The sequence below is a fragment of the Cajanus cajan genome, chromosome 8, assembly GCF_000230855.2.
Source record: "Cajanus cajan strain Asha chromosome 8, NIPB_CcT2T_4, whole genome shotgun sequence".
NCBI lineage: Eukaryota > Viridiplantae > Streptophyta > Magnoliopsida > Fabales > Fabaceae > Cajanus > Cajanus cajan.
Window position 1 is genome coordinate 33744971 of NC_138524.1, and position 72089 is coordinate 33817059.

At 37.9% G+C, this 72089-nt stretch overlaps 3 protein-coding genes, 1 non-coding gene and 1 pseudogene across 4 annotated transcripts; all 5 read right to left on the reverse strand.

Moving 5' to 3' along the window:
* Nucleotides 1–4314: 4314 nt before the first annotated feature.
* Nucleotides 4315–31201, reverse strand: LOC145950890 (putative glutathione S-transferase parC; annotated as a pseudogene).
* Nucleotides 24680–24786, reverse strand: LOC145950973 (small nucleolar RNA R71). The gene has a single exon (XR_014428799.1). It is a non-coding gene; the product is annotated as a small nucleolar RNA R71 (small nucleolar RNA).
* Nucleotides 31202–36484: 5283 nt separating the features above from the next.
* On the reverse strand, nt 36485–38651 carry LOC145950434 (uncharacterized). Its single transcript, XM_083061522.1, has 2 exons — nt 38012–38651; nt 36485–37278 (listed from the first exon to the last, which is right to left on the reverse strand). Exons 1-2 carry the CDS (start codon nt 38649–38651, stop codon nt 36485–36487), a joined length of 1434 nt encoding a protein of 477 aa, XP_082917648.1.
* A 13624-nt stretch (nt 38652–52275) lies between these two features.
* Nucleotides 52276–53683, reverse strand: LOC109789893 (putative glutathione S-transferase parC). Its single transcript, XM_020348939.3, has 2 exons — nt 53304–53683; nt 52276–52651 (listed from the first exon to the last, which is right to left on the reverse strand). The coding sequence occupies exons 1-2, from the start codon at nt 53616–53618 to the stop codon at nt 52313–52315; spliced, it is 654 nt and encodes a 217-aa protein (XP_020204528.2). The 5' UTR covers nt 53619–53683; the 3' UTR covers nt 52276–52312.
* A 4458-nt stretch (nt 53684–58141) lies between these two features.
* LOC109789892 (putative glutathione S-transferase parC) lies at nt 58142–60137 on the reverse strand. The gene is made up of 2 exons (XM_020348938.3): nt 59701–60137; nt 58142–58645 (listed from the first exon to the last, which is right to left on the reverse strand). Exons 1-2 carry the CDS (start codon nt 60013–60015, stop codon nt 58301–58303), a joined length of 660 nt encoding a protein of 219 aa, XP_020204527.2. The 5' UTR covers nt 60016–60137; the 3' UTR covers nt 58142–58300.
* Nucleotides 60138–72089: the final 11952 nt, after the last annotated feature.

A 72089-nucleotide genomic window follows, 5' to 3' on the forward strand; every position in this document is an offset into this window, starting at 1 on the left:
CATTAGGAACTTCATGAAAGACGAAGGCAAAGATTCATATCCAGAAACATTCATTCAAGGCCATATGGCCGAGAAACGGCACTACCGGCCGGAGGGTACAATTGCGGTGGCTCAAGCGGCCGAAACAAATTTGCAAAAACAAAAAAGTATACCCTACATCTATACATCATTATCAAAACAGATGTATAAGCAAAAAACAAAATGCATCAAACAAATACTTAATCGGCGTTTGTCGTCTGCTCGATCTCCTCATCCTCATTCACGGTCGTCCCCGGATCTTCCAAAGCGGCCGAACAAGGAGGTGCCACTTCGTCCGGCTCAGCATCATCCGGTGCATCAGCATAATCCATGAATTCCCCCTGAAAAAAGTCTTTGCTCAATCCGAAGGAAAAGTCCGGAGGAAAGGTGCCGAAATGATTGGCTTGCCGGACGGCATGCCAAAACCCCTCTTCGTGCTCCTTCACGATTTTCCCTTCGCATTCGGCCCGGAAGGTAGCCATGGCAGCATCAGATTCGGCCTTCACCTTTTCAGCCTCGACCTTGAGTTCCTTCACCTCTTCGACGCGCATCCGCTCGGCATCTTCCGCTGCCTGAACTCGGCCTTCCATCTTCTCCAAGGATTCCTTTAACCGAGCCATCTCGGCCTCGGCTGTAACTTTCTCACTAGTCAAGATCTCCTGCGCCTCCAGGGATTGCCGAAGGGCTGACTTTGCATCATCTAGATTTTTCTGAAGTTTATGCAAGTCCCCCATCGGTTCCAGAGCCATCTTCCTAAAAATAGCAGTGGCTCGGACATGAAGCTCACAAGCCATGGCCCACTGAGCCGAAGGAGTAGCGGAGTCGAGCATGCGATGCCCTTCGGCCGACAGTAGGTCTGACGACATAATCCGGGCCGGCCTGATTTCCCCGGATAGGAAGTCCTTGGCCACAATGGCCGAGGGGATAGCCAGATCCGACGAAGACCCTTCGACTCGACGCTGCTTTTGACGAGAGGAATCCGGGGCGGGGGCATCGGCCTTCCTTTTCCCTTTACTCTTCTTTTTGGCCTTGGGGTCAGGAAGTGCGACCACAACGGGTGTCGGCCGCGGCAGATCCGTGGCAGACGGTGTTTGATCAATGGCAACGCTCCTATGGTCTTCGGCGGAGGTCCCAGCAGGGGCACGGTTCCTCATCAACTGCCGATACGAAAGTCCCTGACCTTGTTGCGCCATCCAACCTGCAAAAATCAAAAAGTCACACATCAACCTAACAAGAACGACCAATCGGAAATATAAAAACATACCCTCTAAATCAAAACGAGGCCGGGATGACTTGGGCAGCAACACCAGAAACCTAGAGGGAATACACCTCGGCAATCCTTTCAGGATATCTAAGGCCGACAACTCGTCTTCGGTCATCATTTCCTCCAGAAAATCATCGTATTTCCGAGGCTGCTTAGTCCGATAAAAAGGGAAAAGGGGTTTCTGCTCGGCATCGTAAAAGTAATTTCGGCCGGCGACGGGGTCAATGATCACCTTCACAAACCCCGACTTGAACCCCTTGAAAGACGAGGTGAAGGGTGTTAGCAAGGGCCGGTCGGCGTTTCGAATCAAAGAAAGCCACTTGACACTCTTATTAAAAGGACGAGTACAGAAAAAATGTAAAAATAGACCTACGGTCGGCTCTATATAGTGGTATTTACAAAGCACCCGAAATGCTTACATATAAGCCCATGCGTTCGGGTGCAGCTGTGTCGGGGCCACGTTCAACACGCGAAGAACCCCCATCTGAAAATCGTCGAAAGGGAGCGACATTCTGAGCTCTCGGAAGAAACACTCGTACATGTAGAAAAAATCCCTGTTTCCTTCCCGCTTTGCGAGAAAAACCAGATCAAGCTCCCCGGGGCCTTCAGCCCGGCATCGACGCAGCAGAATAGGATAAGGATCCCAACCTTCCCATCGGCCTAGCGTGCAAAGACCGAGAAGACGTATCACGGCAGCCCTGTCATGAAAACGAGAGAAATAAGCTGCCACCTCCCCGTCGACCCAATCATACCCAGGGATTTCACACAGGGGAAACTTCTGCCTATAATCCCCGGGGCTCATCTCGGCGTCGGGAAAATCCGACCCGGATGAAGAACTCCCAGACTCTCCGCTACGATCAGGTCCCGACCCATTGTGCCCCTCAATCACCTCCACCTCGGCATTGAAGGCTAGCATCTCGGCCTCGGCATCTTGCGCCGATACCCTACCGCTAGCCGAGGACCCTGATGACAATGTGACACCTTCGGTGGCCATTATCACAAAAAATGTAACAAAACACAAAAGAAAAAACGAACCTTTACAAGTACTCGGCTCACACGAGAAAGGGTATAGGGAAAGTATTACTACAGAGAAGGCGTGAGATATGGACTCCCACCTCCTCACCTTATATAGGCCACCCACGGCAGCCTAAGAGACTCGTCATAAATGCGCCTGAATGCGAAGAGACATAACCTAACGGCGCGAAACCCAAAGGCGGCCATGGCATGCAACGGTCACCATCAGAACGGCACACCTCTCGAAGCACACGTCTCCCCAAAATCAGAACCCTAAAAAAACCCCGAACCGTTTCAACAACCCCTACGTCTTTCATCCTCGGGCTTGGGGGGGTAGTGTACCAGTAGGCACCCCCTCGGTCAGGCAATAGGCCGAAAGGGGTACCCGAACCGATAGGACACCAGTTGGCACCCCTTTGCTCAAGCAATAGGATGAAAGAGGTGCCCGAGCCGATAAAAAACACATCATTCCTTCGGCCAGAGGTTGGGCCGAACACCTCTTCGGCACTAGCCCATGCCGAAACCCGAACCGATAGGACACCAGTTGGCACCCCTTTGCTCAAGCAATAGGCCGAAAGAGGTGCCCGAGCCAATAAAAAATACATCACTCCTTCGGCCAGAGGTTGGGCCGAACACCTCTTCGGCACTAGCCCATGCCGAACACCCCCTCGGCCTTGGGATAGGCCGAATACCTCCACCACCACCAAGGACAAGACAAATATCCCTTTGGCGTTAAAATGGAACCTCTCGGCACTGACCTAGGCCGATCACCTTCTCGGCCCTAAAGTAGGCCGAACACCCCTTCGGTCTTGTACCTGGCCGAACACCCCTTTGGCCCTAAGGTAGGCCGAACACCCTTTCGGCTACGCACCTGGCAGAGAACTCCAACAAAGAGTGAAGGTTTGACGATAATTACTTGTTATACAATAGTTACCGCCCTTGATTAAGAATGATTAAGGATAATTACATATTACCCATCTCCCAAGAATGAAGGCCCACCAGGCCCACACATGTCACTATAAATACACAGGTGATGTGACATAAAAGAGGTACGTTACTATTCAACATAAAGGCATTTATTGCTCTATACCAAATACTCACTTGATCGTCGGAGTGCCTTTGCAAGTACCCTCCCCACCCGTCTGAGACAGTATTCGGTCAGCTCCGAAGACGTAGAAGATCAAGAAGAAGGAAAGAGAAGAGGAGTGTTTCTACGCAGGAACACTTCAAATTCTAAATTCAAATAGAATTTTCTACCACAAACATACATACAATTTATTCTATTTACAAATAATATATACATTAATTTATTTTAAATTTAAAAATCTAATTATAATAAACATAATATAATACTTACTTGAAAATAATTACCAACAATTTGTACAAATCTTTCCTTACCTGAAAAATAAATCATTTAAATCATTAACGTATAAAACTTCAAATTTATCATTTCAAAAAAATTTTAACTTTAAACGATAACAATATAACATTTTTTTAACTTAAACAATTTTACTTACTACACAAAACCACAGTCAGAGCCGGAGCTAGAAACCGTGAACGGAGATCATAGATCGGAGAACCGGGCAAGCACACAAGAACACCATCGTGGAGCATAGACACGAATGAGAAACTGGGACCGTTGGGACAACTTTCACCACCAACGTCAACTGGAGAAGGAGAATACCACAACTTAAAGGGGAGCGGAAGAAGGAGAAAACCACGGATGGCGCAGCCAAAGTTGTTTTCAGAAAACGCAGGCACTCCCTGCGCCTAGCTTTAAATAAAGCTGCCACCTGAAACAAGTACTGTGTGCCTGCAACTCCTGTAACTTGAAACAAGTACCCCGTGCAGGGGACAACCAGCTTGTCAAACATGGCGCCTGGCCTAGGTGCAAATCAAGACGTGCCTTCCCCCCTGCGCCTCTTTCTATTCGTGCCACGTGGCCATTGTTACTTATACCGAAAAATACTGTTTTTTTTGTTTTGGTGTATTTTTTTTTTTTTTATTTCGGCCAAAACCTAGTCCAACCCATGAGTTTTCCTATAGTCCATAACAAACTCATGTCGCCACCGGCCCCGAAACGGGCTTTCGGCATTCGCGAAGGATGGTTGGACTCTTTTATTTGTTTAAAAATATGGATTGCCAGAATGACTTATTCTCAAACTGAGACCTTGTCAAACGTGCAATTTTATTAAAAGGCTCACCAATCCATGTTAATCCCAAGCGGGACCCCCCATGGATTAGCGGTTTTCATAAAAAGGAAGGGTTCATGGAGTCGCCACCAATGTTTTACTCAAAACATTGGAAAAAGAAGTTTAAGGCAATCGATTCAAAAATCGACTTCGGCCATTACAACCAGAGTCGGGTAAGGGAGTCGGTTACGCGTGGGGAAGGTGTTAGCACCCCACAGCGCCCCTTTCGGGTTCCCTATGACAGATTATTTCTAAAAATAATAGTGCGAAATTACTAAATTACCCCTTATTTATTTATTCTAAACAATTATAACTTAACTATCTACATGATGACAGTTAAATATACACACAGAAAGCAGTAAAAGGAAGGACTTAAGAAGAAACCTTTGAAGCGTGCTTTTATATTCAAGTAAAACTGGGAAGCTTTTTGGCGTTCCCTCGCTCTACAAGCCCGCTCGCTCCCTCCTAGAAAATTTTAACTATGGAAATCCGGAGGATTTCCCTTCGACTCAGTTCGAGACTCAAGCAAAAAGCTCAGAACTCGAGAACTTTGTCGGATCAACTCTCCGAGTGATTTCTAGGCAGAGCACTGCTCAAAAAAACCCAGAATACTCAAGAAGAGGGTTAAAACTCTGTGTCAAAGTCTCGAATGACGTCCAAATGACATCATATTTATAGGGATGAGGCTCAATACGGTCTCTGGGGGTCAATACGGTCCGTATTGAAGTTTTGAACTACAATACGGCCGTATTGAATTCAATACGGCCGTATTGAAGTTCAAAAACCTCAATACGGCCGTATTGAAGTTCAGTGCAGCCGTATTGAGTTCAAAAACCTCAATACGGCCGTATTGAAGTTCAGTGCAGCCGTATTGAGTTCAGTGCAGCCGTATTGAAGTTCAGAAACTTCAATACGGCCGTACTGAACCCTTGGGAGGCCGTATTGGGCTTCATTCCCTCCACTTTCTTATTTTTTGCTACTCTAAGACCTCTAAACCTACAGATTGTCATCCTAGGGTCTTCCAGGGTCTTCCAGGAGTCCTTCCGGCTGACTTTCCTTTGATCTTCGAGAGTCTTCGAGTTTTATTTCCGACCCGGACAATTTTAGGGGTCTACAGCTGCCCCCCCTTTACTTAGTCAAACGGCCTTTTTGTGTACCGGTTGATAAGTAAAGGAGTTGACCCAATTGTTCGGGTGATGTGCCAACCTTCTGACTTGTAGCGTCTTCCGGTGGAAAATTGTTGAGTAGCCTCTCCAGGTTGTTGCATACCTCGGCGCTTCTGACAACTTTGGTAGCTAAGTTTACCCTCTCCAGGGTCAACTTCACTCGACGCCCGAGCTGGAAGTTGAAAACCAATGTGCCTCTGACGACGCTGATGGTTGAGTACTGTCTCTCCAGACCTTGAGTACCGTCTCTCCAGACTTTGAGTACTGTCTCTCCAGACCTTGAGTACCGTCTCTCCAGACTTTGTTTGAGTACCGTCTCTCCAGACCTTGTTTGAGTACCGTCTCTCCAGACTTTGTTTGAGTACCGTCTCTCCAGACTTTGCGTCCGTGTCTTCTGATCACTTCGGCAATGCGAGTTTACCCTCTCCAGGGATCTGAGATGATTTTTTGTCTCCACAGTCCACTATGCTGCTTCGATGGTTTTTCTGATTTTGTGCCACTGAGGGCTGGATAACGCAGGGATCCGTCTAGGGGATGTGCAGTCATTCATAGGTTCCTGTGCCCCAACTTGCATTGCATTGTTGGTACCCATGGGGAATTTCTGTTTCCTTGGGGTGTAGACACAGATGCTCTTCTTGAATTGAGCGATGCCTTATGTTTGGCTGACGTCCTTTGACGTTAGTGGAGTATCCCGGTTGTCCTTATTCGGGTGACTCTTTTTGATTTTCTGGTTTTATTGCCTCTGTGTAGGCTGTTATCCGCTGGGGGATTCTGTCATGATGATTTTGTCTCCACAGTCCACGATGCTGCTTCGACGGTTTGTTTTTTGATTTTTGTGCCGCTGAGGGCTGGATAACGCAGGGATCCGTCTAGGGGATGTGCAGTCATTCATAGGTTTTTGTGCCCCAACTTGCATTGCTTAGTTGGTACCCATGGGGAATTTCTAACTCCTTGGGGTGTAGACACAAATGCTCTCTCTCTGAGTTGAGCGATGCCTAATGTTTGGCTGACGTCCTTTGACGTAAGTGGAGTATCCCGGTTGTCCTTATTCGGGTATCTCTTTTGGTTTTCTGATTGTGTTGCCTCTGTGTAGGCTGTTATCCGCTGGGGGATTTTGTCGTTGATTTTGACTAGCCTCTTCTGTTAGGCGTATCGGCTTGACGTTCGATGTTTGGCTAAGAGCCGGATTCCACTTGGGGAATACTTATTGATATTTTTTGGATTTTCTCTTTTTGAAGGAGTGCCTCTGAGTAGGCGAATTATCTTGATGTTCGGTGTTCGGCTGAGTGCCGGATTCCGCTTGGGGAATAGTTATTGATATATTTTTTTTTTTTTTTTTTTCTCCTTTTGTAGGGGTGCCTCTTGAGTAGGCGACTGGGGATTTAGGGATCTTATGTATCCCAGAGTATTATTTAGGAAGCCTCTGCAGGCTTAGCCTCACTCAGCGCTTGAGTCAGAGAGCTATCTTCCACTGAGGAAGTTTCAAGTCCTTTGACTGAATATTTTGCTTGGATGATCGCGCTTCCATTGGGGATTTTGACGATCTTGCTTTGATAGCTCTCGCTGGGGATTTGTTCCATGAGCTTAAGCTGAGGTTTCTCTGGGGAGTATTATTTCTACGAGCCTCTCCAGGCTCAATTATTCTGAGAGAGTATTGTTTCGGCAAGCCTCTCCAGGCTCAGTTATTCTGAAGGAGTATTATTTCGGAAAGCCTCTCCAGGCTCAATTATTCTGTGGGAGTATTATTTCGGCAAGCCTCTCCAGGCTCAAATATTTCTGAGAGAGTATTATTTCAGCAAGCCTCTCCAGGCTCAATTATTCTGTACAATTTTGTGGATTTTCTATGTTTGCCTTTTATCGATTTTTGGGCTTTTTCCATATTTTGCCTTTTTATTGATTTTGGCTTTTTCTGTATTGAAATGTCTCTGAGGAGTATTATTTTGGCGAGCCTCTCCAGGCTCAATTATTCTGAGAGAGTATTATTTCGGCGAGCCTCTCCAGGCTCAATTATTCTGAGAGTATTATTTCGGCGAGCCTCTCCAGGCTCAGTTATTCTGCACGTTTTATTGATTTTGTTTGCTGCTGTCATACACAAGCAATTTTTCTATTTTTTCTATTTTATGTGATTGCCTCATGACGAGGTCTTTGAAAATTTCTTTGTAGCCAATACGGCCATATCCATTTCAGTACGCCCGAATTGAATTGAAAATTTTGTTCATAACCCTGATTTTAGCACGGGTGTACTGAACGTGGTACGGGCGCATTGTTTTTTCTGAAGTTTATATTTTTTGTTTTTTTGTTTTTTTGTTTTTTTTTGTTTTTTTTGTTTTTTTTTGTTTTTTTTTGTTTTTTTTTTCAATAAACAGAGAATAAGTGATCTTCCAGTACACCTATCATCTGTATGCATGTATGCAGTATGATGCACCTAATTCTATTTGATTCACTTTTCAAAAGAATTAACCGATGCGTTTCTCTGTTTGGATTTTTGCCATTCCTCTAGACGGGCTATGCGCTGCCGATTTCTGTAACCGAGGAATGATGCATGTTACATTGAGATGGGTGTCATCAACCCAGTGATTTTTCCCTTCCTTTAGAAGACATGTCAACCCTCTTATTGACCACTATATCTCCATGTTTCCACTAGATTATCTTAAAATCGTTTGGGACAAGAGAGAAAAGAAAGGAAAGGTATATATTTTTCGAAAGTTTGTGTTTTAGAGGGGGTTTTATTTTCATTTTGAAAAATGGTTTTTGTAAGAATGGCTGGCCAAGGTAGGCTTATGTGTTTAGGCTTGTTTGATTAAACACTTATGAAGTTAAGCACGTCTTGGTTATTAACATTTGTGATTTGACAACTTGGATAGCTTTTCTTGAGCCCCTTTGTTGAATTCAGTTGGTGGTACCATCATGGATTTATTCTGTTTTTCGATTGCCCTAACTTTTGCCTAAAACACCCATTTGTGGAGTTTTAGCGGGCTTTTGTTTTTGTTCATTATTTTGTAACCCTAATTTTTGCCTAGGTCACCCTTTTGTGGGATTCCTAGCGGGTCTTTTGCTCTTATTTTTGCGCAGTCCCCTTTTTGGGTTTCCTGCCGAGCTTTTTGTTTTTTAGGATTTTTGTCCTGAATGGATTTCTTTTTATCCATGACGGCACTTATTGAGGCCAAGAAAAGGTGCTCCAAGTTGTCGTGCACATTTCCACACAAAATGATGTGGGTTTATTGATTATTAAGACGATTTTAACCTCACTTATGTTCATTCAGACAGGGTTAAATAATGTGGTTTAGAATTTTATTGCAAGCAAGAAAAGAAGCAATAAGAAATAATGAAGAATGATTTTATTATAATCATAGTGGAAACATGTGCCCTATCGAGGCTCGGGGGTCGGGCTGTCCCCGAGGAGTAATCTCTAATAGTCATCAGGTCTATACATCCCTATCGGAAGGAGAAGAGCACTTGATGACGACGACCGGCCTTGACGCTTGTGAACCGGCCTTCCTAAAGATCTGGCTTAAAGAACGTCGAGAAGGATCTTTGTTCCTCTTCGTCCTTTGATCTTTATTAGGGTTGTATCCTAACCCTTGTTTCCCCGGATTATCCTTGATGATGGGTAGCTCGGGAATTCCTTGGGAGTCCTTGCCAAGTCCTTGTCCAGGCAAGTATCCGTTCTTAGTGAGCATATGGGCTACCCTCTTCATTTCTCGGGGAAACGTCTCAGCATTGGCAATTTCCAATGCTTGGAAGGCGGTTTCCAAAGCTTCCTCTGCTGCATCCACATAAGGTATGGTGGATGGCTTGCTGATGAGTATGTCATCTTCAGCTTGTACAGTCACCAGTTTGTCACCCACTATGAACTTGACTTTCTGGTGGAGGGTAGAGGGTACAGCTTTCGCATCATGAATCCAAGGTCGGCCAAGGAGACAGCTGTATGCAGGAGTAATGTCCATCACTTGGAATTCGACATTGAAAATGGTGGGCCCAATTTGGATCGGAAGATTGATTTCTCCCACCACTTCTCTTTTGGACCCGTCGAAAGCTCGAACGATCATGTTGCTCGGGCGCATTTGGACTCCCTTGATTGCCACTTGATCAAGCGTTCTTTTGGGCATCTCATTCAAGGAAGATCCGTTGTCTACCAAGACTTTTGCGATGTGATACTCCTTGCACTTTACAGAGATGTGCAAGGGCTTGTTGTGGTTCGGTCCCTCAGCGGGGATTTCTTCATCGGTGAAAGTGAGGTGATCATTAGCCTTGATGTGACTAACAATCCCCTCAAATTTGTCTTGGGAGATAGTGTGCGACACATATGCCTCGTTCAAGACTTTCAACAGAGCTTGCCGATGCGGTTCGGAGCATAGGATCAACGACAACAGAGTAATTTTTGCTGGCGTCTTATGAAGTTGATCCATGATGGAGTACTCGCTCTGTCGGATATATTTTAACAGCTCGTCTGTCTCCTCCTCGGATTCTTTATTTTCCTCGGTTTTCTTCTTTTCTTTTCCTTTATTCTTGGGATCCTTATCATGAAGATCTTCGGGAGTGTAGATCCTGCCACTCCTAGTCATGCCCCCAAGTCCAGCGATGTTGGAGATATCGCTGTCGGCAGAAGAATGGATGTCGTATATCCATGGCACAGCCTTATTTGATTCGTAAGGGAAAGGCCTTGGAGCAATGATCCTTAATGGTGTTGGACCTTCCCCTTTATTCGTCTTGATTACCAACAACGGATTTGATGTGCGTTCGCTTGGCGCGGTTGTTGGCTTACACTTGATAACGAACAGCGTGCGATCCATTCTTTGAACATACGCATCGATTTAATTCTTTCTTTTTATTAATGTTTATTAATGATTTATTAGGAGGGATGTATGGAATGAAAACCTAGATCCCTCCATGATCTTTGATAAGAATGCATGATATGAGATGATGGCGATGAATATGCATGCATTGTGTTTATTCAACTAAGCATTATCATGTTTTTAGGATGTCCCTTAGATGATGCATGATATTGCTTGGTTTGGATAAATAACCCTTTTTTTTTTTTTTTTTTTTTGGGTATTTTTTATTTATTATTATTTTTTGTATTTTTGGGTGAAAAGGGAAACTACCTATATGAATGTGATGAAGGTAGATGTTAACACCATGTAATGGAAGATTCTTATCCCTATTTATTCTTATTTTAAAAAGGAATGTTGTATGTTTAAAGAAATGCAATGTATGCTCAAACAATTTCACATAATCAATGCACAAACAATTCACTCATCCACGAACAGTCACGAGCGAATCACGAGGTAGGGGTATCCTGCAGAAAAGTGCATATTCAAGGTGGATCTAACTGTTCTCACCGGTCTGAGGCCCCCAAGGTGCCCCCATTATAGGGACCCAATTCCTCTCGTCGTAAGTCGATGGAAAGTTCCAACGCACTGTCGGACTTGAGTTCATGGTTATCACCTTGAGTGATGTTTTCCGACAACGGTCTACGGGCACCTATAGACCCATTCGACAACCGGCCGTACTAACATCCACTCCCTATGGATTACCACTCATGCCCCCGGGTATAGAGGGAACTGTTGTGTGCAAAGGTTTGTGTGCAATTTATATTTCAAACAATTGCGTAAATTAAACAAACAACAGTTATTAAAGCCATATAAATAAAGCATGTTATCATACAAGTAAGGGGTAATGAAGTAATTTTTAACTATTATTTGTTAAAAACAATCTGTCACTAAATGGGACTGACTCTCGAGGCTTCCCCAGTGGAGTCGCCATCTGTCGCCACCGGCCCCGAAACGGGCTTTCGGCATTCGCGAAGGATGGTTGGACTCTTTTATTTGTTTAAAAATATGGATTGCCAGAATGACTTATTCTCAAACTGAGACCTTGTCAAACGTGCAATTTTATTAAAAGGCTCACCAATCCATGTTAATCCCAAGCGGGACCCCCCATGGATTAGCGGTTTTCATAAAAAGGAAGGGTTCATGGAGTCGCCACCAATGTTTTACTCAAAACATTGGAAAAAGAAGTTTAAGGCAATCGATTCAAAAATCGACTTCGGCCATTACAACCAGAGTCGGGTAAGGGAGTCGGTTACGCGTGGGGAAGGTGTTAGCACCCCACAGCGCCCCTTTCGGGTTCCCTATGACAGATTATTTCTAAAAATAATAGTGCGAAATTACTAAATTACCCCTTATTTATTTATTCTAAACAATTATAACTTAACTATCTACATGATGACAGTTAAATATACACACAGAAAGCAGTAAAAGGAAGGACTTAAGAAGAAACCTTTGAAGCGTGCTTTTATATTCAAGTAAAACTGGGAAGCTTTTTGGCGTTCCCTCGCTCTACAAGCCCGCTCGCTCCCTCCTAGAAAATTTTAACTATGGAAATCCGGAGGATTTCCCTTCGACTCAGTTCGAGACTCAAGCAAAAAGCTCAGAACTCGAGAACTTTGTCGGATCAACTCTCCGAGTGATTTCTAGGCAGAGCACTGCTCAAAAAAACCCAGAATACTCAAGAAGAGGGTTAAAACTCTGTGTCAAAGTCTCGAATGACGTCCAAATGACATCATATTTATAGGGATGAGGCTCAATACGGTCTCTGGGGGTCAATACGGTCCGTATTGAAGTTTTGAACTACAATACGGCCGTATTGAATTCAATACGGCCGTATTGAAGTTCAAAAACCTCAATACGGCCGTATTGAAGTTCAGTGCAGCCGTATTGAGTTCAAAAACCTCAATACGGCCGTATTGAAGTTCAGTGCAGCCGTATTGAGTTCAGTGCAGCCGTATTGAAGTTCAGAAACTTCAATACGGCCGTACTGAACCCTTGGGAGGCCGTATTGGGCTTCATTCCCTCCACTTTCTTATTTTTTGCTACTCTAAGACCTCTAAACCTACAGATTGTCATCCTAGGGTCTTCCAGGGTCTTCCAGGAGTCCTTCCGGCTGACTTTCCTTTGATCTTCGAGAGTCTTCGAGTTTTATTTCCGACCCGGACAATTTTAGGGGTCTACAACTCATAGATGTCCTTTTCCCTGGCAAGAGATTTGGACACATTTTCCCTTAGCAAACATCTCTTGGCCCATGCTATGAGCTTGGGAAAGTCCAATTTGAATCTACCCACTGTCTCATAAGCATAAAAGCATTGATGGAAAAGGATTAAAGCATCATCAAGAACCCCAAATGAGTCACCCCCAAAATATGACTTGTCTCCAAGAACCTCTTCTAGTTGCTTCAACCTTTCTTTCAATTCCTTATGGGCCTTCTCTTATTGATCTACCTTTGAGGCCCATAACTCAGTCCCAGCTTCTTGCACCTATGTCATAAATACTTTTCATAGACATTAGTTAATGTAAATAACTCATTTAAGACAGTTTCATTATTAGACAAATACTTGTTTTGGGGGTGTACTATCCGTATTGCGAAGCTAAGCTTGAGCTCCGCATTAAAGCACTAAATCAAATCGGATATACGTCACATGACATCGACCAAAATAGAGGCCCACTACATATCGGGCCGAGACCAACCTCAGACCCAAATCAGCGTTACCCTCGCATAAGAGGAAAACCCTAATTCACATCAAGGTACGTGCACTATATATATGAGACGATTACACTATCAAAGACTAACTTTAGCATCAAAGTCTCTTTTGCAGGTACCACCCCCACTTCGGAGCAACTGACATACCCAGCAAAGAAGGCTCACCAATCTTGCCTAGTAGATCGTCCCTCTTGACCGATCTCCGGTAAGAACATTTGGTGCCCACCGTGGGGCCGATCAAGAAATCTCTTATCGGCCACGCTTATGGTTTTCACCCAAAGCCATAGTAGACGAGCAACCGGCGAACACGATAACGCAGCAAGAATGGAAGGAGAAGCGACATTGAGAGGGCTGATCGAGCAATTCGATCAAATGCGACAACAACATATTACTGACCTGGAGAACATGCGCGCCCAGCACGAAGCTGACCTAGCGGTGCTATGATCTGAGAACGAGCGCATCCGCGCTCAACTTCCTCAGTGCCCCCCAAATCAGCCCCCTCAACCAAGCAACCAAAACGAAGAGGAAGGGCACTCGGTTTCCCGGCCACCAATTGTGCCCAAGGCGGCGACCCATAGGTCTACCGCACATCGGTCACATGTACCGACGTATAGATCAGACCATGAAGTCAGCAATGCACCAGCCCAGGCTCCAAGACATAGGGCGAGCATCCACCGTCACCCTTTTTTTGATGGCATCATGGAGACGCCTCTCCCTTTTGGATGGAAGCCTCTCAACATCGATCGCTATGATGGCACCACGGACCCAGATGATCACGTCGATCTGTACGTCACACAGGTGAACCTATACACTAATGATGATGTTATTCTGTGTAGGGTTTTTCTGACCTTGCTCAAGGGATCGACACTCGCTTGGTATACTCAATTGCCAGCAGGATCAGTCGATAGCTTCGACACTCTGGTGAGGCAATTCACGGCGCAGTATGCAACGAGTCGACCACATCACATCACGTCTGCCGCCTTGGCCAGCCTCAGACAGGGCGACGACGAACCACTGAGGAAGTTCATGGAGCGCTTTGCCAGCATCTTTGTCAAAATCCGTAACCTGAACCCCGAGGTTTCCTTACACGCCATGCTCATGGCACTCAAGCTAGGACCTTTCGTTGACAGCCTTTGTCGACGACCTCCCCCGGACATGGACGAACTCCGTGCCCGAGCTGCCGGGTACATTCAGATGGAAGAGCACACCGCGTTTCGTGACCAAGTTCGTGGAAAACCACAGGGGAAGCAAGACCATGGCAACAAAGATAAGGTGAGAGTCACCAACGACAGCCAATTCAAGAAGGCTAGGCCGAACAAAGGCAGGAAGTACGACTTCTACACCCCCTTGAACGCATCCCGCGTACAAATACTGGAGGAGGCTAGTAATACCGACCTGATTACTATGCCACCACCAGGGCACAACCCTAGTAGTGCGGACAAATCCAAGCATTGTCGGTATCAAAGAAACTATGGTCACACAATCGAAGAATGTCGCACACTCCGGGACCACATCGAGGAACTCGTCCAGGGAGGGCACCTCGGACAATATGTCCAACAGCAACAATTTCACAGAGGAGGCTACCATGGATGGGGACGAGGACGAGGCCGAGGCTCTGGCACTCGCGCAAATCAACCCTCTGGGTCTCAAAAAAACATCGATGGAGCAGTGCAGGCCAAGGTAAGTCATGATATAGGAACGACTCCCTTGTGTGGGGTCATCAATACAATTGTAGGTGGCTTCGCAAGGGGAGGCTCCAGTAGCTCGATGCGTAAAAAACACTTACGGAGCATCAACAATGTCCACACTGACACCTCGACCCCGCACCGTAACACACCATCCATCACCTTCACGGATGACGACTACATTGGCATTTGCCCAAACCAGAACTACCCCATGGTCATCACAGTGGAAGTAGCTAACTCGGAGGTCCACAAGACGTTGATCGACCAAGTAAGCTCAGCTAACGTCCTATATTGGCCAACATTCCTAAGGTTAGACATCCCCCACTCCCTGATCCAACCTCATACAGAGCCCTTAGTTGGTTTTGCAGGTGAACGAGTCCACACCCAGGCATACATAGACCTGCTGACAACCTTCGGGACCCCTCCTAACTCAAGAAGGATCATGGTCAGATACCTCCTCGTTGAGGCCAACACGTCGTATAACATCATCATTGGCAGGCCGACATTGAACCAACTTGGAGCTATGGTATCTACCCTGCACCTAACGATAAAATTTTCGGGGAGCAACGACAAGATAATCTTAGTTATGGTAAATCAAAAAATAGCTTGGCAATGCTATGTCGAAAGCCTAAAGGCTTCACCATCAGAGGAGCAACGCCGAAGTGACCCCCTATAATAGCCTACATAACCCAAGCTGACGTCACTGACCTGGATCCGAGATTAGAGTCCCACGATGGATGACCAAGTCCAATCGACGAGCTAGTCAACCTTCAAATTGGTAGACTTCCTGGCCAGTGTACGAAGATAAGCCAATAGCTAAACCTAGAGCTACGACAATGGCTCATAGAGGAGATCTCCAAGAACGCTGACCTTTTCGCATGGTCAAGTGCTGACATGCCAAGTATTGACCCTAACCTCATTTTTCACAGGTTAGCTATCCACAAAGAAGCCAAGCCAGTCGCTCAGAGAAAAAGAAAAGTATGAGGGGAAAGACGCGACGCAATCATCACCGGGACACAGAAGTTGATGAACGTGGGTTTCATCCGCGATGTCAAACACACCACGTGGCTAGCCAACATTGTACTCGTTAAGAAGAACTCGGGGAAGTGGCATATGTGTGTCGATTATACCGACCTTAACAAAGCATGCCCCAAAGACTCATACCCCTTACCGAGCATCGATAGATTAGTTGACGGCGCCTTCGGCCATGCCCTCCTCAGCTTTCTAGACGCATATTCTGGATACAATCAAATCATGATGTACCCACCAGACGAGGAGCACACGACTTTCAACCGATCACGCCAACTTCTTCTATCGCGTGATGCCTTTTGGCCTCAAAAACGCCGGAGCCACTTATCAAAGGTTGATGGACAAGGTTTTTCACCAGCAGATCGGACGAAACATGGAAGTCTATGTAGAAGACATGGTCATGAAAACCATATCGGCCGACGCCCATGTTGCTGACTTAGCCGAGGTGTTCAATCAGATACGAAAACAAAGCATGCGCCTAAACCCCGAGAAGTGCGTCTTCGGGGTCCAGGGAGGTAAGTTTCTCGACTTCATGATCACCAACAGGGGAATCAAGGCCAACCCGGAAAAGTGTAGAGCCATCATACATATGTAAAGCCCCTAAACCATCAAAGACGTCCAACGACTGACATGCAAGTTAGTCTCTCTTTCTCGTTTCATACCTAGGTTGGCAGAGAAAGCAGGACCAATCTTCAGCTTGCTACGTAAGCCAAAAAGTTTTGAATGGACCGACCAATGTGAAGAAGCTTTCGAGAGCTTCAAAAGTTTCCCGGCCGACGCCGATGTTGCTGACATAACTGAGGTGTTCAATCAGATACGAAAACACAACATGCGCCTAAACCCCGAGAAGTGCGTCTTCAGGGTCTAGGGAGGTACGTTTCTCGGCTTTATGATCCCCAACAGGGGAATCGAGGCCAACCCAGAAAAGTGTAGAGCCATCATACAGATGCAAAGCCCCCGAACCGTCAAAGACGTCCAACGACTGGCAGGCAGGTTAGTCTTTCTATCTCGTTTCATACCTAGGTTGGAAGAGAAAGCGGGACCAATCTTCAGTTTGCTATGTAAGCCAAAAAGTTTTGAATGGACCGACCAATGTGAAGAAGCTTTCAAGAGCTTCAAAATTTTCCCGGCTGACGCCCATGTTGCTGACTTAGCCGAGGTGTTCAATCAGATACGAAAACACAACATGTGCCTAAACCCTAAGAAGTGCGTCTTCGGGGTCCAGGGAGGTAAGTTTCTCGACTTCATGATCACCGACAGGGGAATCGAGGCCAACCTGGAAAAGTGTAGAGCCATCATACAGATGCAAAGCCCCCAAATCGTTAAAGACGTCCAACGACTGGAAAGCAGGTTAGTCTCTCTTTCTCGTTTCATACCTAGGTTGGTAGAGAAAGCGGGACCAATCTTCAGCTTGCTACGTAAGCCAAAAGGTTTTGAATGGACCGACCAATGTGAAGAAGCTTTTGAGACCTTCAAAAGTTTCCTTGCAACTCCACCAGTCTTACAGAGGCCAGATCATCAATCTAACCTCCTCTTGTACTTGGCAGTAGTTGAAAGTGCAATCAGCGCTGTGGTGGTACAAGAACGTGACAAGAAGCAAATTCCCGTATATTACATCAGCTGCGTTCTCCAAGACACCGAAAAAAGATACCAAATAATTGAAAATTTGGACCTAGCACTAGTCACTTCAGCTCGACGTCTCCAACCTTATTTCCAAAGTCATCAAATCATGGTAAAAATAAACTACCCGATCAAACAAATAGTGAGAAAGCCAGAACTCGCCAGGCGCATAATAGCATTGTTAGTGGCGTTGTCCGAGTTCGGCATTCGATATGAAAACCGAGGCCCTTTAAAGGCCCAATACTTGGCAGATTTCGTGGTCGAGCTCACACTGATGATGAATAGGTTTGGACCTTACATGTTGATGGATCTTCTAACACTAAAAGAGGTGGTGCAGGTATCATTCTAGAGGGACCAAACAACGTTACCATAGAACAGTCCCTCAAATTTGGGTTTAAAATCACCAACAACCAGGCCGAGTATGAAGCGTTTTTGGCAGGATTGAGGTTGGCACGAGACGTTGGTGCACAGAAGGTGAGATGTAATAGTGATTCCAAGCTCATGGTGGAGCAGCTCAGTGGTGTTTATAAAACCAAGGATTCATTGTTGCAACGGTATTACCACGAAACATCCAATTAGATGGCATCCTTCGAGAAATTCACAGTACACCATGTTCCTCGAGAGTAGAACGCCAGAGCCGATCTTTTGTCTAAGCAGGCCAGCACAAAGTGCCCTGGGCAGCATCGAACCATCATCCAAGAGACCATCAACTCCCCCAACTTGGATGCCAAAGTCGTAAGCGTCAACGACGTGGGGGACAAGGAGTGGATGACCAACATATGAAACTATTTGCAAGAAGGGACGTTGCCGGAAGACAAAGATGAAGCTCGGAAACTAAGGGTAAGGTCATTTAAATTTATCATTGTGGCAAGTGAACATTTCAAAAGAAGCATCTCAGCCCCCTGCTAAAGTGCTTGACCAAGGCCCAAGCCACCTACGTTATTGAGGAAATCCACCGGGGCATCTGCGGCATGCACTCTGGCGCGCGTTCAATGGCGACCAAGGTAATCCAAGTTGGGTATTACTAGCTCACACTAAGGTCAGACTGTAAAGACTACGTGCAATGATGCAAAGAATGTCAACAATTTGGTAATGCACATCGGCAGCCACTGGAAATCCTCTACCAAATGGCATCTCCTTGGCCCTTCGCCTAGTGGGGAATGGACATCCTCAAACCATTCCCCCACGCGAAGGGTCAACTGAAGTTCCTCCTCGGTGTTGTCGACTACTTCACCATGTGGATTGAAGCTTGTCCCCTAGCCAAGATCACTTTCGAGAACGTACAAAAATTCACTTGGAAAAACATCATCTGCCGGTTCAGTATCCCACACTCTCTCGTCACCGACAATGGAAGGCAATTCATCGCGCAAAACTTCGAGAATTTCCTTCGAGAGCTTGGAATCAAACACCTACCAACCTCGGTGGAACACCCCCAAACCAATGGCCAAGCCAAAGCCGCGAACAAGGTGATATTCCGAGAACTCAAAAAGAGACTAGGGAGCGCCAAGGGACAATGGGTTGACGAGCTCCCCAGCATTCTCTGGGCATATCATTGCACCCCTCAATCAACAACTCAAGAAATGCCTTATAGGCTGACTTACAGAGCTGACGCCATGATCCCGGTCAAGGTCGACGAGACGTCTCATCGACCTCATACCTTCAACAATGAACAAAACACTCTGGAAATGGCAATCAACCTCGACCTAATAGAAGAACTCTGAGAAGAAGCTCAGATCAAAGAAGAAGCCTTCAAACTACATGCCTCTAGACGCTACAATACTAAGGTCCGACCTCGCTCTTTCTGAGTCGAAAACCTGGTATGGAGACTACAAGGAGAAGCAAGAAGAGACCGATCAGAAGGGAAACTCGCGCCTAACTGGGACGATCCGTTCCGAATTGCTGACAGCTTGGGTAATGGAGCATACCGAATAGAAGATCTCAGTGGCAAAGCCATTCCAAGGACTTGGAATGCCACTCACCTCAAATTTTACTTCAGCTGAATTGTACAAATAGGGTGTTGCACTCTTTTCCCTACCCAGTCTTTTGTCTCAAAAAATAGAAAAATGGGTTTTGGCTGAAAGGGTTTTTAACGAGGCACACCCACAACATCAATAAAAATGACTCATTTTACTCATATCTCCTCAATTTTACACTATTTTGGCACGATTTATATTAAGTCAAGGTCGAATTCGAACCTTGGCACGAATTATGTTAAGTCAAGATCGAATTCGAACCTTGGAACGAATTATGTTAAACCAAGGTCGAATTCGAACCTTGGCACGAATTATGTCAAGTCAAGGTTGAATTCAAACCTTGGCACGATCTATGTCAAGCCAAGGTCGAATTCGAACCTTGGCACGATTCATTTTAAATCAAGGTCACATTCAGACCTTTGCGCAAGTTATGTTAAAGGACAAGCCTGAACCTTAAGGTCGAGTTTGAACCTTAGAAAAAATAAAGGTCAAGTCTAAACCTTAAGGTCGAGTTCGAACCTAAAAAAAAAAACAAAGGTCAAGTCTGAACCTTAAGGTCAAGTTTGAACCTTAAGGCCAACTTTGAGCCTTAAGAAAAAGAAAAAAAACTTAAAGGCCAAGCCTTAACACCAAGTTCGAACCTCAAAAAAGCAAAAAAAAGGTCAAGTATGTACCATGACCAAAAATCCAAGGTCACCCCTAGTCGAATTCATTCAAGCGCAAAGTCAAAAACAAAAGCTCAAATGCAAACACAGGCGAAGTCTATTCAATATAAAACAGAGAGTTCATACATAAAAAAATGCAAAATAAATTAATTACAGGGAAACAAGAGGAAAAGGCCTAAGAGGCAGCGTTATCACTTGTGCTCTCGGACAAGTCATCTTCATTCACCAGCTGCCCACCCAGCACATCCTTTTTTATGTGCATAGAAGAGAGGTCGACCCCTGTCGCAAGCAACCTAGCTTGACGAACTGCCTTAGCAAAGCCTCACCGATGCTCGACCACAACGACACGCTCGGTCTCAAGGAGTTTCTTCTCCAAGTCCTTCTTCGAAGAAACCAACACATCAAAGTCAGTCTTCAAGGAAGCAATCTCCTCCTCCCTACCAACGAGAAGCACCTCGTCACACAAACGCCTCTCGGTAGCCTCCCCTAGCTCGGCCTTCAATGCCTTGTTCTCCTCATCCAGTGAGCGCACCCGGCCCCGAGCAGCTTTGGCCTCCCCTCTACAAGACTTGGCGACCTCTCGCAGGTTGCCAACTTGGGAAACATAAGCTTCATTAGCCTTCAGAGCAACCTCCAAAGACTTCTACATCTTTAAAAAATCCCTCTTTAAAGCCCCGAGCTCAGCTTCACCTTTCCTTGCTTTCTCAAGCTCGCCCTGAAGTTCTAACCATTTACGCTTCCAGTGGTCCACTATGGCAATGGACCTCTACATGAATACCTCTGCAGAATCCAAGCCCTCAACTGGACCAACCTTTTGGATCATCACCCTGTCAGCAACAAAGGTCGGATCCTCCTTGTAAAATGCCTCAGCGGTCACCTTGGAACTCCACAACGATGTCACATCCGGTGACATGCTCACGTGGTCCAATCTCGCCAAGGGGCAACTTACATCAAAACACTGCACAATAAACTTCCCCCTCGGGACACCTGGAGGAGGAGGAGGTGCAATACTAGGAAGAACCGAGGTCGACGGGACCTCAGAACTCGGACCTTCCCCTCGAGCTTTGGTGGAGGAAGGCATTGGAGTCGCCTACAAAATATTCAAAATTAACTTCTAAGTGATAAAGCAAGAACAGTACACGACAAAAGGGGAACTTCAAAAAGTAGAGTAAAAACCTGTTTCTCTAGAGCGACCTCCACTACGGGCCACCTCGGTGACCCCTCGAGCAAAGAACTCTTAGTCAAGTCAATAGGGTCGACATCGACGACCCTCGATGTCACTTCCTCAAAAATGGGAGGGGCGGAGGTCCCGCCGACCTCTTTTGTCGCCCTCTTTCTCTTGCGGCGAGTCTCTAGAGGAGCAACCTCCTCCTCGCCGGGCTCGGGCACCTCGAGCTCCTCTGTGTTAAAGTGTGCCTTTAGCTCGTGCCATTTGCTCTTCCCCATCAGACCTGCAAACATAAAATAGAATAACACATCAGAATATCGCTAGAAGCAACACAAAAAAAGGAAGAAGAGACAAAGGGAAAACAATGAAGTACTCATTCTCTAAACCCCTTTCTTTATCAGTCAAATTGGCAAGGGACAGGATGAGTTTGCTGTCTAGTGGGCGTGGGAGCTCGACCAATTTGACGATGTCATCATTATCCGAATCCGACAATTGAAGACAGCTCGACCCATTGAACTTGAATGGGCTCTGCTGCCAGAAGAAAGGGAACCTCGGCACCCCTTCACTATGGAAAAGCACCTCCTCCCTCAGATCTGCAACCACACGTCGAATCCGAAAAAACTCTTTCTTGAAATTTTTGTACGATTGGGAGTAAAGCTGCAACAACCCCCAGCCTTACTCTCACTTAGAGACACCCAACCTAGGGGAGGCTCACCCAGCTTTAGTTGGTAGAAGTGAAAGAAAATAGGCAGAGACACACCCATTCCTAGGGCTGAACACAAAACTTGAAAAAACCTCAAAAAACCCCAACTATTGGGGTGCAATTGACAGGGGGCCACATTGACAAAATTCAAAAAAGCACACTCAAACTCGGTGAATGGAAAACAAACACCGAGATCCCTAAAGAAACACTTGTACATGTAGAAAAATGGGGTATTAGGGGTACCTGCCATGTAAACACGCTTACCGGGCTGGCAAGGCTCTACCCGGATGAGCTTGGAAATCTTTGAACTACAAATTTTGAGAGACTTCCACATGGCATTAACATCCAAAAATGCCCTAAAGCGACTCTCAAACTCTCCGACATCCCCACTGACCCATTCATACCCTGGGACGGAAATAGGGGGTGGGAATCCTTAGGGTTGTTCCCACCCCTTTTCTTTTCAGCAGTGACCATTTCGCCGGTCGCCGCCTTACCACGCACCCTGCCCTTTCCTTTGGCGGGCGCAGAAGGCGCGGTACTCTCTCCCTCCCTGGCCATGGACAACGAAGAAAGCTAAAAAAGGGGAAGAGTGAAAGGCAAGATAAAAAAAGAGAAGTACCTGGTACTTGATGTTGTGTATTTTACTCATATTTTAGCACTTTAATTCACAAGAATTCATAGCATAATCATGCATATCTTTCATGTTTTTAATAAATTTTTATATCATTTTCCTATTTTATGCTTTTCTTGGTATGTGTTGTGTTTTCTCTGAGCAGGATCAAGATTTAAGAATTAAAGAGGAAATGCTGAGCTACAGGGAAAATCACGGCCGTGATTCTAAATCACGCCCGTGATTCACCAGAGAAAATCACGGCCGTGATTCCCAATCACACCCGTGAACGCCACTGACCCTTCATAGATGTGCTCCAGAGAAGATCACGGTCGTGATTCTCAGTCACGGCCGTGATTCACTTCGCGTCCCAGCTTTTTAAGTTTTATGTTTTATTTTTATTTTATCTTTGTAATTTTTATCTTGGTAGTTTTACCTTTTTACCCTTTTAGGTTATAAATTAGATTAGGTTAGCCTAGAACCGGGACTTTTTGGGGGAGAGAGTTTTTAGTTTTTGACACTTAGAGAAGGTTGGGCGCCTGTGCCATCGACTCTAAGGTTTGCTTTTCTTTTATTCTTCTTTTCTTGGAGAACTACTATGAACTCCTGTGAGTAGTTTCCCTTTTTCTGGGATCAGGGCTTAGCCTCTGAGAACCTCTTTATTAATGCATTATTCAGTTTCTTAATTTTATTCCAATTCTTGATTTGTTCTTTTATATTTTATATATGAACTTTAACATTATTGTTTTCATAATAACATTAATTAAGGATGAACTGAGAGGAGAACTTGATTATAATTATGATAAACAATTAATCTTAATTTTCATAATCATAGATAATTAGGGATGAACTGAGAGGAGAACCTAATTATCGGAACCTAAAGGAACAGACTTGAGTGTTAAATCACGAGAGTTGATTTAAGCTTTCGAGGAGTAATAGATTAACAAAGATCTTAATGGGTTTAATTGAACGTAATTACCAAGAGAGTAGGGATTAATTTTAATTGAACACGTCCTCGTAGCCTGAGAAGGTGCAAGGATTAAATTAGGTTAAGACTACCTTCAAGATGGAATAGAATTAATTAATGAAAATAATAATTCAATATTGTTGGAACTCTTTGTGCGAACCCTAGATTCCCGGAAATCTCCTTATCTTATCTTAAAGTTTTATCTTATTCATTAATTGCATTACTATCTCTTTTACCAGCAAATCTGATCTTATCATCTCAAAACAAACATTCTATCTGTTTTAAAATTCAAATTAAAGTACTAGTAATTCTAGGTCAAACACGTAGTCCCTGTGATTCGATATTTATTACTTGACGACAACCGTACACTTGCGGTTTTCCATACAACAAGTTTTTGGCGCCGTTGCCGGGGACTACGTCTCTTGATTTAAATTACAATTATTTTAATTCGAATTTTAAAAAAAAAAAAAAAAAAAAAAAAAATATTTAATAAATAAATAATTTTTTTTTTTTTTTTTTTTTTTTTTTTAGTGTTTACTTCTCCAATTCAGATTTCACGGGTCACTTTCTTTTTTTTTGCAGTGCCTTAGGATTAATGCAAAAGAGATCTCTACGTCTTGGGAAACCAACACCACTTGATCCTGAGATTGAAAGAACTCTCCTGAGAAGGAAAAGAAACCTTTCTAGAGAATTTGACATGGCTGCACAACGAGATAATTTACCGCTTCGGGATTACTCTGCACCCGTAGCTCGTGGGATACCTGGAGGGGAGATGCGAACTGGAGCTACTGTACCAGCTTCTCTGGTGAATATGCTCAAACAGAACACCTTTGGAGGACTACCATCAGAAGATCCTAATGACCACTTAGAGGGGTTCTTGGAAATCTGTGAGACCCAGCAATTTGATGATGAAGTTTCTGATGGAATGCGACTCCGCTTATTCTCACTCACCTTGAGAGATAAGGCAAAGGTGTGGCTAAGAACAGTGCCTAGAGAAAAGATAGCAACTTGGGAATTATGTGAAAGAGCTTTTCTAGAGAAATTCTTTCCTCCTTCTAAAACTAAAGAATTGAGGAAGAAAATCACTAATTTCCAACAAGGCACTGGAGAAACTATTTATGAAGCATGGGAGCGGTTCAAAGGATATCTTCAAGCATGCCCACAACATGGCTTCAACCGTTGGCTTACCATCCAATTTTTCTTTGAAGGATTGGACCAACAAAGCACCATGATATTAGACTCAGCAGCTGGAGGATCTTTCATGGGGAAACCTATTAATGACTGCATGATTATTTTGGAAAATGTAGCCTCAAATCACAGCCAATACAGTGAAAGAGAAGTCACAGCAAGGAAAGGAACTCCGGGGCGATATGAAGTGAACAATATTGAGTTACTCTTAGCAAAATTTGATACTCTTAATCAAAGATTAGACAAGATGGAAAAAGCTAAGGTTAATTCAGTGGCTACAAATCAAGTATGTGACCTTTGTAGGGAACAAGGGCACACTGCAGTAGATTGTACCTCAATTTTTACTGGAGAAAAAGAAGATACTACTGAACAAGTGGCAGCTTCTCATAATTTCTATGACACTCCTCGAAGAGAGGAGAGTAATCCATATTCCAACACATACAACCCTGGTTGGAAGAATCATCCTAACTTTTCTTGGAAGAATAACCCAGTTCAAGGAAGTAGCAATCAGCAACCTAATTTCCGTCCGTCCAATCACTTCATTAATGGGGAAGGAAATCCAGTACAGACACCCTCAATTCAACAAAGTGTTTCAAGATTAGAAAACCTTATGGAGAATTTTATCACTAATCAAAAACAGACCAATGATTCAATGGCAAATTCTATTCAAAACCTTGCTGTCAAGGTTGAGAATATTACTCTCCACAACAAGATGCTGGAAAATCAAATTGCACAGTTGATGCCTAGTTCAAACAATTCTCCAGGTAAGTTCCCAGGTAAAACAGTTGCAAACCCAGCTGAAAATGTTAATGCTGTTACTTTAAGGAGTGGGAAGAAATTAGACAGACCTGTGTCTAATCAAAATGATAATATTGAGATTGATGAAGACGCTTCTCCTATGGTTGAAAAACCTGAAAAGGAGAGATTAGAAAAAGAAAAAGTATCTTCATCAAAGCCTCAAACTGTTTATCACCCCCCAATTCCTTTTCCTCAAAGGTTAGCAAGGACTAAACTTGATAGACAATTTGAAAAATTTTTAAATATGATCAAACAAGTGTATGTAAACATTCCATTTGTAGAAGCTCTACAACAGATGCCTACATATGCTAAATTTCTTAAGGATCTTTTAGCTAACCGAAGGAAATTGGATGATAGAGAGACTGTTACATTGATCCATCATAATTTGCCCAAAAAACTTAAGGATCCTGGTAGTTTCTCTATACCTTGTCTCATTGAAAATCTAAGGTTTGAAAAAGCCTTATGTGACCTTGGGGCAAGTATCAGTTTAATGCCTTTATCAATTTGCAAGAAATTAGATATGGGAGAATTAAAGCCTACAGCAATGTCAATCCAGTTAGCAGATAGATCTATAAAATATCCCATAGGAATTTTAGAAGATGTTCCAGTTAAGATAGGTAAATTTTTAATTCCGGGAGATTTTGTTGTTTTAGAAATGGAAGAGGACAAACAAATACCAATCATACTAGGTAGACCATTTTTGGCTACAGCAGGCGTGATAGTAGATGTCAAACATGGAAAATTGTCCTTATCCATTAATGATGAAACAATGGAATTTAATATTGCTAAATCTGTTAGACAACCTTCTCTTGAAAATATTTGCTGCAGGGTTGATATATTGCCTAAAGACATGGAGGAAGAAGTCATGAGATCTATTTTGAGGGATCCCTTGGAGAATTTTCTAGTTGGAGGAAAGCACATAGATCTTGAGGGGATTCAACCTAATTATGCTTGCTTGATCGATTCAAGTCCCCCGTGTAAAGAAAAAGATCCTCTAGTAGAAAGTCTTCTTGAGCCTTCAACAGATTGGGGTTAGGAGGATGTACGCATTTCATTAATTTTATTCCAAAAAAAAAAAAAAAAAAAAAAAAAAAATTTCAGAGTTCCAGAGAGAATCACGACCGTGACTCTAAATCACGGGCGTGATCTTCTCTGGAAAATTTTTTGGAAAACTCCAGAGAGAATCACGACCGTGATTATAAATCACGGGCGTGATCTCCTCTGTTTGAATTTTTGAAAACTCACAAAGAGAATCACGGCCGTGATTTCCAATCACGCCCGTGATTCCCTGCTGAGGCTCAACCGATACAACCCGTGATTTTTGAAATTCCCCTTTCCCTTATATATTTTTCCCCCTCCTTTTACATTCTCACTTCTCTCAAACTTACGAACTCTGCCCATTCTCTCTTTTCTTCTCTCCCAAACCCTAGCTTCTCACTTCTTCTTCCTCTTCTTCCCTCTTCCTCCCACATTCACTCCTTCCGTTCATCCATGGCTCCCAAGCGCACCCGTACCGTTGGTTCGTCCTCCACCGCTTCCGATACCCACAGTTACGAGGAAGAAGCAAGTGAAATTCCGCACCTTCCTCCGAGGTTCTATCGGAACGATGAACAGCGTGAGCGGAACGAGGTATTACGCTTCCGCACTATCCATCCTACCAGGTATCTCGACTTCCCATTTATTCGTAAGTTGGGTTTACGTGCTGATATCAATTTCATGTTAACTAACATTGGGTGGACAACCTTTGCTACCGTGCATAATGATTTTCCACCACAGTGAGATCTTTCTTATTCCTTATTTTACTTTGATGCTTAGGGACAAGCATTCCTTTCTGTTGTGGGTTGGTTGCATATTCATGCATTTTATAATTTTGTCAAAATAATCTATCATGCATTCATTAGCTCTTTGCTTCGGGACAAGCAAATCTTTAAGTTTGGGGTTAGGAGGATGTACGCATTTCATTCATTCATGCAAAGTAAAAAAATAAAAAAATAAAAAAAAAAATAAAAAATCATGCATATATACATATTCAGTTAATCCCAGCTTGAATTTGTGTTTGAAAAGTAAATATTTTTAATGAAATTGTTCGTCTTTGAAAACACTGAATGTGATGAATTGAATCTTGAAGTCTCAGAACAAAAGGTTGAAAAATTAGCTGGTTTTGTGGCTAGCACTTGGTTCTTAGTATTGAAGCTTGAAATGATCGAGAATTATAAAAATAGTCTCTTGAAGATAAATTCTTTTTAATTCGTGCTTAAAAGCTTTTGGGGGGTAAAAAAAAAAAAAAAAAAAAAAATCACCTAGCACCCCTTTGAGGTCATAGGTTAGAGGGAGAATATTCTTAACCTTAGAAAACTAAGGGAACTAATTAGCTACTGGGGAATTGTTTAGTAAAATAGCTAGCACCCCTTTGAGGCTACGTGTTCTTGAAATTATCATCCTCTCTACACTGATTGGCTACTGGGGAAATGTTTTAGGTGAGACAAAAACAAAAATAAAAATATTACCCCTATTTGTGTCACAAGCATTGAAAAATTATTTCTGTTAAATTATCTTCATTTGACTAATGAGCTTTACAAGATTTGACATCATGAAACTCTTAGAAACTAAGAGCTGGCGCTAGTAATGAAAGATTAAGATTCTAATTGGACCTTGTGAGACTAAGAGTGAAGATTTTAAATGCTCAGTTAATTCTTGATGACTTTTTTTTTTTTTTTTTTCAAAGTGCTAATTATTGTTTGAGGACAAACAAAAGTTCAAGTTTGGGGTTATTTGATGTTGTGTATTTTACTCATATTTTAGCACTTTAATTCACAAGAATTCATAGCATAATCATGCATATCTTTCATGTTTTTAATAAATTTTTATATCATTTTCCTATTTTATGCTTTTCTTGGTATGTGTTGTGTTTTCTCTGAGCAGGATCAAGATTTAAGAATTAAAGAGGAAATGCTGAGCTACAGGGAAAATCACGGCCGTGATTCTAAATCACGCCCGTGATTCACCAGAGAAAATCACGGCCGTGATTCCCAATCACACCCGTGAACGCCACTGACCCTTCATAGATGTGCTCCAGAGAAGATCACGGTCGTGATTCTCAGTCACGGCCGTGATTCACTTCGCGTCCCAGCTTTTTAAGTTTTATGTTTTATTTTTATTTTATCTTTGTAATTTTTATCTTGGTAGTTTTACCTTTTTACCCTTTTAGGTTATAAATTAGATTAGGTTAGCCTAGAACCGGGACTTTTTGGGGGAGAGAGTTTTTAGTTTTTGACACTTAGAGAAGGTTGGGCGCCTGTGCCATCGACTCTAAGGTTTGCTTTTCTTTTATTCTTCTTTTCTTGGAGAACTACTATGAACTCCTGTGAGTAGTTTCCCTTTTTCTGGGATCAGGGCTTAGCCTCTGAGAACCTCTTTATTAATGCATTATTCAGTTTCTTAATTTTATTCCAATTCTTGATTTGTTCTTTTATATTTTATATATGAACTTTAACATTATTGTTTTCATAATAACATTAATTAAGGATGAACTGAGAGGAGAACTTGATTATAATTATGATAAACAATTAATCTTAATTTTCATAATCATAGATAATTAGGGATGAACTGAGAGGAGAACCTAATTATCGGAACCTAAAGGAACAGACTTGAGTGTTAAATCACGAGAGTTGATTTAAGCTTTCGAGGAGTAATAGATTAACAAAGATCTTAATGGGTTTAATTGAACGTAATTACCACGAGAGTAGGGATTAATTTTAATTGAACACGTCCTCGTAGCCTGAGAAGGTGCAAGGATTAAATTAGGTTAAGACTACCTTCAAGATGGAATAGAATTAATTAATGAAAATAATAATTCAATATTGTTGGAACTCTTTGTGCGAACCCTAGATTCCCGGAAATCTCCTTATCTTATCTTAAAGTTTTATCTTATTCATTAATTGCATTACTATCTCTTTTACCAGCAAATCTGATCTTATCATCTCAAAACAAACATTCTATCTGTTTTAAAATTCAAATTAAAGTACTAGTAATTCTAGGTCAAACACGTAGTCCCTGTGATTCGATATTTATTACTTGACGACAACCGTACACTTGCGGTTTTCCATACAACAGTACTCCTTCAAATGATAAGACAACGACGAAGAAACAGTGACCTGACTACCAAAAACAGCGACGATGGAGGAAAATGGGAACAGTGAAGAGAGGCGAGGAAGAGAAAGGTGCAGAGCGAAAAACTAAGCGTAAAGAAGAAGTCAAGTGGGAGAAAGCGAAAGTGCGCGAAGGAGAGAGAAGTAAAGTGTTTTCAAACACAAAGGTAGAAAATGACAAAAGGGCAGGGCATTAAATTGGGCTCATAATGACGGGTACATCCCATCATCATAAACCATCACCCCCCATTATGCGCCACCCATGCATTTAGGGAAACGTGATCACACTTTATGACACATGGCGTTTCGCCTAAGAAGCGCAAACGAAGAGTCGCGACCCTTCACTTAACTTGGCATTAACTCCTCGACCCGCGGTCTTCGGAGTTCGGGGGCTAGTGTACTATCCGTATCACGAAGCCAAGCTTGAGCTCGACATTAAAGCGCTAAATGACATCGGATATACGCCACATGACATCAGCCAAAACAGAGGCCCACTACATATCGGGCCAAGACCAACCTCAGGCCCAAATCAACATTACCCTCGCATAAGAGAAAAACCCTAATTCACATCAAGGTACGTGCACTATATATATGAGACGATTACACTATCAAAGGCTAACTTTAGCATCGGAGTCTCTTTTGTAGGTACCACCCCCACTTCGGAGCAACCGATGTACCCAGCAAAAAAGGCTCACCAATCTTGCCTAGCAGATCGTCCCTCTTGACCGATCTCCAGTAAGAACAGGGGGAATAATAAAAGATGTTTTGAAAAAAGGGAAAAGTTAAATTAAGAGTTAATCATCTATACACTGTCAGTGTAAAGTTTTTTTACACTGGCAACCAATTATATCTTTTAATTGTGTCATGTCACTGTTAAAAGTAAATGTGTTTATAGTGACATGGCACAATTAAAAGATATAATTGGTTGTCAGTGTAAAAAAACTTTACAATGGCAGTGTATAGGTGATTAACTCTTAAATTAATATGTTAATCTCCATAGTTTTATCAAATTAGATATTTGGTTAGAAATATTTTAAAAAATAAAGATAATTGATTATTATATTAATTACATAGACCTAAATAAAAATTTGATAAAATTAAAGGGAATAGTACAAATTAATAACTTAAAAAAATACCTTTCTATCAATAAAATCAACCCAGAACCTAGCTTCAGCTCTATGATAAGGACCAGACGGAAACAGTGGAGCCTTATCCTTCCAAAACTCATCAATATACTCAACATTAATATTGAGAGACTCATAAATGGGTTTTCCATTGTGAATTAGAACTAGAGTTTTCTTGTGAATGGGGTTGTTCTTAAGAAGCAAAGGACTCTTGTTCCCTGTGCTTTCTTCCTTATACACATACTTAGCACCTTTTTCTGCCAATGCAATCCTAACTCTCATACCAAACATACTAGCATGTATATCCAAGAAAACCACCTCTTCTGCCATTCTCAACTAATCACGTGAAAGAAAAAAACCTACTAATTGAACCAAAGTTATGGAATATAGTTAGATAGGGTTAAGAAGAGATTACCTCGGATATGAAAATTTATATGCAAGAACCTTAAGGGTGTCGTCACTACACCAAAATTAATTTTTTGTGGCAATTAATTTATTCTTTAAGGTTATATAAATGGTCATTATTTTTTTTTACTAGCATTTAAATAATGGCTGGTATATCTAGGGTCGCTAATACTATTACCAGAATTTATATAAAATGCTGGTAAAGACCTACTTAATTGTTGGAAAAACTTATTTTTTTTAGTGACAATTCTAGTAGTCATTTTAAAGGCTATTAAAAGTTTTTTTTTTTCAATTGTCTCTTTTTTATCCATTTAGTGACTTTTATCTTTTGCTAGTAAAACTTTAAATAATTTATTCCTATAATTTCCTATTCTAAATTCATAACTTATATACTTTTTTATCTCTAGTCGATATGAGATTCGTAAGATGAGAATTGTCTTCTATATATATTTTTTAATTTATTTTTTTAATTGTCTTGTCTCTTAACAGATGTGAGATTTATTAGGTAAAAGTTGCTATCTAATTGTTTTATAGCACTATTGAACTTGGTAATAGTGAGTGATTTGATACTAATTTAGAATAGTGAATTAAAAGTCTAACTCAACCCTATAAAATCAACTTATAAGGTGATAATTATTACTCACTTATCTATTATTTAATTATCTTATCTCAAATCGATGTGAGACTTAAGTTTTTTTCAATAAATAATTGTCGCTAATAGTAAACTTTAGTGTAATATAAAAATATTTTTAGTGACTATTATATATTAGCCATTAATAATTTTATTATATAATTAAATAGCGGTAATTAAATTATTGTCATTAAATAATTATCTTTAATAACAAATTTTGTTAATTTGATCATTTAAGTTGTTGTCATTGCTTATGCCACTCCAAAATTGTCGTATAATTTATATATATACCAAGTTTGCATGAAGCTAAAGAAGTAATAAATTTATATGTAATGTGTATAGTAGTTGTACCTGTCTGGTGGGCACACTAAGTCTTCTCGTACTCCGAAGGTCGAACGAGAGCTCCGATCGAATATTCTGGTGGAGGGGAAGGCACCTGCAAAAGGCACTCCAACGCTCAAGTAAGGACAAGCACAAATATCGATGATAATTAATGAACAATGACGTTACCTCGTGACATGAGCTATTTATACTGACATTTATGGGCCCTGATCCCTATGGGCCCTGCAACATGTTTACCGTGTTAGGTAATATGCCCTAATCGGTTTATGGGTGTGATTAACCCTTAATTATTGATTAAGGGCAATGCTTTGAGTGTAGGCCGATCTTGATGGCCGATTGGGTGTCGGCCACCAGATTTGGAGGGTTTCGGCTATATGGTGGCCGAAGGCCCTTACTAGTACACTTGCCCCCCAGCCTTGGAGAAGGCCGAACCTTCTTCAAGGGTAATTGGAGGTTGTTGCCTAAGGGTAAGGCGAACAGTCTTCACAATCGTAACTGTTAGATCTTGAGAATCAAACGGTTACTTTTTTTTAAAATTTGAAATTTCGCGCCTTTTTCCTTGCCTATATATAGCTTGGAGTGGTAGGGCCTCACGCGTATTGCTTTTAGCCAAGGTGTCAGCCGAACAACTGTGAGACCGAATCAAGAGTGCCAAGCAATTTTTCTTTGTGTCGCGAACTTCGGTAAGTATTTGTTAGTATGGCGAACATTTCTGAAAGCTCTTCGATTGATAGCTCTCGGTCATCATCGTCCGAGGGGTCATCGTCCAGCGACTCCGATCGTCCAAGTACCAATCATCCTCGGGGCATGCCGAAAGGTCTGACAACGGCGCATCATCAGGTGAAGCTTCCACCAGTGGGAGTCTCGAGGTTCAACCCAAAGCAAAACGTGTGTCGAATCAGCAACAATATGGTCCGTCTGAGGTGCCTGGTTATGAGTGGGTGAATGGAGAAGTGACATCCTACTATTCACGCTATCAAGACACGACTATGATCACCAACCTCTTGGAGTACACCAACTGCTTAACTTTTAATGCTAAAGAGGATTCGTATTCGATTGGAGTTCGGTCGTGCCGAAATAATGCTTTTTCTGAACCTTGATACAGTTTGTCACGACCAACACGGCGCGAAAATGGAGTCATTCTGCATATATGACTGCCTCATTTGGGATCTCAAAGTGAAATTACCCTTTGATGAGTTCACGATGGGAGTATTGAAGGTTTTAAATGTTGCTCCTACTCAATTACATCTGAATAACTGGGCCCAATTACAGGGTTTCAAACATCTATGCCAATGTCTTTATATTAATCCATCACCACTTCTTTTTCTCTATTTTTACTCGTCTAGGCCCTCGACATTAGCTAAGTGGTTGTCATTGAGCTGAGTGCGGGATCAGCAACTGCTGGATAGCTTTACATCCTCGTATAAAAATTTTATGGCTGGGTTTTTCCGAGTGACAATCCGCCCGAATGGACGACGTTTCTTCTTTGACGAGGATCATAGGAGTTTATTTCCTTTATACTGGACACGTGCCCCTCGGCCATATGATGTGGTGCCGAAGAAGATGCTTTCGGCTGAAGAGCGGAAGGATTTAAAGTTACTACTTCGTCTTCCCCGGCGTTTGCCGACCCGATCTCTGATTAACTAGGTTGAATCTCCTCGATGGGAGAACGACCTGATAGGTATGTTATCTGTCTTTTTTCGGCCGTTGGCTAAATTCCTATTGATGTTTACTTAATCCTTTTTGCAGGAATCATGGTTTCTAGCGGTGCTGACGAGTTCAACATTTAGAACTTGCTTGCCGAACGGGTTAAGCACGTTAAAGAAGCTGGTGGTGTTGGTACTTCAAACATTGCCCAAACCCCGCGTCCTGAAAAAGATGACCGAGTGCCACCCTCCCCGGACCACAAGAAGTGAAAGGTCAAAAAAGGAAAGGGGGCCGAGAAAGAGAGTCACAAAAGAAAAGGCGTTGAAGAACGACAAGAGCAGCCGAAGAAGGCAAAGCATGTGGCCGAGACATCGCCAAATCGGACGGTGATTGTGGTGCCACCCCCTTTGATGTCTCGCGCCTTTCTGGGTGATGATGTGTCGGCCGATGCCCTGATTCGGCCTGATGCCGTGTCAGCTTTTGGGCAGGAATTCTTGGCCAGTCACGATACCATAACCAAATGGAAGTACTTCTGTGAGGTGCAGGCACGTTCTTTGGCCCTCGCTCACCATCTAGTGATGGAGCCTATCGGTGAGGTAGTGCGCCTGAGACAAAGAGCTGAAGAAGCCGAGAAGGCTGCAGCCGAAGCCCTTTTGGCTACTCACGAAGTCAGCAAAGAATCATGATCTCGCTGCCGAGTTAGACACAGTCAGGCGGGAAAATGACACGCTTCGTCTGGATTTGCAGAAGGCAGCGAATGAAGAGCGTCGCCGAACGGAGGAGGCTCGGGCTGAGTATAACCGTCTAAAGGAGCAGGCGAAGGAAAGAATTGTCGCTCAACACGAAGCTGGGTTCTAACACGCTGTTCGGCAGGCTAAGCATTTTGGTCAGTTCTGGGAAGACTTCGAGTTTGATATGACCTGCAATTTTTACCAAGGGTCTTTCATGTCATTCAGGGAGATGCCCGAGGGAGTGCAACCCGATAGTACTGAACCTAATGCTACCCCCCAGACCGATGAGGACACTCAGATTGCCTCCGACGACGATGTTGAGACCGAACAAGAACAACCAACGTCTGAACAGGAGGTGAATGATGGCTCTGAGGTGCATGAGGAACCTGTCGGCAATCCCGAGGATTAGGTGGCTGTTCGAAGACAAATAGGGTAGTCAAAAGTTGAAAAGGATGTTTAGTAGGGTTTCTTTAGTTTTTTTTTTTTGCTGTTGTAGGGGCCGTTAGAGCCATTGTTTTCTTAATGAAGTATCTTTTGCTAATCGGAATATTATTGGTAATCATAGATGAACAAGATTGAATGATGTATGAAACTTCCACTGTTAAGTAATGGACATTTAAGTAACGCGTTTGTATCAACTGAATGAACTCGTTGGATAAAAACTAAGACTTGATTTTCGTGCCGAGAGAATACCGATTGACTCGTTCGTGTTCTGTTCAGGTAGGTACAGCGAAATGTTTACTTTTTCAACACGGGCGAGTGGGATCACTCAGAAATGCTTGTTTTTCTGAGCAAGTCCGAGTGGGATCACTCGAAATGCTTGCTTTTCTGAGCAAGTCCGAGTGGGGTCACTCGAAAATACTTACTTTTCTGAGCAAGTCCGAGTGGGGTCACTCAGAAATGCTTGCTTTTCTGAGCAAGTCCGAGTGGGGTCACTCGAAAATGCTTGCTTTTCTAAGCAAGACCGAGTGAGGTCACTCGGAAATGCTTGCTATTCTGAGCAAATCCGAGTGGGGTCACTTGGAAATGCTTGCTTTTCTGAGCAAGTTCGAGTGGGGTCACTCAGAAATGCTTGCTTTTCTGAGCAAGTCCGAGTGGGGCCACTCGGAAATGCTTGCTTTTTTGGGCAAGACCGAGTGGGGTCACTCAGAAATGCTTGCTTTTCTGAGCAAGTCCGGGTGGCCGAGTTGATTAACTCGGGAGGGAAGCCTGTGTGATTTTTCGAAGGCGCATCCGTGCCCGAGTTGATTAACTCGGGAGGGAAGCCTGTTTGCACAATAATATAAAGTAGAAACAAGCGGATTGAGTCGAACTGCTTTTCATTAATGGGTGCCTCGTTAAAAACCTTGTCGGTCAAAACCCCTTTTCACTTTTTTATAAGGGGAAAAAAGACCGATCAAGGAAAAGAGTGCACCATGCGTGTACATTAATTACTCTAGGATTTAGAAATTTAACTAAAATACATCTTCAAATGAGACGAGTTCCACGTTCTTGGAACGACCTTGACCGAGAGCTCTTCGAGCTTATATGCGCCATTGTCAAGGTTGTGTCGAATGCGAAATGGGCCGTCCCAATTAGCTCCCAACTTGCCTTCTCTTAGATTACGTCTTGCCGAACCCTGTACTCTCCACACTAGATCACCCTATACTCTCTGAACTGTGTGATGATGTTCTTCCAAAGGAACTTTTGGACATTGTTTGCTGTGATGGTAGTAAGAGGTTCGGACTCAATCCATTTAATGAAATAATCAACTGCAACTAGCAAAAACTTGCACTGCCCCCTGGCGATTGGAAATGGTCCTAGTATATCCATTCCCCATAGGGCGAACGGCCATGGTGCATTGATGATCTGCAGCTGCTAGGTTGATGCGTGGATCAAGTTGCCATGCTTTTGGCACTGGATACATTTCTTGACAAACTCCATGCAATCAGTTTTGAGTGTCGGCCAATAATAGCCGGCCCGAAGTATTTTTGCAGCTAGAGTTCTTCCTCCCGAGTGAGAACCGCAAATTCCTTCGTGAACTTCTCTCAACACGTAACTGGCCTCTTCAGAGTTTAGACACTTGAGTAGTGGAGATGAGAATCCTCTTCGATAGAGTTCCCCTCCCACCACTGAGTATCTCGCAGCTTGAGTTCTTAATTTCTCAGCTTCTGAAGGACATGTTGGCTCAATACCTTCAGTGATCAGATGTAGTATGTCGGTCATCCATGTCTTTGGTTGCTCAGAGACTGTTAAACATTCAGCGGTATCGACACTTGGGGTGGAGAGCTCAAGGTGGAGGGTGGTTCGAAGTTGTTCGGGTTTGCGATTGCTGGCTGCCAATCGGGCTAACTGGTCAGCCCTTTCGTTGTTTTCGCGAGGAGTTTGTTTCATAATTACTTCATCAAAATGTTGACACATGTTTTGAAAGGTGTGATAGTACTTCAAGAACTGAACATCTTTAACTTGAAAGTTTTCATTGACTTGTTCGGCAACAACTTTCGAATCGGTCCAACATAGCAGCCTCCGAATGCCCACTTCTCGAGCCAACCTTAATCCTTCCAAAAGCGCCTCATACTCGGCCTGATTATTCGAAGCTTTGAAAGCAAAACGAAGAGATTGTTCGAGAGCCAATCCTGTCGGTCCTTCGAGGATTATTTTGGCTCCACTACCTTGGTTGTTAGATGAACCGTCAACATGAATTATCCATTGATCGCTTTTGAAATGTCCGATTGGTTGCAACTCATTAACGAAATCAACTAGGCACTATGATTTGATCGGACCTCTCGGTTCAAACGATATGTCGAACTCAATAACTCAACCGACCAGGCCATCATGTGTCCTGCCAACTTGGGTTTTCTTAGTACTTTGGCAATTGGACAATCAGTCTGCACTATGACCTTATGGCTGTGGAAGTACTATCGAAGACGTCGCGCTGTGTGAATCAAACCAAGCGCCATCTTCTCAAGAAGTTGGTATCTTCTTTCGGAATCTTGAAGCATCCGACTCACGAAGTAGATTGGCTTTTAGGTCTCTTTTTCCTGGAGTAAGATAACGTTGATTGCATCATTGGAGACACACAAATATACCACCATGTCGAGGCGTGGATCGGGTTTTGAAAGTATCGGGGGCGAGCCAAGTCGATGCTTGAGGGATTTAAACGATTCTTCACACTCTGTCATCCAACTGAACTTACTGGCTTTCTTTAACAGTCCAATGATAGGTTTTGCCGTTTCGGCCAGGCAAGGAAGGAACCGAGAGAGGAAAGTAAGCCGTCCGGATAACACTTGGACCTCTTTGATGTTATGCGACTTCTCATGCCGATCACCGACTGGCATTTGTCCGGATTGGCCTCAATACCTATGGCCGATAGCATGAATCCGAGAAATTTGCCCCCTACTATACCAAAAACACATTTTTTAGGGTTCAGCCTCATGTCATGTTGTCGAAGCTGTTTGAAAACTTCTTGAAGATCACTTTTGTGAGTGTTGAGGTCATCTGACTTAACAACCATGTCTTCAACATAAACTTCAAGGTTTTTTCTGATCTGATGTTTGAAAATTTTGTCCATGAGCCGTTGGTACGTTGCTTTGGCGTTTTTTAGACCAAACGGCATCATCCAGTAACAGTAGTTTTCTGAATCAATGATAAAGGCTGTCTTTTCTTCGTCTTGTGGGTGCATCCGGATTTGGTTATAGCCCGAATAAGCATCCAAGAAAGTCAACAACCTATGGCCTGCTGCTCCATCGACCAGTCGGTCGATATTGGGTAATGGATAGGCATCCTTTGGGCAAGCCTTGTTAAGATTGGTGTAGTCTGTGCACATTCGCCACTTGCCATTGGGTTTTTTGACCATTTCTACATTTGCTAGCCAGGTGGTGTACTGTATTTCTCGAATGAAACGAGCTTGCAACAACTTAGCTACCTCTGATTCAACAACAGCTTTTCTCTCCGTCCCCATCTTCCTCTTTCGTTGTGCGACTAGTTTGGCCGCCGGGCAGATTGATAACCTATGGCACATAAAGTTTGGGTCTATGCCCGACATGTCTGACGGCGTCCATGCGAACAGGTCTTTGTTTGAGGCGATTACTTTGCTCAACTCTAACCTTTCGGTGTCTGACAAACCAATGCCGATGTAAGTGACCTAAGATGGTTGCAAGCCGATCTGTACCGGAACCTTTTCTTCTATCGGTTCAGCCCGTTCGTCATTCATTCTTGGGTCAAGGTCGCATGGTGAAGCCGATTCTGAGGATTGAGGAGTGATCACGTGAACCCGTCTTGACTTTGCTTGTTTTTCATCAATTGGGGGTACACGCAGACTCGCAAAGTAACACTCTCGAGCTGCATTTTGATCGGCATGGATGGTGAGAGTGTTTCCTTTATCCGATGGAAACTTCATAGCAAGATGCGGTGTCGACACGATGGCTCCTAAAACATTCAACAAAGGTCGACTGAGCAATATATTGTATGACGTGTTAGCCTGGACAACAATGTACTTTACCTAGATATCCCGATACTCCTTTTCATCAAAGCAAAATCGTGTGGAAAGTTTGATGGATCCTATAGTGTTGACCCTTTCACCTGCAAAGCTGACAAGTGGATCGTTATAGGGAGTCAGCTCCTCCTCGGGGATGCCGAGCTGTTTGAAGGTATGCCAGTATAGAATATCGGCCGAACTGCCTTGATCTATCAATGTCTTCTTCACAATGCAATTGTGTATCTCCACACTGATGACCATTGGGTCATCTTGAACTGGGTCAATGCCCCAGAAGTCTTTATCAGTAAATGTGATGGTGGGCATTCGCCGACTTAGACATTGTTCTACGCTATTGATCGATCTGACCACTTGCAGGTGTCTCCTCCGAGCTGACGAAGTCGACCCTCCCCCGGCAAAGCCTCCAGCAATCGTATTGATGACACGCCGATGTGACGTTTGAGGCTCCTCTTTTTGATCTCTCGATCGACTGTGCTCGCGCTGATGTCTGTCTGAGCGCTCAGGTCGATCTCACTGTTGAGACTGGTACAAGGGGCGATGTCGAGGTGCATTTGGCCGATCTATGAAATTTTGGAGTTGTCCTTGCTTGATGAGGTCTTCAATCCAATCTTTCAAAACAGCACACTCTTCAATGGAATGTCCACGATTGCGATGATACCTATAAGACTTGTTGGTATCAGCCCTAGGGGGAGTTGATGCTCTCTTCGGAGCCGCTAACACTTCTGATGTCAGCGCTTGTTCGAGTACCGCAGCTCAGCTTGCATTTAGGGGAGTATAGTGAGAGTACTTCGGACCCCGTGTAGGTCGGTCTCGAAGGGTTAGCTCCTTGCCTCGCCCCCTGTATGGTGGCTCTGTTTGCTTTTTGGGTTTGCCTGCTGGTTCAGCCCGAGCCTGATTACGGTATTCTGCCAACTCTTCCATCTGCATATATTCATCAACTTTCCTCCATAGGTCATTCATGTCTGAAGGAGGTTTTTTACAAATGCTATTGACAAACGGTCCGGGCTTTAAGGCCGTAGTGAGGTGATGGAGTGCAACAGCGGGATTGAGGTCTCAGATTTTAAGGGCTGCCTTGTTAAATCGATCCATGAAAGTCTGGAGCGACTCTTTTTTGTCTTGTCGAAGGCCTACCAGCGATAGAGACGTCAAATTGTGAGGACGACTCGTTGCAAACTGAATGGTGAACTGGGATGACAAAGTGCTGAACGAATCGATAGAATTGGGAAGGAGCCGAGTGAACCAACTCAGGGCCCTGCCTTTGAGGGATGTTGAAAAATCCAACACAAAGCAGCGTCGTCCGTGGTGCTCAAAGTTACCTGCATCAGAAAAACATCCAAATGTTCATCAGGATCTGTTGTACCATCATTTTTATCAATAGGCAAAGACTTCCAATTGTCCATTAGGGGAAGTTGCATAACAGAGGGGGTGAAAGGGTGTCGGTGCGATCCGATAGTTGCCAAGTCTGTGGGACGACCGACTGTGGGTAGGGCCGAAGGGGACTTTTCAGGTGCCACCGCCGAGGCATGAGGGGCTGAGGTGTGGATTGCATGGGATTGATACGACCCTTGGGTTTGTGTGTTTGTGGCCTGAGTAGGTTTCCACGATGGATCTTGATTTTTTAATGCCTCATTTTCGGCTCTCAAGGCCGAAAGCTCCCTCGCATCTTTTTCTTGTTGCTGCTTCATAACCTCCATTTCTTGTTTTAACAACCGAACGGCTTCAGAAAGATCCGTTTTATCAACTACCTCAACATGTTCTTCCTCTTCGGTTTGGTGGTCCTGTGTGTTTGTTCTCATATTTATCGCCATTACTCTGCTCAGTTAATCTTCACAACTGTCTCGGTTCGGCCCCACGGTGGGCGCCAAATGTACCTATCTGGTGGGCACACTAAGTCTTCTCGTACTCCGAAGGCCGAACGAGAGCTCCGATCGAATATTCCGGTGGAGGGGAGGGCACCTGCAAAAGGCATTCCAACGCTCAAGTCAGGACAAGCACAAATATCGATGGTAATTAATGAACAGTGACGTTACCTCGTGACATGAGCTATTTATACTGACATTTATGGGCCCTGATCCCTATGGGCCCTACAACATGTTTACCATGTTAGGTAATATGCCCTAATCGGTTTATGGGTGTGATTAACCCTTAATTATTGATTAAGGGCAATGCTTTGAGTGTAGGCCGATCCTAGTGGCCGATTGGGTATCGGCCACCAGATTCAGCCATTCGATGGCCGATAAGGTTTCGCTATATGGTGGCCGAAGGCCCTTACTAGTACAGTAGTCAATTCAGCTTCATTGCTTTGAATATGCATGACTTTAAATTGGTGTCATTTCTTACGTCATATTCAAAGGTTTAATTATTTACGACATCTTTTTATAGTATGCAATTTATAGTAGTTAACAGATGAAGTAATTATTTTGGGCATCTTTAAATAAGCTTGTCTTGAAATATTTCTAAAATAAAAATAAAGTACATAAAATAATTTTTTAACTAAAATTAACTTTTATGGAACAACATATATATTCGTGCATGTACACCATAAATATGCACGAAAACCTTTACATATTGTCATTCTTATACGTTTATTGGTATAAATATTATCGTTGGTTATCTTTTACATTTTGATAAATTTTAATCTTATTTTTATATGACATATCATCTTATGTGTTGTATTGACCTGGTAAAAAAACGTAAACTCAATTATGAATATTATCAAGGTAATATGCCGATATAAATTTGATTACATAAATTACCAATAATATCAGTATAACACATTGGTAATAAAACTTAGTCAAAAAAGGTAGTTTGGTTATGGAATAATCACAATATGATGATCACAAAGATTATTTTATCAAAAATGGACGTCTAATTACGGTTGAGGGAAGAGATACGTATAATATAATACTAGAATATATCACAAATATATTAGACTAACTTGATCGTTAAGGTTATTTTTGCAGGTACCATCCTAGCCCAAAGTGGAGGAGGAGGAGAGAACACTTTCTGATGTTAGATTACGAGAAGAGAGAAGAACCTCGTTGGACTACCATAGTAACCAAGTGATTCCTAGTAAGAACATTTTGGTACCCACTATGGGGCCAAAGTAAACATTCCTTCGACCACCTATGGTTTCAACCGAAGCCATACCAAAGTGTGACGTACGAGAGTAGTAAATCGAAGTACATCAAGAATGGAGGGCAATGCAACACTTAAGACAATTACTCGAGTAAGTTGAACTCATGCTACAACAAAACACTGAAGCCTTAAAACCCATGCATCGCCAATATGAAATTGATCATCAAGCATTCCACACTGAGAATGTGCATATCCAAGCCCAACTTAACCAGTGACATCCGCATAATGAAGCAAGTTATCATCACTAGGAGGAGGAACATCATTCTCCTTCTCTATCAACCACACATTATGCTACAAATGAAGCTACGCATGTGCCAACTCAACACTGTCAAGGTCCAACAAACATCCATGAACCAACCCAACACAATCAAGGTACAATAGGAGTCCAATAACATCTTTTTGTGTGGATGGCCCTTCCATTGGGGTGGAAACCACTCAACATTGAACATTATGATGGAACGACAGATTCAGACAAACACATAGACGCTTACATCATACAAATGAACTTGTTCACCAATGATGATGCCATCATGTGTCATGTCTTTCCCACTTCATTGAAAGGATCAACACCAAGTTGGTATACACAATTGTTGTCGAGATCTATTGACAATTTTGAGACCTTGGTGCAATGATTCATTATCCAGTATGCAACAAGTTGACCTCATCATGTCACCATGGAAGCCCTTACCAACTTGCAATAAGGAGACAATGGATCCCTAAGGAAGTTTATGGAGCACTTTGCAAGTGTATCTATAAAAAATCGTAATCTTAATCTTGAGGTTGCCTTACATTCCATGCTCATGGAACTTAAGCCAAGGCCAATTGTAGACAGCCTATGTCGTTGACAACCTGTTAATATGGACGAACTTCATGGACGAGCAGCAGGATGCATTCAAATGGAGGAACATGCCGAGTTTCGAGACAAAAGTCTGGGTGAACACCTAGTAGAAGTGATTCTAGGCATAATGACAAATTAAAGGTGTCTAGCAAAGTCCAATTCAAAAACCTCGTCGAGGATGAGGTCCTAGGTATGACTTTTATACTCCATTAAATGCACCTCGAGTCCATTCTTGGAAGACGCTAACAATGTAGAGTTGATCTCCCTACCACCACCCAAACATAATCCCAAAAATGTGAATTAAGTCCAAACACTATCGTTATCATAAAAATTATGGTCACACAATGGAGGGATGTCGGACATCAAAGGATCGAATTGAAGAATTGATTTAGGCCTGACAACTCCAACATTATACTCAATGATCTCCATCACACCAAGGTGGTTATCGAGGTTGAGGCTATGGTCGCAAGAGCGATAGAGGTCCAAAAATTTAGTCAGACCAATCCTCAAGAGAACATCAGATCACTAATAATACAGAGTCACAAATAAGTGAGCAAAATAAAGAAGGTACCTACCTCCGTGGTGTAATTAACACCATTGCTGGAGGATTTGCAGGAGGGGGAACAACCAACTCGACTTGAAAGAGGCATCTATGAAATATTAACAATATCAGTTCCACATTAACTATTCCCATCCAATCTACATTTCCAATCACATTCACCGATGATGACTACGTTGTTATCATCCTAAATCAAGATGATCTAATGGTTATTGTAGTGGAATTGGCCAATTAGGAGGTGCATAAAACCTTAATTAATCAAGGAAGTTTGACTGGCGTGCTTTACTGGCCAACGTTCTTGAAATTGGATATTCCACATACTTTTATCCAACTATACATAAAACCTTTAATTGGTTTTGCTGGTGAACGAGTGCATACTCGTGGCTATGCGGAATTGTTGACAACTTTTGGGATACCACCCAATGCAAGAAGAATCATGGTTAAATACTTATTGGTTGAGGCTAACACGTCCTATAACATATATACTTATAGGATGACCAACATTAAACCAACTCGAAGCCATTGTATCAATGCCTCATCTAACCATGAAGTTCCTAGGCATAGATGGAAGAATAACATCCATAAAGGCTAACCAGAAAATTACTCGACAATGTTATGCAAAAAGCTTGAAAGTTTCACCACCAAGTCCTAACATCGAGCCAATGACTCGACCTCCACCCATGATGGCTTGTGTCGCTAACATCGGAATGGCTAAACTAGATCCTAGGTCAAACATCAATGATCATCGGCCGAGTCCCATTGACAAATTAGTGGAATTTCAAATCGGTAAGCAATCAGGATCGTGCACAAAGATCAACAAACATATTGATTCTGTATTGAGAGGTAAAATCATGGCTATGATTATTTAAAATGCTGACCTTTTTTCTTGGTCTAATGCAAATATGTCAGGGATAGATCCAAATTTTATTTGTCATAGATTAGAAATTTACAAAGAAGTAAAACCCATAGCTCTAAAGAACAGGAAGATCAGTAGGGAACGTCAGGTAGTTGTTGCGACCAAGACCAAGAAATTACTTGATGCCAAATTCATTAAAGAAGTTAAGTACATGACATGGTTAGCCAATGTAGTCATGGTCAAGAAGTCTATAGGGAAATGGCGCATGTGTGTTGACTACAAGATCTTAACAAAGCTTGCCTGAAAAATACATACCCATTGCCTAGGATTGAAAAATTGGTAGATGAAGCATTTGGTCATGCCATTTTAAGCTTTCTCAACACTTATTCTAGTTATAATCAAATCATGATGTATCTACTAAAGAGGAATATACAATATTCATCACTGACCAATCCAATTTCTGTTATTGAGTTATGCCCTTTGGTCTCAAAAATACTAGGGCCACTTATCAAAGATTGATGGACAAATTCTTTAACCAACAGATCAACAAAAATGTTGAAGTATATGTAGATGATATGGTGGTCAAATCTATGTCCATTGAATCTCACGTAAACAATCTAACTGAAGTATTTGAACAAGTTCAAAAGCACAACATGAGGTTGAACCTAAAAAAATGTGTTTAGAGTACAAGAAGGGAAATTTCTTGGATTTACGATCACTAATAGGCGTATTGAGGCCAATTCTGACAAATGTGAAGCCTTGATGAAGATGAGAAGTCCTTAATCATTGAACAAAGTACAACAATTGGCAGGAAGATTGACATCACTCTCCAAATTCATTTTGAAGATGGCAAAAAAAGTGAAACCAATGCTCAATTTACTCCGCAAACCCAGAGAATTTTGTTAGACCAACCAATGTGAAGAAGCTTTTGTCAAATTCAAATGTTTTTTTATCAACTCCACCAATCTTGAGCAAACCAAACCACCAACCTAATTTATTGGTATACTTGGCAGTGGCAGAGAATGCTATTAGCGTTGCTCTGGTGCAAAAACTAGGCAGAAAGCAAACTCCTATCTACTTAATTAACTGAGTTCTACAAGATACATAAAAATGATACCAAGTCATTGAAAAGTTATAATTGACCCTAGTGACCTCAGCTCGATGTCTTGAACCATACTTTCAGAGCCATTAGGTTGTCATTAAGACAAAGTATCCGATAAAGCAAATCCTCAAAAGCCAGAGTTAGCAGGATATGTATGGTAGTGTTGTCAATTGAGTTATTTGAGTATGGAATCTAATATGAAAGTCAAGGCCCCTTGAAGGCTTAATGTTTGGTAGACTTCATGGCTGAACTCAGTTTGATACCTAAATCAGTATAACAATGGTGGATCTTACACATAGATGGATCATCTAATGTTAACAGTAGTGGAGTTGAAATCATACTAGAAGGACTAGACAACATCATGCTTGAGCAATCTCTAGAGTTTGAGTTCAATGCCACCAACAACCAGGAAAAATATGAAGCACTTTTAGCAGGCCTAAGGTTGGCAAAAGACATTTGAGAAAAGAAAGTGAAATGCTATAGTGATTCAAAATTGATGGTAGAATAACTGGCCAACCATGAAGTCAGATTGTAAAGACTATATACATAAATGCAAGTCTTGCCAAGAGTTTGACAATTTACATCGACTCCCTCTAGAGCTTCTCCATCAAATGTAGTCACCTTGGCCATTTGCATGGTGGGTAATGGATACTCGGTCCTTTTCCTATCGCAAAAGGCTAACTCAAGGTTTTAATTGTGGTAGTGGATTATTTTAACAAATGGATTAAAGTAAAAGCTCTTTCCAAGATCATTGCACAAAATATGCAGAAATTCACTTGGAAGAATGTAATATGTCAGTATGGGTTGCCATATACCATTATCACTAATAATAAAAGGCAGTTCATTAATAAAAAAGTTTGAGAATTTTTTACTCCAACCCGATATTAACCATTAGGTTACCTCGGTTGAACAACCGCAAACCAATGGGCAAGTTGAAGCAACAAAGAAAGTGATCCTTCTAGAGTTGATGATGAGATTGGGAAATGCTAAAGAACAGTGGGTGGAAGAGTTACTTAGTGTTCTCTAGGCATACCGTTTCACACCCTAATCAACGACCCAAGAAACACCTTACAGATTGACCTATGGGTCTGATTCCATGATATTGGTGGAAGTAGATGAACCATCTCACAAGAGACTTACTTTCAATGAAGCACAAAACAGTGAAGAAATAATGAATAATCTAGATCTCCTCGAAGAAGCTAGAGAAAATGACAAGATAAAGGAAGAAGCTTGCAAACTTTGTGCTTCTCAAAAGTATAATTCCAAGTTAAAATCGAGATGCTTTAAAGAGGGAGACTTGTTTTGGGGAGCCACAAGAGAAGCAACAAAGAACACATTTGATGGTAATTTTCACTGCAAATTGGGAAAGGATTTTTTGAGTTCTAGAAAGCTTATAGAATGGAGAATACTAGTTTGAAGAGTTAAAAGGTAAACCTTTACCAAGAACTTGGGACGCCACTCATTTGAAATTTTATTTCAGTTGAAGCATGTAAACTCTGGTGATGTACTCTTTTTCCTACTTCGGTCTTTTTTCCCACTAAGAAAATAAAGGGGTTTTGGCTAATCGCATTGGAGGATAAAATACCTTGATCACTTTGATGCCTTTCCTTAGATATCTTCAACCTCTCCTCAAGAGCTTTAATCTACTCTTCATATGACCTAACTTTGTCCTCAAACTTTTTGGTCATCCCCTCTTCGCAAGCTTTAAGCTTTCCCTCTGATTCACTCTCCACCATTCTCACCTAGTCGAAAAATTCCTCCACCTTGGCAGCATAAGAGTCATTGGTTTTAACTATAGCGAAGAATGCTTCTTTGATTTATCCAAATCTTTCTTGATCTCAACCACCTCAATTTCTCTTTCTTCAATTTTAACTTGAACATGTTCTTCTACCACTTTCGTTTCCAATGGTCTATAATGGCTATTGATCTTTGCAAAAAAACTTGAGCAGAATCAAGCCCTTCAATCAGACCAACCTTCTTGATAATAGCCTTATCCACGACAAACACAAGATTTTCCTTGTAAAAGCTATCAGTAGTAAAGTTAGGATACCATAGTGAAGTTACGTTAGGAGCTAGACATACTCACATGGTTCAACCTCGCCAAAGGTTGAATTGTATCAAACCTCTGATACATACACCTTGACTAAGATGTGGGCTCGACGTTAGGGCTTGGTGGTCGAGTAGAAGAAGACTAAGGAACCCTTGGTCTAGTATCGACATTCATTAATAGAGGGGTAAAAATTGGTGGCATGACCTATCATAGGATAACACGCACGCATGCGTAGGTGAATACAAAATAAAGATTCTACATATATATATATATATATATGTGTGTGTGTGTGTGTGTGTGTGTGTGTGTGTGTGTGTGTGTGTGTGTGTGTATGTGTGCATATACACTTATATTCAAACATGACTTACCCCTTACGCAGAATCAGTAGAAGAATCTCCTCATTGTTGAACATTCTCAGTAAGGAGGTCTGCAATTGAAGTTATCGATAAATGGTTAATATCGATAATAGACTTTGACTTGGGGTTAAAGGAGAGATCACCGATTGACTTCTCAACAATCTCAATTGTTGATTTCTTAACAACCTCAACAGTCTTCCTTTTCCTTTTATGTTAAGGTCGAAGACTACTCTAGTCTTCTTCAATGTCGAGAATATCTTCCTCCTCTATGTTGAACTTGGCCTTCAACTCGCACCACTTACTTCGACCCATGATTCATACATATAAAAGAAAACTTCATAAGAATATGAGAACTCAGTAGTAACCCAAAGGTGAAACACATTGATATATACTCACTTTCAAGATCCTCTTCCACGTTTTTTGAATTTGAAAGTGAAAGCACTACTTTACTTTCCAAAGGCTGAGGTAAAAAATTGCAATTTATCTATATCCTTCTCCTCATACGAAGTCAAAACAAACCTTTAGAAACTAGAAAACTTTGAGGGTTAAGATTAATTACCGGTAAAAAGGAAACCTAGGTTCCTCATTCAAATGGAAAATATTATCCGATATAAGATCACCAAACATAGGCCTAACCCTAAAAAACTCCTCTTTAAAATTTTTGTACGAATGAGCAAAAATTTAGAAAAGTCCCCCCTTAGAACTACCACTCAATGATACCTAACCATAGGATGGCTTTCCAAGTTTCAATTGGGAAAAATGCATAAACTTACCCAAGGATAATTCATTATTCAAGATTGAGCATAAGACTTGAAAAACACACATAAAACCTGAACTATTAGGACACAATTGAGTATGAGCTATATTAATCTCTTTTAGGAATTCACATTCGAAAGAAGAAAAAGGAATTGAAACTATATGATCCTTGAAAACACATTGGTACATGTAAGTATAAGGAGGACGAGATGAATCCCCAAAGAACACTCGCTACTCGAAATGACAAGGTTCAACAACTACCAAGTCGGAAAACAAGGGCGGACAAATCGCCACTCTTTGTAACACCCCAGTTTTCATACCTTAGATTAAGGGAATGGACTTCCATTATCAAAGAAAAGGAGCTCCCAAAGCATGGAAACAACATGATATGACATCAGAAGGCCCAAAGCTCATTAAGGGTGTTTTAGTAGCCCAGAATGGGCCGTTCCCAAAATTGGTGTTAAGTCAGACAAAGAAATCTCCAACAAGGTTTTGAACATGACAAATATAATATATATTTTTATTTCTAATAGGTGTGTTAGTGTTTTAGATAAATACAAGAACAGAAAAAACTGAAAAATGAAGTACGTGTTATTACACATACTATGGTCAAACCAAATGAAGCCTGGTTGAGCTATACAAATCATCAAACGATGATTGATCAAGCATCAAGACTAAGCCTGATCAGAATCCAGACAAAAATACAACAAATACTAGACAAGGCGTACTACTAGTCGAAGTCCTGAAGTATCAGACGAAAGGCCAAAACAAGTATCAAACAAGACTAAATCAAGAAAAAGAAAAAAGTTGGTTAAGCACCAAATGAAGTCCATACAGACATTAGATGAAGCTTAATGGTCAACTAGACGAAGGTCAACAAAGTATCAAACGATGGATAATACAAGACGAAAAAATATTCCAAACGGAATTAAAGTCTTCCATCTTCACAATTGACCAGACGGAATGAAAAGTCAAAGTCTACTTCTCAAGCGGAGACTAAAATTTGAGATGCATTACTAGATGCAGATGAAGAATACTAAAAAGTTCCTGAAGTCCACTATTCACAACAAGAGATATCAAATATCGTCTACACTTATGGAAAAGCACACTAAGTCATCAAATTTGTGAGAAGAAAGAAGAAAGATAGACAAGGGCGTATCCACAAGTCAAAGCATGCGTGTGTTAGAGAAAGAACACCTACTTTTCATAAAAAGACAACGCCTCTACAGCTACACTAGCGAAGAGAGAACATAAATACCTAGGTTATGATTGAAGTCAAAAATAAAAGTGAGCAAACTACACAAAAGACTTCACGTAACACAGATTAAGTAAGCAAACATTTAATGCAAGATCAAATGCATTAAATGAAATATCTATATGGCCATGAACGAACTATTATTTGCACCAACGGGAAGCTCCATTCCGACGGACACGTTCAAATTTAAACAACGGGCAAATTTATCACGAGACTATAAATATTAAGATCTAACAAGAGAAGAAAAGAGAGAAGAGAAGCAACGAGCAATAAGCAAAAGCGAACATAAAAGCAAACTTATATCTCTTCCTGTACGGTCTTGTATATTTGTGTAAATCTAAGATAGCTTATCTTAGTGAGTGTTGAGACTATCCTATCCTCTTTGTAAGAGTAATACACACTCAAAGCACATATCTCTAAAAAACTAAGGTTGCGTGCCTTAGCGAGTGTAGAAACCATCCTATCCTCTCTGTGAGAGTTATACACACACTCAAAATATCTATCTGTTGTAAAGCTTGAAGAGGCTAGTTGAAAGAATACTTGGGGAACCAGAAGTGATTTAAGAATACTAGTGTTGACGAGTGAAGTTGGCGAACCAGAAGTGGTTTAAGAATACTAGCGCTAACGAGTGAAGTTGGCAAACCAGGAATAGTTGATAATACTTGGGGAACTAAAAGTGGTTTAAGAATACTAGCGTTGACGAGTGAAGTTAGCGAACCAGAAGTGGTTGATAATACTTGTAATCCGTTGTGATTAGTGGAACCCTTCGGTTGAAGGAGACTAGACGTAGCTCAAGTCGAGCGAACCAGTATAAAACTCCTTGCACTTTTTATCTACTTCTCAGATGCAATTTTTGTTTAGCTGATATATCATATTGAAAACTTCGTCCACTACTTATTTTTCACTACAACTATCTTTAAACGGAAAATACACTTGCTTAACTTGTTATTTTAAGAAAAAAAATTTTCAGACGATAAACTCTCAGACACAAAATACTTTTGTTGAGCCAACCTTGCACAGTTTTTAAAGTATTCAAAATAATATTTTTACTAGACGAGAAAGAGTCTCTTTGTAAAAACAGTTTTAAAATTCCTTCATTCACGGGTACCTGAGCACAGGGAAACGGAGCAGTTGTGCATGCATGGAACACGACAGAAGACCTAATGTTTCCAGTTCACAAGCCCAGTATAGAAGACATTAGATACACTGATGTTTTTTGCTCAGCCTGAACACAACCATGCGGGACGCGACACACAAGGTGTCAACCAAGCTAACATTTTGTGTGAAAAAATTTGCTCCGCGAAAGTGATCAATGGTATTGACGTTTACTACAATACATGGAACTCGTCATTGGTATTAACGTTTTGTAGATATCTAAGTGTCCCAAACAATTTATATTGATAAATTATTTTTTAAATAACTTATTTTAAAAAATAGTTTTTTATTTTATTTAGGTTAAAAAGTCTACAAGCTTCCATTATTAAGCACAAATGTATGACAGACAATATGACATACCAACTTGAAATTCCGTATTTGACTAACACCGACCTTGTCTCACAATACAAAAAAAAAGTGCAAATACATAAAAATTCTATTGTATTCTTTTATATTTAAAGGGTTTTGGAACTATTTTTTTTTAAATATTTAAACATTTAATTTTAGATTATTTGATTTTTAAAATATTTATATTTTCATTTTAATATATATATATATATATATATATATATATTTTAAAATTCTTAATATATATACGAAATGTTTGGATTTAGTAAGAATATTTTTTTATATATATTATGAGTCATGATAAACTGAGACTTTTTTAAAAAGAAAATTGAATAAAAACTTTACAAAATCTCCCTCAATTTCAGCAAATAGAATTTTATTATATTATTCTGAAAGTTATTTTGATTTCTACAAAATGATTTGAAATACTTGAGCCAATATTTGGTGAAAAGAAATAGTTAGTTAACTACTTAGATCATCTATTTGTTAAGAACACGTCATTTAACATAGAAGAAAAAATAAATAAAAGTGATAAAAAGAAAAAAAAATTCACACTTTACATCATTTTTATTAATTTAAAAAAATTGGTTGTATTAAAACATCCCAATTTATTTACAAAGAGTTTTGTAACAACTCCCACACATATATTCCTAATTTACTCCTTTTTCTTGTAAAACAATGCTAACAAAATTTAAACATAAAATCTCTTATCACTAAGTTGATCTTTAACAGATTCCACATATTCCTTAGTTCTTACTAGGGACAGTTTCTCCTCAAGTTTATATCCCATGATGTCTCCTAGTCCAACTCATGAGTTTTCCTATAGCCCAAAACAAATTCATAGATGTCCTTTTCACTGGCAAGGGATGTGCACACACTTTCCCTCTGCAAACATCTCTTGGCCCATCCTATGAGTTTGGGACAGTCCAATTTGAAACTACCCACTTTCTCATAAGCATAAAACCATTGATGGAAAGGGATTAAAGCAACATCTAGAAACCCAAATGAGTCACCCCCAAAATATGGCTTGTCTCCAAGAACCTCTTCTAGTTGCTTCAAGCTTCCCTTCAGTTCCTTCTGGGCCTTCTCATGTTGATCTACTTTTGAGGCCCATATCCCTCTCCCATCTTCATGCACCTGCGTCATAAATACTTTCCTTAGACATTAATTAGTGTAAATATATAATACATTGAAGACAATTTTATTATTACACAAATAATTGTTTGGGAAATAATAAAAGAGGTTTTGAAAAAAAAGGAAAAGTTAAATTAATATGTTGTTCTGCATAGTTTTATCAAATTAGATATTTGATTAGAAGTATTTAAAACAAATGAAAATAAAGGTAATTGATTACTATATTAAGAGGTAATTATCATGTAATAATGTTATAATATCTCGTCAAAACAAATTAACAACATTTTAATGGTCTTAGTGAGTGAATGATTTAACTACAAGATTTTTAAACTATAAGGATATTTTCAATTACAGAGAACTAATTAAAAATTTGACAAAATTAAATGGACCAACAGATTAACTTACAAAAAAATCGAGATATATTCTACATGCTAATTAAAGATAAAAGGTGAGAATAAAAATAATGTTTTGTTGACAATCTCAGTTGCATAAATTTTACATAAATTTTTTTGTGAAAAAACGTGATATTAAAATATGCAGAACCCATTACCCGAAACAAGTTCAAAACTGTGGCTGTAAAATGGGCATGAACAGAACGATCTAAAACTAATAATAATAAAAATTTTAAAAAAAAAAATTTTTAAAAAAAAACTACCTTCTTATCAATAAAATCAGCCCAGAACCTAGCTTGAGCTCTATCATAAGGATCAAAGGGCAACAATGGAGCTTTATCCTTCCAAAACTCATCAATATACTCAACAATATTGAGAGACTCACAAATGGATTTTCCATTGTGAATTAGAACTGGAATTTTCTTGTGAATGGGGTTGTTCTTAAGAAGCAAGGGACTCTTATTCCTCAAGTTTTCTTCCTTATACACATACTCAACACCTTTTTCTGCCAATGCAATCCTAACTCTCATACCAAACATACTTGGTTGAAAATCCAACAAAACCACCTCTTCTCCCATTCTCAACTAATCACTTGAAAGAAAAACCTACTAATTGAAGCAAAGATAATATTGAATAGTTAAATAGGGTTAATTAAGAAGAGAATACCTTGGATATGTAAGTTTATATGCAAGAACTTGAAGGGTGTCATTGATTTGACCATTTAAGTTGATGTCATTACTTACGTCACTCAAAAATTGTCGTATATAAATATAAGTTTGTGGTGTATATATACCAAGTTTGCATGAAGCCAAAGAAGTTATAAATTTATATGTAATTTATATAGTATAGTCAAGTCAGCTTCATTGCTTTGACGTTTGGACCACATCTTATTCATGATTTTAAATTGATGTCATTTCTTACGTCATATTCAAAGGTTTAATTACTTAGGACATCTTTTTATAGTATGCAATTTATAGTAGTTAACAGAAGAAGTAATTATTTTGGACATCTTTAAAGAAACTTGTCTTTAAATATTTCTAAAATGAAAAATAAAATAAATAAAATAATATTTTTAAAACTAAAATTAGTTTGTAAATAAATTAGAACAAATTTTAGAGAAGATATCCTGAGAAAAATTTTACAAATTAATTTGTATTTAAATTCATTTTAATTTTTAAAGAAATCTATTTCACTTTTTTTTTTCTTCTCCTATCAGTATCTTTTTTTTTTTTTTGAAAAAGGCCTTATTCAAAGCACGCAGTGTAGTAAGTGATTACCTATATTGATAAATCTGCAAATAATTTGTTGTTTTTGGCATTAGAATCAGCTCTCTCGACACTTACTCCTTTCTACTATAAACTATATTCCTTGTGACATCAGGCAGATTATGATAGAATTATATACCGGATTAATACTAAAATTTAAAACATTACACCAGAATTTATTAATTATTATAAATTATTAAATATTTTAGATATTTTTTAATGAATTTATTATCACAATATTAGTTACCTACTCATTTGTTGTTTGGTATCAGAATTTCAAATACATACATGTCTCTGTAATGATATGATATTGCGTATTTTGGATCTAAATTTTTATAATTTTATTTTTAATTATCTCTCAAAAGACTTTTTATCAATGATGTGAGATTTCGTTTGTACCTCAACACTTCTATATGTCAAGAACAACTCTTCCACCATAACTCTTCTCTTGATAGTCATAGAACTTATAAGAGTTTAATGGAATTTTATCATTTTAGTTTTTGAGACCCTAACTTAATATTCATTCATCATAGATATTAAATAAATTAGACTCACTTCTGTACTGGGCTCGATCCAATAATTGTATATACTTACATGGTAATTTCGAAACCCAAAATATATCACATAATAAAATAGGCTTATATAGGAAAATATAAATGTAGTCCAAATAAATAAATATTCTAACATTCAACCAATTTTCATAAAATAAAAGTACACCAATTAATAGTTGTCCATTAATATTGATATAACCGCACCTCTTAATTATTGAAATACAGTTAAAGTTTCACATCATTTAAATAAGAGGATAGATATGTGTTTATCTACATACAATTGTCTCCATTAATAAGAAATCTTTTGAGTATTATTTAAAAATAAAATAATAAAAATTTAAATTTAAATTAAACAATATTTTACTATTATGAATACAAGAAAATTACCATATAATGCACACAAGTGACACTATACATGTCATTAAAAATTACTTTTATCCATACAATAACTACAATATATGTTAGTATATTATTAAAAAGTGTGGGTATAGACTATAGTGACATACAAAATGTGTTGTTAAATCTCATTCAAAATCAACACTAAAATTGTGTGTAACTATATATTAAATAGACATATACCTACATATATTATATTTATAGTAACATTTTTTGTGTGTCACTATTTATAACATTTCTTGTATATATTTGATAATCTCGGTGCACAACAAATTAAGCAGTGAAGTAGACTACCCCAAATTGCATACTTGAGACAGATTTATGTTTTACATATGAACTGTTTTTAACTTCCTATTCAGCACATGGTCTATGCACTCATTTTGCAGATAAGAATTTGATATGCATTATTATCTTCACTTTTATTACCAAAAATTCCAGAGACACCATGCTTGTGCCCAGATTCAGATTATTTTAGCTATAGAATGAACTACCCATATATCTATATCCCATTTTTATTTTTAGGTTTAAATATATTATTAATCTTTTAAATTTAAAATTAGTTTTTTAAATTTCTTAAATTCAAAAAAATTATTTTAATTTTTATATTCAAATTTTGTTAACAAATTTGTCAAATAACTATCATATAAAATATCTATCTACAAATATTTATATTAATAAAAAAATATCACATTAAATTCAACTAATACTGCATAATAGTCTCAATCTATTATTTTTAGATATATTATTGATGACTTGAAGAATTATATAAAGATTTTTGAAATTTACTGAAACTAAAATATAACAATTTTAAATTTAAGAAAAAAAACCTAAATTTAAAAGATAAAAATACATTTAAACCTTATTTTTATTTCGTTTTTGGTCAAGAGATCCCCCTTTGTACTCAGAGATAGAACTATGCAGTATGTATTGCTTCACAGTGCCGATCAAGTATTCGAATGAGTTTGCATCTCTACTTAATTAAGAATAGAGTTCGTCCCTCTTTTCTCAACTCTTGGTACATCTAAATAAATTTAAAGTTAAATTGTATTTATAATTCTTCTATTTTTATTAATTTACAATTTTAATCTCTTTATTTTAAAATAGAGATATTTATTCCTTATTTTTTAAATATAAAATTTGTCTTACCATCAATTTAATATTTATTGATTATTAAATTTTGAAGTTATTTAATGAACTGTCATCACTTAAGTAACATGGCATTTAAAAATAAAAATTAAAAAATAATATAAAAAATCTTTGATTATATATATTTTAATGAGTGATTTATATTTATTTTATCAATAAATTTTATTTACATAACTTTTTCTTTATCTTTTTTATCCTCAAATATTACATCATTTATTACGTATTTTTAAAATTTGATAAGCTAAATATTTCTATTTGTCCTAAAGAACTATTTAACCTACATTTAAAAAGAAATAAAGTCCCTAAGTCCCTCCAACACAACTATCCAACCATAATGTACCAATAAAAAATGGTTGTCAAATGTTTAAAAAAAAAAAAATTCCGTACAACTTAAAGGAACTACACTCCCAAGCTATTGAAGTAGTCCCTTTTAATATATATATATATATATATATATATATAAAAACAATTTAATTTTTAGTTTAGGTCCTACTTTATATCTTATAATAAGTAAAGTTTTAGTCTAAAAATTAAAGAAAAAATATTTAAATTTAAAACTCTTAACAGGTTACTTTACTTATTACAAAATAATATTAATTTTAAGAAAAATATAATAAAAATAAATTTTTCAAATTATAATTTAAAAACTCAAATTTAAACTTTTTGATCTATTTTCTTTTTTGTACATTAGTTCTCTTCTAATCCCCCTTTTTTTTTATAGGCAAAAAATTAATTATAGAGTGTAGGATACTCTTCTAATCTCCTGTTATTTGCTCTTCTTTACATCTTTAGGCTTTAATTCTTCTATTGTCCAACAAACTCAATGAACATAGAATTGTCAAGATAGGTCAAACTTATCGAACTTACTTTTTGAGTGAGCTTATTTAAATGAATCTAATATGATTCATCACAAGTTATTAAGTTAAACGGATTGAAACAATTAAATTAAAAAATAAATAAAAACATAATGAACTTAAAGAAAAATCTATTTAATCTTATATCTAAAATTACAATTTAATGTTATCAAATTAAGAATATAAAAATATCACAATCTTATATCTAATAAGATTTTTTTATGTGTATTTTCTTAACATTAAAACTAGTTATGTTTACTTTCATAACTTATATGATATTTTATTTTTTATTACACAAATATTTTATTAGCTTATCTTTAATGATAAGTTCTTGTATGATTTCTTAAAATAAAAAATGACTTGTATTTTTTTTTTCACGTACAATGACCTGATTATCATCTATACTATACATATATATGGGATACATCTTTTAGTAATTTCATTTTGATTCCCATATTCAAGTAGACATTTTTGTCCCTTATTTATATATATTTTTTCAATTTACTCTAAAACTGAAAAGTAATAATTCACAAAATGATTTTTTGTTTTTTAATACGAGGAAAACTTATACCATGTATAAAGGAGATACCTTTTATAATAATAAATTTTTTTAAATCCTACTTAGCATTGAGAGGCTCATAAAAAGTACATTAAAAATCCAAAATAAGTTTTAATATTGGATATGTTCTTGATCATTGTTAATTTTATTTATCATGTGTTTTCCTACCTAAGTAACCAGACATAAATTGATTACATAACATACATAAAGTTTTAAGAGTTATTTGGTATACGTATGAAAAAAAAAAATTGGTATTCAACTGTATGTTTTGCAAGACATTAGGCCACAGAAGTTGTGGAAAACATCGCTTGAAAGCCCGGAAATTTAAGCAAACTAAATTTGACATTTCATATATGGGATTCAAGAAATTAACCATAATAAAGTTCACTTTTTATTTTTTAAACATAAACATGAATTCTGCTATTATTATAAGGGATTCAAGCTCAAGTTCATTCATGACAAATTTATTTGTTTACACAAAGTGCCTTTTCAGTCCAAGTGGAGTTTCTTCCTGTATTGAAGAACAAAGTCATAGACCTCATTCTCATGAGCAACAGATTTGGCAACACTCTCCCTCTGATTGCACCTCTTTGCCCAAGCAATGAGCTTAGGACACTCTATCTCCACTTTGAAGTCACCCAATGTCTCATAAGTGTAAAACCAGCTATGAAAAGGAATGAGAGCAATGTCAACAAAGCCAAATGTGTCACCCCCAAAATAAGCCTTCTCTCCAAGAACCTTTTCCAATTCCTTTAAGTTCTCCACTAACTCTTTCTTTGCCACTTCAATCTCTTCTCTCTTCCCAGCCCATATCCTCCCTCCAACATCACCAATCTGAAATTTTTAACTCAAGATTATAAATTCTACATCGACTAGAAATATATAATTTATAATATTTTTTATAAGATTGAATTAGACTTTAATATCTTATCTTATGATATAATACGAATATTAAACATCATTTCAATGACTAATTTGTTGATGGATTTACTTCGTTAGTTAGACAATGTGAGTTGTAATCATCAAGTATCTTTTATTTTTTTGACAGTAGTTTTTAATGGTACTTTTTTTCCCTATTTTAAACTTTATGATGTATATAACTACATTATGTTGAAATCATTTGCAAGTTTTCTCAAATATCTCATAATTAACGTAGTTGTCAATTGTGCAGCTTACTCTTTAATAACAATAATGACAGACAAGAATAGATAATAATAAAACTAAACATCCATGGATGGATGAATTTTAAGAATATGAATGAAATAGCTTCCTATTCAAATTCCTATAGGAACAAAATAGTATTTGTTTGAAATTCCTTTTCTCCTTTGTCCCTTTATTTCTCATTCATTTCATTCTAAATTAAATCAAGCAATAAAAATTTATAAAAAATTTATTCTTTCTTTCATTTCTCATACCAAACACTACCTTAATTAAAAAAAAAGTTACATATCATTATCTAATTGGAGAATTTGATAATATTAAAATAAAATTGACCGCAAGTTTTGCCTAAGAAAGATCTAAGTTTTGTGCTAAAATTTAATTGCCCATCATGTTTTAGAAAATTCATTTATAACCAATGAAAAGAAAAACAAGAAAAGAAAAAGTCTATATAACAAATAAAGATTTTATAAATAGAAAATAACACTCATCATATATGTCACTTTTATAGGATTGAGTTAAGATTAAAGACAATTTTATAAAATTGAATTAGATTGAAACTCATTATCTAAGATGATATCAAAATCTATCCTAATTAATATTATTAACTTTTTTTAAACCACCTTTTATTGGAACCATTATCAGACTATCCACAATTGTTCAATCTCGATATTATAAAGTTGAATTATAATAAACTCACTGTAAAGACAAAATTGGAATCAAAAGCATACCTTCTTATTGACAAAATCAGCCCAGAACCTGGCTCGAGCTTTCTGATAAGGATCCGAGGGTAGAAAAGGAGCCTTGTCCTTCCAAACCTCATCAATATACTCAACAATAATGATGGACTCAGCAATGGGTTTCCCATTATGAATGAGAACTGGGATCTTCTTGTGAATTGGGTTCATTTGCAGAAGCATTTGGCTCTTGTTATCCAAATCCTCTTCCCTATACTCATACTCTATCTCCTTTTCAGCAAGTGCTATCCTAGCTCTCATCCCAAACATGCTAAGCCACTCATCCAACAAAATCAACTCCTTTGCCATTTTCCAACAACAAGATCCTCAGCCTCCAAGGCTATATGATGCTTTTGGCGAGGCTCAAGAAACTGTCATCTAAAAGCATAGGAAACTTTCGGTGACAGATCTGCTTAATAGTCTTCAAGAATGTCTCAATTATTATTATTATCTTGTTTTATGTAAGTTTGACCATTTTGTTACATTGTTTAGTACCATTATTGCTGTTACACGTGGCTACATAAGATATTTTGTGTAGAATTGGATCGTGTGTGGAATACAAAATATCAATGGTTTAGATTTGACAATGAATATGACGGAGATTTTTAGTAAGCACCAAGAAAGCGTAACATGGGTACAGTCAAGACAGTTTCGATAACCTTTTAAATTTATTAGGATTGATATCAACCTTATGTAAAAATTGTATGAGTGGTGCCGTCAAAGTGGGCTGGGTCCGGAGGTCAACCCAGCTTACCTTGAAAATGAGCCGGACTGAGTTAAAAAAAAATTAAAATTTTATAGTAGGTATATCTTAACCCGACCTACTCGAACTAAACTGATCATGGTGGACCGGATAGTCCACCAACCTACCAATTATTTTTTGCAATAAAAATTTAAGTATTGATTTGTAGTTAATTTTGTATAATGGGATATTAAAAATTTTTATTTTGGACTTTTATCATGATTTGTATTTAATTTTGTATGATGAGTTATGACTTATGACTATTAATGATGCTAATTTTATGACTATTATGTTAATTTATAATTAATTTTAAATTTTAAATTTTTTTGATAATTTTATTTTAATTTTTGGTGGGTTGGTGGGCTGACCCATATAATTCACTAACCTGTGGTGGGCCAGGCCGGGTCATTTTTTTTTTGGAGAAAATCAAAAGTGGACCAGGTTGGGTTGACTCGTTTTTAAAGTGGGTCAAGGTGGGCCGGTTCACATGGGCCGGGCTGGCCCGTTTTGACAGCTCTACTGGCACATGAATTAATTAATTTATTATTCATTTTTAGTAAATTTATCAAATATATTCCTTACAATAAAAATAAGTAATAGATCAAATTTAATTCAACTCATCTATTTAATTTTATATATAACTAACGATTCATTCAGGATTTTTTTAAAAATTTATTGAATTATAATATAAGATATTTGTTATATTAAAATTTAAAAAAAATTATTTTAACATAAAAAATATTATAAATTTTAAAAGATTATATAAAAAAAGTAATGACTTGTGTAAAGAAAGAAGAGAAAAATTAGAATTTAAAAAAATAAAAATTATCTAATTTTTAAAATATTACTTTTATGATGGATTGAATATCTATCCATAAAAAAATTATTAATGGATGGATTAGATGAATTTTTTTTTTTTTACTTTAAATGGGTTTAATGGATTAAATTTTATGTAAATTTTTAGTAGATGTAAATAGGTTAATGAATTATTTTTATTCATTTCATTATAAAAAATATCCAATTCATTCATATATCACCTCTAAAATTATATAACAACTTGTATAACTTTCATATGATAAAAATATTTAATATATGTCATTTATGATATCTAATAGTAGAATTATCTTTATCTATGTTATTCCTTAACAAATTAAAAGGAATAAAAACCTTCTTTATTATTTGAACTACAAAAAGGAATACAAACATGTTTTGCATCAGAGAAAGAATAAACAAATCTCTCGAAGCATGCGGAGGATAAAAAAATGTGACACTCTCTACCCTACACATAATTATATAATAAATATAACAAAATTTTCATAATTTAAAATAAAGTCTCCAAGCACGTAAAGGTAAAACACTCACATTCACATCTTAAACGCTTTCATAATAAAGTAAATTAAATATCAAGGTAATTTAAGTAAATAAATAACTATATCCAAAATCATAAATTAATATTATAAGAAATCCAAATCACAAAATAAAATGTTCTAATTTATACCATGGTGTCACATATCTTAATCAGAACTTCCCACCTAAGCATCATATTGGAATTCATCAGCATCAAATTGAAAGTCACCTGCAAGCATAAATGGAAACACATACAAGAACAAACAAGAGAGTGAGAAATATCTTACTTGGATTTAGGTGCAAAAATAACTGTTAGATGGTACACACACAAAGCAATCACAAACAAGGCACACATATACAAGCCATACAAAAACCAATAACACATGCACAATCACTTATCATGCAATGGTGTCATGGACTTGACTCATAAATGCATGCATGTGACACTAATCACATATCTCATAATCACATATCACGTGGTATGTTGTCGAAGCAACACACCTGGAGTAGTCTAAGAGTACATGTAAGCTCAATCGTGCACTCTCAACTAGAAGGATGTATTATTAGGGTCTCGTCGAGATAGCAAGCCGCGAAGATACGTCCTATGCACACAAACAGGCAGAACTAGGCCTTCCAAACTGTGTTAGATATTTTAATATATAAAAAATATTATAAATTTTAAAAGACTATATAAAAAAGTAATGAGTTATGTGTAAAGAAAGGAGAGAAAAATGAGATATTTTAAAAAATAAAAATTATCTATTTTTTAAGATATTACTTTTATGGATGGATTGAATATCCTATCATGAAAAAAATTATTAATGGATGGATTAAATGACTTCTTTTTTTTTTTTACTTTAAATGGGTTTAATTTGGATTTAATTTTTTTGTGAATTTTTAGTAGATGTAAATAGGTTAATGAATTATTTTTATTCATTTTATTATAAAAATTATCCGATTCATTCATATATCACCCCCTTAAATTATATAACAACTTGTATAACTTTTGTATGGTAAAAATATTTAATATATGTCATTTATGATATTTAATAGTGAAATTATGTTTATCTATGTTATTCCTTAACAAATTAAAAGGAATAAAAACCTTCTTTATTATTTGAACTATAAAAAGGAATACAAATATGTTTTGCTTTAGAGAAAGGATAAACAAATTTCTCGAAGCACGCGGAGGATCAGAAAAAGCTAATTTTGAGTGACATACACAAGTTCCTCTCTTTTGATGTCTAAAAGGTGATAAATAACTTTCTTGATCAAATAAGCAATGTTAATTTGGTAAAACGTGTTTATTGCTCACATTTAATGAACCAATGAACACTTCTTCCCACAAGGAAAGAAGATGAAGACACCGGAAACAAGTCCTCTAAGATTTGTAACGGTCATCTTCACGAAACATCCATATAAATTTTTTTTAAAGCTTCAAACAGAGAGAATTACATTGAGATATACATACATACATAAAACATCAATTGTAAAAATCATATCTAATTTGACAAGAGGACTAAGATTTCATATATTTAAAATTAAATAGACTAAATTTCTCTATTTTAAAATAGAGGGACTAAAATTATGAATTAATAAAACTAAAGAAATTAAAATGCAATTTAATCTTATATGTAACTAAAATTTACAATAAATTATATATTATTTAAACAACATAAAAAAATTTATAGCCTGTTTTAATATACATAATTTTTTTTGACAATTTTGTCCTTATAACAATTTTTAAATCACTATTTCCCACTATCTCTCTCTAGTTCTCTCTCACAAAGTATATTAAAATTTAATTTCTATTTTTTTTACTTTTTATAAATCTCTAACTAATTACCTTTTTTTTTAAACAATAGGGATGCATAGTATCTTTCCCCAGTAAAGAGGATATCCTTTTTTAATAATTATTTTTATTTTCCAGTTTTATAAGACTTTTACTTCATATTTATTTTCGATTTTCACTACCGTCTATTTCTTTTTATTTATTTGAATTTAGAATTGCTTATAACTACCTATAAACAACTCTTTCTTTTTAATATTGTTTTTCAACCACCCACTATATTATTTTTTTCTTCTTATTTATTTTTCATTTTTTTAAAAATAGATAGTTACAAAGAACCTCTTTTTTTTTAGTATAAATAAATATTATATTTCAATATATAAATTATATTTTAAATTTATAATAAATAATTTATAATATGACACAATTTTTTAATTATCAATAATGTCTTTTAAAATATTAAAATTTAATTTATAAATTAATATGATTAATAAAAAACTGAATTAGACATATATAATAATCTCTAAAAATTTCTCATTGAAAAAAATTCTCTTTCAAGAAAACATTTTAAAAATACTCTTATATACAAGGTAATATTTTAGATATAGGGATGAATTTATCTTTAATTATATAACACTTGTACCAACTTTTTTTTTGCAAAGCTAGGACTGCACTGTCCTACTTGATTTGGAAGTTTCCCAAGTTGATTTACACCAACAACTTATAGTTCATGCAAGTGGGTAGGGTTATAGTTTTCTTTGCTTTAATATTTATAAATTTTGTTTAAAAATAGATCAAATATATAAAAGCAAAATAATCGTGATTTCACGTGCAGTGTATAGTAAAAAAAATTTAACAATGGAAAAAAATCTTGAAAAAAACAAGATTTTTTTAACAAAATATTTATTTTCATAGAAATACATGATTCCGTCCAAACTCTATTGTTGTACATTATTGTAATTTCCATGAATAAGAAATATTATATATATATATATATATATATATATAAATAACTATTCAGTATTTTTTTTTTGCAATGCATAAATGTATTTTTATTTTATGTAATAAACATTCATAGTAAATGAATAATTTTTATTATATAAATTATATTTTAATATATTTAAAAATTATTAATTATTAAAAATAGTTTTGTATCACAGTTTACTTTTAGTACTGAATAAATTTTATATTATACAAAACATTTATTATATATACATATAAAAAAGTATAATTTATTTTATTCTAACTAGTACGTGAGAGGTACTACGTGTCTATACTATTTTATAAAATTAAAAATGGTTAAATGGATGATTAGTTTGAAATTTATTGAAATAAAAATAATATATATATATATATATATATATATATATATATATGAGGAGGGACCCGTTTACTCTAAGAGTAAGTTTACCTAGATTTACTCTGTTCAATAATTCATGTTCTACATCAAATTTCAACAATCCAACTGTTGAATTTAAAGTTCTAAATGCATAGATCAAATCTATAAATTTTAAAAAACAATTGAAAACCATTTGATACTTTGTTTCATTAATTCAAATCAATGTATAAAATGATTTTACGATTATCCATCAATTTGAATTAATGAAATGAAGTATCAAATCATTTTTAATTTTTTTTAAAATTTGCAGATTTAATCTATGCATTAAGAACTTTAAATTGAACGGTTGGATCGTTGAAATTTGATGTAGAACATGAGTTATTGAATGGAGTAAGTCTAGGTAGACTTACTCTTGTAGTAAACGAATCCTTCCTCATATGATTTTATGATTATCCATCAATTTGAATTAATGAAACGAAGTATCAAATGATTTTCAAATTTTTCAAAAATTTACAGATTTGATCTATGCATTAAGAACTTTAAATTGAATGGTTGGATCGTTAAAATTTGATATAGAACATGAGTTATTGAACGAAGTAACTCTAGGTAGACTTACTCTTAGAATAAACGGATCTCTCTTTCTCTCTCTCTCCCTCTCTCTCTCTCTCTCTATATATATATATATATATATATATATATATATATATATGATAATGAGAGAGAAGATAGTGAGAGAGGGTAGTTTGAAAGTACAAGGACAAAATAAGAAAAAAATTGAACATAAAATAAGGCTATAACCTTTATCAATCCCTACATATAAATACGAACGAACCTATGTCTTATGAGAATATTTTAAAGAATTTTTTCAACTTAATTAATTCAATTTTTATTTATCATAATTATTTATAACTTAAATTTTAATATTTTTAAATAAATTATCAATAAATAAAATAATATCACACTATAATATAAATTATTTATCATAAATCTAAAGTATAATTTATATATTTAAAAATATTTATTTAAATAAATTTTAAATATAATTTATATGTTCAAATATAATATTATTTATATATCATTTATTATAAATTTTAATAACATATAGTAAATATTTAGCTATTGTATTACAATGACTAAAATGCTAACATATTATTATAGATATATTATTACTATTCTATTTCGCAAATGTCATGATTAGAGACTCAACCAAAAAGCATAAATGTTCGTTATATATATTTAAAATTTATAATAAGTTTTATATAATATTATATTTAAATATGTAATTTATGTAACGTAGTAAGTTATTTCAGAAGGTCCAAAAGTTCAGTATGGGTGATTCAATAGTTCAGAACGGGCCGCTCCCAAACTGAAACGGGCCATTCCAAATTACTGAATTGACCTATAAAATGTAGTTGAGAACGGGGCATTCCAAACCCTAGAACGGGCCATTCTGGATGGAGTACGGGCCGTTCTGGATGGAGTATGGGGCGTTCTGGAGGGAGTACGGGTCGTTCTGGATGGAGAACGGGCCGTTCTGGATGAGTTCCAGAACGGGCCGTTCTGATTTCAAAACGGGCCGTTCTGCATGTGATTTTTACACATGATGAAGGGGTGCAGAACGGGCCATTCCGGGCTCGGAACAGGCCGTTCTGGCCACTCCTGAACTTCTATAAATAGAGTTGGATGGTTGAGGAGAAGAGGAGGTTTTTAGAGAGAAGTTTTAGAGAGAAGGACTCTGGACTAGGAAGCTTGCTTTGGATGGATTGAAGTTCTGGTTGAGCTTCAGAAAGGGAATTTCGCTTCTTGGCTATTCTGAGCCAATCTTCAAGTAAGGGAAGCTAGATGGTAAAGTTGTTGGTTGTATGTGAGTTGCGAACTCCTTTGGGTACTTAGATTAATTAGTATGAGTTGTGTTATGTGATGAAAATATTGTGTGTTGCTAATATATGATTAAATGTTTATTAATGATGTTGTTGGAGATGCATGTTGTAGTTAAGTTGTGAAGTTGTTTACAAGTTGTGTTGATCTATGATATTGTTAAAGCTAGTTGAAATTAAGTTGATAAAGTTGCTATATGTTATGTGTGGACATGTATATGTTATGAAGTGCATGATGATAATATTGTTAAATTGTTAGAAAAGAGTTGTATGTTGCTATAAAGTTGTATGTTGTGCCATGTGTTGAAAAGATATTATTTTATGATGATTGAGTTGATTGTGCTGTTTAAAGTTGAAATGAGATGTTGTGTTGTTAAATAACGTTGATGAGTTGTTGTACTGATATACCATGTTATTTAAGTTGTGATGATAAGTTGTTGATCACTAGGACTAGAGGATATGTTTTCGAAGTTACTCATCCCATTGTGCAGATTGAGATAGTTGTGGTACTTTGAGAGCCCAATTTGTTGAAAACCCTCCTTGGGAGGTTGTCCCTTAGAGTGGACATTGTGTTGTTCTTCTCTAGGACTTAGTTAATCCTGTGTGTGGGCAAGGTCGAGGCACACATGTATAAAGCGACCACGGTATAGGGGCCAGGCCGAGCTATATCGATTACAAGCGGCCAGATGTTTATTGTTGTAAAGTTGGAAAGTTGGAAAGTTAGGGACATATGGTGAAGATATATTTCCTATGTTGAGATACATAGTACTAAGGTGATAAGTTGAAAGTTGTTTTAAAGTTGAATCCCTTAGTACTATGTGGGCGACATGGAAAGAGTCGATCCATGTCATGGTTGAACGACCAATTTGAGTAAGGTATCTAGTTAGAGATGTAGTCTTTGACTAGGTACTGGAGGGTGCGTGGTACTTGGAGGACAGTGGGTGGGCTAACTCCATATGTGGATTGGTGATGCTAGCCAAGGTTGTGGTAGGCTTATATCCAAACCCTTCTGTCCTAATAGTAGTACTGGACCTCCGAGTCTAAGTGGCACACCTGAGAAATCGCCTATTGTTGTCTATACCTGGTTCTCTTCGGAGTTCTTGACGTTGTTCTATACCTGACCTGGTTGAGTAGGTCAAACGTTGGATTCGGTAGGGTTTATGCCACCTAGACTACTCAACCTCAGTTGTTGGAGATCTCCGAGTTGAAATGCGTGACGACGCATAAGTTGTTGATGAGTTGATTTGTTATTGATATAAGTTGTATATTTGTTGTTGTGTTGTTAAGCTGTGATTGTGTTGTATGTTGACTTTGTTGAGGATGATGATAGTGTTGTTATATTGTAAGTTGAAATGATGTTAAGAAGTATAATATATATGTTGTTTGTCTCGTGTGTCGAATGCGAAGATGATTATATAGTTGTTATGTTGCATATTAAATTATTATGAGTTGTTTATTGTCTCTAGCTTACCCTTGCATGTTTCCATGTGGTTTAGATTGCAATGATCATACGTTGTATGGGAGCAGGGCAGGGATAGACTGAAGATAGTTGCTAGAGGCCACAAGAGGTGCCTGGAGATGGAATTTTTTTGTAGGCTACCTTATAGTAGCATATTTTGTTATATATAATTAGTTGTCGTTGGTTGCTTGATTAACAACTTGTGTTGTAAATATTTTATTATACTATTTTAGTATATATATTTCAGTAGTGTGTAGTGTTGTTCGTAGTGTGACGACCATGACGGGTCGTTACAATTTATATTTATAATTTATATAAATAAATATTTATAAACATATCAATTATGTTTTAGATAAGATAAATAATTTATATTTTGACCCAAAATTATTTTAAATTATTTTTCATTTATTTTAAGATATTAAATTTTAATATATAAATAAATAGGATAAATCAAAATTTGAATTAGATAGTAGTTAAAATAATTTATAAAATCGTATATAAAAATATTCTCACTCATAATATTTTTTTTTGTGTTTAATATATAGGACTCATTTGGATGAACAACTTATTTACGTTGTTATATAATAAGAACTTATGTTATAACTGTTAAAATTCAATAGTTGTTGCATTTGGATATATATGTTAACAAATATTTATACAATTTTAAAGTGTTTGTGTATATCATTATTTAAATACTTATAAGTTGTTATCTCATTTTAAAATTAAAATATTATAAATTAATTTTTTTACTAAAAGTAAAATAATAATATAAAAAATAAATAAATAATTTTAAAAATAAAATTATACATCACAATAGTATTAAAAAATAAAAATAAATTTAATTGTCACACCATTCACCTAATTTTATATTATAAAAAAATAAAATTAATCATAAATATTAGAAATCAATTAATTAATTAATTATATATATATATATATATATATATATATATATATGTATGTATATAACCATCATTAAAAATTAAGAGCCATGATTTTTAAAAATTAAAAATCAATTTGTGGAGAAAACATAAACACTAGAGGAGGAGGATTGAATAGTGTGTATCAAAAACTCGCACTTTTTACGTAGTGAAATAGTAACGCTAGTTAGATGGAATGCAAAGAGAACTTAGACAAAATACATGGTATTTTTATACTAGTTTGCCTTAACCATTAAGACTACGTCCAGTTTTCAATCCAATCAAATTGAGTTTCACTATCTTTCAACAAAGATATAAATGTTCTTTTAAAAAACTACTTTTGTCTCAATCTTAAGTATTCTTTGACTTCAAGAAACCATCCAAATATTCTTTTAAGAGCAAGCTTCTAGGCTTAACAACCAATTATTCTTTTTAACCAAACTCTCTAGACTCAAACAATTATTGTTTTTTAAACAAACCTCTTTAGGCTCAACCTTATACCAATGGTTATGAAAGTTACAAATATGTTGTGTTCGTCTCACTTAGACGTCATACAACCAGTATACAGTAATGAGTTTTTCAAGGAGGAATGAAAATTATACATAAGTATAATTTATAGAGAGTGTTTTTTCGTATATGTTTTTGTACAAGTCTTTTCTTCTATTATCTCGTTATGTTCTCTATCTTTCTTCAGCTTCAAATCTTCTTATATAGTGGTTTGGAGAAGATGATCAATGCAACACTTTTAGTCCACCTAATACTTTGTCTATCTTCAACGTCTTTCCTTGAGATGAGAGGTAATTGTTGACTCATTTAATGCAAACATTAAATGCATTTCACCGAATGATACCTCTTATCTTATCAAAAAGATACTTATCATTTTTCCATACCAAACAAAGCTTGTAGAAGTAATGTCAATGCTAGTGCAATGCAATAGCAGTAGTGACTTTATTTGCTTTTCTCCATGATTTTTGGAATCTTTATCCTTGGTCCTGATGGAAAGCACAATCTTGTTCTCTTTAACAAATTTGTAAGTTTCAAGATGATATTCTAGTTCGATTTGTTAAGGATTAAGACATTCAAAATGAAGTTTGTAACATCCTATTTTTTAGAAAATTATACTATTTATAAAATTATATTTTTATTATATTTTTTGGGATGTAGAGATATAATAATTATTATTTTTATTGAAGAGAAATATATGTTATATCATTATTATTATTTATTTCATAATTATTTTGGAAAGGAATGAGAAACGGGGAAAAATTGAGTTGAGTTGGGTTGGGTTGACCCGGGCCAATGGAATGAAAAAGAAGGATTAGCAAATTAACCCTCATCAGTTTTCATTTTGGCAATTTTGGAAGGAGTAAGAGAAGGGAGAGGAGAAACAAAGAGCTCTGAAGAAGAGTACTCAGGAAAAATCTTAGATAACAACAAGACTATTCAGATTTAAATCATCAGGTACGGGGGAAAAGGGGAGATTTATGTGTAGAGTCATATGAGGGAATGGGTGGAGAAGAGTTCCCTTGGAATTTTTAATAATTTTATAATTGTTTCTGGCAGGGGAGTTTTTGGTATCATTAGATTCTATATGTGTTTATGATTATGAATATATGAAGAATTGTTAAAATTGATGTTTTGGGAGAGAGATTGAATAATTGGAAGTGTGCGTGTGAGTTAGGGTTCGTAAGGGAAGCTAGAACATTGGATTTTGGTTGAATCATTGAATTATTGAATGGATTAAAAGCGTATTATTGATACAATCTCTGAAATCTCTAGTTGTGGGGATGGATTTTAGGGGTCACATGTTGAATTTTATGAGTTTCAGGTGTGGAAGCTTGTTGTCATCAAACGACTGAGCCATTTGAAAGGGTTGAGCCCTTTGGGGGCCTTGTGATAGGGAAGGATCCCAGGAGGCAAAGGGCTGAGTAGTTGGAAATGACTGAGCACTTTTGAAAGGGCTGAACGCTTTTGAAGGGTTGAGCCCTTTGGGGTCGCATGGTAGAGGAGAACTCATAGAGGTAAAGCGCTGAGCGGTTTGGTGGTATCCTAATTAGGCTTTGTTGTCTTCATAAAAGTTGTAGCCTTGGATGATAGTTTTCCAATGGCTTTGGAATCACCTAAAAAGGAGGTCTAGAACTCTAATTATGGCTATTTTAGTGAACAGGGGGTCAAGCTGTCAGCATGAACTATATTTGTTGCGGTTTTTGAAGTTTTTAGCTAAGTAGATGATTTTTTTATAATTTCATGTACTTATAAGAGTTGTAGATTATCCTCTTATATTTCTTTCGAGATAGGTTTGAGCTTATTTGGATGAGTATAACTCTTTGTGTGCTATTTTCTTTGATAATTGTTAAAGGGAGACATATGCTGTGTTGATGTTCTAAGGTGTTATCATGTGAATTAAAAAGTTGTTTAAAGTAGTATGATACTAGGTTGTAGAGTTGGTTCATGTATGAATGATATATGATGTAAATTGGTGCTTGATTTATATGCATGCTTGGTAATGATATTGATATGTATAAGGATGTAGTACAAGTTCTGTGTATGACTTATTATTTTGAGTGAAAATGTTGATTGTGTGTGTGATTATGGGTATCCTCACACTTCTGTCAGCGTGGCACGACTTGGACATGAGAAGCTACAGGGATGGCGTGAGCAATGACATAGTGTAGGACGTGTGAAAAAATTAACACGTATGTTGGCGTGACATGACGTTAAGCAAGAGATGCTACAGGGGTAGCATGAGCTTGACATAGTGTTAATTGTAAGATTTGTGATGATTGTGAATGAAATGTAGTTGTGGATATCCTCACACATATGTTGACATGGCACAACCCTGGGCATGAGGTGTGTAACACCCCGATTTTTCATACTTTATATAAATAATATTTTTAAAATTATTTTGAT

Bases quoted from the DNA above. Each gene is read 5' to 3' on its own strand.
- LOC145950434 (XM_083061522.1), bottom strand. From the start codon at position 38,651: ATGTCGGGCATAGACCCAAACTTTATGTGCCATAGGTTATCAATCTGC. The intron at 37,279-38,011 runs GTATAGTAGGGG...CTAACAACCAAG, and splicing joins CCCTAAAAAATGTGTTTTTG to GTAGTGGAGCCAAAATAATC.
- LOC109789892 (XM_020348938.3), bottom strand. From the start codon at position 60,015: ATGGCAAAGGAGTTGATTTTGTTGGATGAGTGGCTTAGCATGTTTGGG. The intron at 58,646-59,700 runs GTATGCTTTTGA...TAAAAATTTCAG, and splicing joins CTGATTTTGTCAATAAGAAG to ATTGGTGATGTTGGAGGGAG.
- LOC109789893 (XM_020348939.3), bottom strand. From the start codon at position 53,618: ATGGGAGAAGAGGTGGTTTTGTTGGATTTTCAACCAAGTATGTTTGGT. The intron at 52,652-53,303 runs GTAGTTTTTTTT...TTTATGACGCAG, and splicing joins CTGATTTTATTGATAAGAAG to GTGCATGAAGATGGGAGAGG.